Raw genomic sequence first — 60,948 nt, forward strand, 5'->3', positions numbered from 1 at the left:
TAATCTTCACCGCAGCAATTATATAAGGGTTTTATAAGAGTTATGTTGTAGGAAAAGTGATTGTGTTATGTTATAGAGATTCGTTTTGCGTGCCAAAGTTTTTTTTTTTTTTTGCTGCGGGTCCCACAAAATGTTGTGTGTGTAGGAAATTTTTTGTGGTCATGTTAAATGATAGATGATAAACCCATTATATAAAGGCAAAATGAGTTTTGCTTTTTTTGTTTTTTTCAAATATAACTTTTTTATAATCTTAACATACTTTGCCCGTGAGCTCATTTGTTTCTAAAATTTACTACCTAGTTTTAGGGTCCGCCACCTCCGTTACAAAATCATGGATTATTTGGTGAACTTGATACAGGCGTTAGTGCTAGGATATGTTTAATATGTAGAATTCAATTTCCCCATAAAAAAAGATGATTTCTCTTATGCTATGGACGAAAATGGGTTTTGCACACCGCTTTTACAAATCAACAAGAACTCGAAACATTTTTTAATTTGAACATAGCTCAATTATATTGTTTGTCGTTGCAGCTAGTAAGTTGAAATGTTGAAATGAATTAAACGTTTGACTAAATTTGTATGAAACGCAGTAATTTCAGCTTTATTTCATTACAAATTGCATCTTACTTGGTCCTTTGTCCAAGTTTCAATTTACCTCTAATTGACAAGGCATGTGTAGCTAAAGAATTCGTGGAAACCGTGCATGCAAAGGATCTCAATCCCATTGACAAACAATTCCAATAATATCAACCTAACTATTAAATTATTTCTAGCTAATCCAAATAAGTTTCCCTGATACGTCTAATCCTCTAATTTAAAAAAAAAAAACAAATTAATTTGGTTGCAAATTATTAAACCACATATATGTTATAATAAGAAGATAAAAAATCCCCCTCTCTGAATTTTTGTGCTTCACATACAAATAGGGACCATGGTTCACCAAAGTAGAGAGAAAAGTGACAAATGCTTCCATAAATAATCCAGCACCGCCACCAATTGCAGAAGATTATGCAGTAAAATCACAATGACATGAATTAAATTACTAATATATGACCAAAAACATATCATGATGAGTTCCTTAGAACACCGTATGACTAAAGCATATACATCTCTTTTTGCTTCCCATAACATTTCTGAATTAGTTGATAAAGCACTGGAGAGAGAGTGAAGAGCCAGTGATCTTATTATCTGGTGTCTACTTATCTTGTTCCCTTTAAAAAATTTCTCACTCTGCCAGTGTCCAACCACCAACACTCATTGCCTAGCTGATATAGTTGGTTGAATATTGCAGCCACAATACTTCCATCTTTGGTGGTAACTATCTGGCCTCCTACCATAATTCCTATTGTTGAACACACACCAGCTGTTAAGAAATTTAAAAGAACATGCCAAGCTCTGAAAAGTAGCTAGAAAAAAATATAATTTCAGTCAACATCAGAGCCTACAACCAAAAATGAAATAAAGAAAAAAATCATATTAATAATGAATAATTTTGCATGTAGAAAACTCCCATACAGGATCACCATCAGAGAACGTATAGCTATATAGATGTTCATTTATTTCATGAACTTAGAAGAGTTGTGTTGATTGATGTTGAAATGGATAAAAAAAATGTTTGAAAGCAATCATCTAATACAGATCCAATGATTGACAGAAAACTGTTATCCAAAAAAAGAACAGCCTAGTGCCTGAGGCCCTAACAAGTGGAAATTAATAGCCCAAATCAAGAACAAAGTCATGATATCCAACCATCCTTAAAATTTTGTGAACTCTTAAGTAGCTCCAACGCATTAGTTGTGCTACAGCAGCATTTAAATAAGGTCATAATATAATGTGATATTATACGATAGCTAAGTTCAAACTATACTTCTTTGAAAATAAAAGCTTTTCAAGGAAACCAGCATTATATAAACAGCTACAGCCATAAATAAATAAATAATTTCTAACCAAAGAAATTCCCCAAAGTTAAAACTTCATCACATAGTTAACCTTTAAATTTATGATATATAAGAATGAAAAAAGAAAATAAAAAATTTCCTACACCTGCTCAGAAAAACAAACCAACCTCTTAATACCAGGGATGACCTGTTTTCCTTATTTTCTTCTCCTGCTGTTACCAGGAGCTTATATGGGTTTCTGGCATTGGTATGCAAACTTCAAAATCCATCATGGACACCAGACATTTCCCTTTTTGACTGAAAAAGTAATTTGTCAGCTTTACACTCTACAGGTTCACCATACCAAGTTATGGGGATCAAACAAAAGAGGAGTAAGCCAACAACAAGAACCACCAAAGTAATGCTCATTTGGGGAACCATTGGTCACTATTGCTCCTTGCAGGAGAAACACAACATAGAGGGCAATCAATCAATCAGGAATCCAGGAAAAAGAAAAGCAAAAGGGAGCAATACCATATATGTACCTTCAACAGCAAAGAATTGCACATTTTACAAATAAGGCCATCTTCATTCTCACCCTGCTTGATGTGGTGCTTATGCATCTTCTAAGCAATAAAGATTTAAATAAATGGCTTGTTTCCCAAAAAAGACAAGTGAATCTTGGTTTTAATGATTTTAAATAACCTCAACATATATCTAATATTCAATATCTAACAAGAAATTGATGCTACAACGAAGGATATGATATCCTCCTAAAAAAAAGAAAATTAAGAACACAATAAAAACCATAAAAAGGTATTAATGCTAGGGTTATGTTTATCTCATTTTACATGAGATAAACATCTCTCCTACACACACAAAAAGGGTTGGGTCCCACCACTTTTTTTTTCTCTCTCCTCTTACATGTGGGTCCCACTTACACTTTTGTTTCTACAACATAAGGTAATTCTTTTCCTACAACATAAGAAAAATATATCCCTTAATGCTATACACATAACTAACAAGGAAATTCCTTTAAAATGGGAAATTGTCACCCGAAGGAAAAAGAGGTGTAGTGTGCAAATGGATTTTTACCACAAAAAGTAAACAAGTCCAAGATGACAGCAGAGGGGTAGCTTACCAGAAGATTTAACTTCTACTGTTCCAAAGTTTTTTATAATTATATTCTTGTTTTCGGGCAGGGAAATGGTGAAGTGCCTCTACTTTTCTTACCATCTTCACATCACAAGATAAGCGCTGAATTGTCGCAACTTGTCTTACCACCTTTACATCAAGAGGTATGTGGTCAATTTTCGCAACTTTTCTTACCATCATCACATCAAGAAGAACTGCTATTATTGACAATGAGAACAATCAATCTTGCCAATACAAGTGGTCAAAAAGTAGAACATTTAGTCCAGAACACATCTAAAATACAGCAAGTGTTGAGGTAGTGACAATTCAAATGGTTTAGTTTAAATTACATATGATTTTATATGATTATGTTTGTGCCAGTCTCATTACATTGAGAGAATCTGCTAGAACTTTTACTGCAATAGAATTGCTAATGAATGCATGCAATTTTTATAAATAAAAACTGTTCTATGCAACAAGTTTACAGTCAATAATGTAACTAAGTTGGTTTAATTTTACTTTAATAAAATATTTTGACAGAACCCGGATCCAGGTGCATAGCATTAGATCTTTAAGGAAGCAACCTAATCCATTTGTGGTAAAATGGATTTTTACCACAAAAAGTAAACTCGGACCCATAACCCAATCCAACATGACAGGATGAAGCATATGAGGATTGACATGATCTTGGTCAAGTCAGAAATTGGAAGTGTAACACATTCACCTTACACTATATTCTAAGATTCAGGAAATATTCTCACAAAGGCATTGTTGAAATCACTTTGATTCCAATGTTAGAAAGTTGGGCATGACTAACTTCTATTTCCCAACTTGAGGGGGAGTGTTGGAGAGGAATTTCGGAATTTTCGAGATATACAGTTCAGGGATTAGAATCGATGTTTCCGATTTTGCTTCATTTTTTCCTTTTGTTTCCTTATTTTCGGTGATACCTCATTATTCTAGGGATTTCCCAAATACTTTGTTTCCTTTCTTAGTTTCCCAGTTTGGCGAAGCAGTGTACGTTAACTAATAAATAAAATTATGAGATGGATCGTTCACCATACTCATATTATACTTAGATTATAAAAACCATAGGTGGAACCAGCAACGGACAAATTTTATAGGGCCCCCTCTTCAATAATGCCTAAAAGGCCCTCTGTGGTAAACATGAAGGTAGTAATTCACTATTATGAGAAAGAATATATGTTTCCTCTCTTTATATTCCTCTCTCCTTCCTTTCTATTCACTAGTTATATACCAATTGATATAAAAGCCTAGTCATTCCAACCACATGCTATTCAAATTCTACACATTGTGCAGTACTTACATTGATGACCTTTGAGAAAGATAGATATTGTTGAATGTACAAAATAATAGACCATGAATAAGAACAATAAAAAATAAATTCCCCCATTGATAGATTTAAGGACAATTTTGACTTGTTTCAGGCCACAATTGGTTTTCTAAAGTATACCTTCATAATGCCTCCCACCATAACCAAATTAGACCTAGACATAAGTCGAAAACTACATTTCAAAATCTTGAAAAGCCTGTATGCGAGGATAATAATGCCTTTTTTGTCTTCCCAATTCACCCTAGTACCTCTAGAGGGTCATGACTTATGTTTTTTAGCCTTTTGTAAGCAAGTTCTTGTATTCTTTTGCCAAATCTTAATCAACTATGTTGAAAGCACACTTGTCAGTAGCAGTTAGAGGCCGGTAGCGGCCGACCCCGAAAATGGCATAGCGGTGTAATGGGTAGCAGTATTGCCGCTACAGAGAAGTATCAATTACACATATACTATACTAACAGTCCAATACTACATAAATATAAATGCTCAAACATAAGAAATCACACAAAATCAAACACATAATTCCACAATCAATGTCAAATACAAGGAAGTAGGAACATAAAGGAAGGATCCAAAAATAAACATAAATGAACAATGAATTCCACAAAATCAAATACATAATTCCACATCAATGTCAAATAGCGGGTAGCATCGCGTTGCACACCTGTACAGGCCGCTACTGACAACCTAGTTTGAAAGAGAATTAATTATATAGTGATGTATAAAGACAAAGCTACAATCTTTGGCGAAGATGACTATGGTAATCTTAAATTCAAGCGACACCTAGTACGTCATTTTCAGACCAAGGATTTGGTTCATCTTACGTTTTTTCTAGCAACTAAGGTAGCGTAGTCTTCAAATTCTAAGGCATAGGGATCATTTATCTCTAAACTATCTCACCATCCAAATCTCGATTTCTCTAAGGCTAGATCGTTTCTACAAGCTCCATATGACAGTCACTAGGATGTTGTGACTCGTATCCTCGAGTATATCACAAGAGCATAAGGCAAAGGTTCCTTAGTACGATCCTTTCATTATCTACACCAAACGAGGCTTAGAAGGACCTTTTCTTGGACTTGGCAATAATCTTTCATTGTAGAACTAGGGTTCATTGTTCCATCCTTCTTTTCGGTCATTTTTCAAAATGATATAGTTTGTACCTTTAGCAAAACAACTTATGCTTCTCCTCTTGCTAATTGTCCTTTTGTGAGATTCTCCACTTGCTTGAGTTGCCTACCGCAATATATCGAACAAGGAAGTTGAACTTGTTAGCTATTTTTGGAAAACCTTTATGATGATCATCAACAATAAGTTATAGTTCTCTTCTGCTTTTAATTCACAAATTGATGGTCAAACTAAGGTTGCTACCATAGTTAAGAGAATTTCTTAGGACTTTAATGAGAAAAATAATGTAACGGGGATTTGGTCTTGCTCACAGCTGAAGTTTTCTATAATAAGTTAATAAGACCAATAACAATAACCCTTTCAAGATTGTCCATGGTGTGTTTGCTCACCACCATAATGAGAGCATATACCTATGGTGTCTCACTCTTATAAGTTTGTAGAATCTTTTACACATCATAATCATAATTTGAAAGCCAAAATTAAGCAAAATATTTTGTTAAGAAATGAACGAAATAAACTAGCTATTAATGGCCATTGCCACTTTCCAATATTTAAGGCTAATTATGTCATGACTCATGTCAAAGTCAAACCTGAATATTACCCAACATATTCATTACTAGATTAGTATTATACAAAAGAAATCCATTATAGACACTAATATATTAGATATGCTCTTCATAAACAAATTTGGGATTGGCGATCTCAGGGTTCAGAACCATGAGATCCTTTTCTATCAAACAGGAAGGGTTGTTTCACAAAACGTATTTCAAAGTAATTGCTCCATAGAACATATATCTATCAATATCACGAAGAAATCAAGTGACAAGAGGAATTCTTATTTGTACAAATGGTACTTCGAACTTGGAATGAATATGAAGAGATTAATGATACTTCTTTATGTTTTGAGTTGTTCTGTCTTGTCAGTCGCCCATAACCTTTGGTCTCTATGCAGACCTGATGGAAAAAATGGATCACTTCTTACGGACTTGTTGAGAACGATTTTGTAAAAAATCAATTCAACCCAAAAACTTAAGCTTTTTGGGTGAGGCTACATTAATGGTTTTATATATCTCTAACATGCCCCCTCACAAGAGAGCTCATTGGGCTTGAAATGTGGCAGATGCAACAGGCCCAGCTTACATGTGCTAAGAAATTCCACAAAGAAAATGGGGGGTAGCGACGATCGAACCCAGGACACCGAGAATCTGATACCATGTAAAGAACCATTTCAAATCAAAAGCTTAAGCTTTTGGGTTTAGGGTTTAGGGTGAGACTACATTAATGGTTTTATATATCTCTAACAGATTTTCATCTAGTTCATGACATATTAGAAGAAGGCAAAAAAATCATGCCTGAGCTTTAAGTCCTCTATATATTTCAAGGAAAATTGAATCTAAGTCTTGTTTGCTTGATTTACCTTTTAACATGGCTATTAGTCGATCGTTAGCATTAAGCACTTGTTCCCTTACAATGGCACCTTGGAGCCTTCCTTTGTTTCCATGACATTGTATGTACCCAACCACATCATGACCTAGTACCTAAGCTTTCCTCTACCACTTTTCCAATTAAGAAGATTGATGTTATCTTTGATGCTTCAATTGTCGATTCACGCCATGCTCTTCTCTATTGTTATCATGTTTGTTGGGAGAACTCCCTTATCCTAATGCAAATTGGAACACCATAACTAACTTCCTTCCAAAATCCAGGATTCAAGAGTCATATCAGCATCTTGAATCTCCAAAGGAAATGATGAAAATGTCAAAAAGGAATGGAAGATATATGTCGTGCCGAACATGGGAACGCATGTTTGGATTAAACTAGATATATTCCAAATATTTTGTTGAGGTTTAAATGTGGTAAGTTTTCTCCATTTATTTTTTGCATTATCAATTCCTTTCATCAGAAACTATGATAAGCTAAAGGGATTATGTTATGATTCATGACAAACCTGAAAAGTACCCTACACATTCATTAATATGGAATAGTATTATACCAAAAACAAATCCATTATAGACACTAATATAATTAGATATGCTCTTCATAGACAAACACGGGACTTACATTCTCAGTTGAGATTAGTTCGGATCATGAGTTGCTCTTCTATCAGTTAGAAACTGTTGTTTCAAAAAATATACTTCTAAATAATTGCTCCATAGATCCTATGTTTATCAATATGAAGAAAATATCGAGTAACAACGAGAATTCTTATTTGTGCAAATGGTACTTCAAACTTGGAATGAACATCAAGAAAGTAATGATACTTCTTTATCTTTTGAATTGTTTTGTCTTACCGGACGTCCAAAACCTTCGTTCTCAATGGGACCACTTCTTATGAACTTGAAAAAAATGATTCCATTCTAGTTCATGTCCTATTAGAAGTAAAAGGAAAAAGGCATCATGCATGCCTGTGCTTCAAGTCCTTCTGTATCTTGAGGAAACTCGAGTCCAATGCTTGTTTGCTTGATTCACCTTCTAACATGGCTATTAGTCTATTCATTAGGGAATGAGAACTTGTTCCCTTACCAAAGCACCTTTAAGCCTTCCTCTTTGTTTCCATGACATTTTATGTTCCTTCCCAATCACATCATGGCCTAGTACCTAAGCTTACCTCAACCACTTTTCCAACTAAGGAGATTGATGCTATCTTTAATGCTTCAATTTTTGATTCATGCCAGGGTTTTCTATCATTATGTTGTTTGATGGAAGAACTTCCATATTCTAATGTAAATTGGAGCACCAAGCACAACTTACTTCCCTGAAGAAGAGTTCTTTCCAGCTAAGAGGAGATGATGAAAATCTCAGACAGTAATGGAAGATACATGTAGTGCGCAAACATGGGAACACATGTTAAGATTATCTTAAGCATATTCTCAGGGTTTTAATGAAACTTAAATTTGGTATGTTTTCTTCAAATTTATTTTCTGCATTATCAAGTCTCTTTGTCAGAAACAATTATATGCTAAAAAGATTAACAGGGGACACGTGATGAATTATTGATGGAAGGTAAAAATTTGATCAAATAATAGTATGCATGGAATATTATAATGGAGGGAGTAGGAAGACATGTGAGCTGATGGTTTTATCATAATTAAGAGTGTGATTTTTTGGTATTTTCTGGTGTTTAATGTGTTGGAGGTGAAAAATGGAAATTACATTATACCAAAAGTTGGGAATGTCACAAGGTTCAGGCTTGGTGGATGAAATGGAGATTCAAATGTAAATTGTGATCTCAAAGCTCCAATTGAACTCAGAGGAAAGTTCTACAAGAATGCTATAAGACCGTATATTCATGAATGATGAGCAGTGAAGTGCCAACCAAAACAAAAAATAAGTGTAGCAGAGATAAAAATGATAGGTTGGATAAGTAGACATACAAGAACAGATAGGATCAGGAACAAATACACCTAAGAGAAAGTGTGAGTAGTAGTTATTGAGGAAAAGATGATCAAGAATCGCATGAGGTAGTTTGTTCATATGAGGAGAATACCAATAGAGGGTTCAATGTAAAAAGAGGATGAAATGAAAAATAGTCCAACTAAAAAGAGTGGAGGAAGACCTAATAAAACTTTAGAAGAAAACATTAAAAAATGACCTTGCTCTAGTAGCCGACTCACCAAGCATGATAAGACTTTGTTGTTAATTATTGTGTTTTCAGGTATTAACACTATATTATGAAGGGATGAGCTTATCATTCCAGAGAGACACTCGAGGATGTATCACGTTATTAAAATATAGCAGACATGTAACTAGAATCTACAGATGCAAGTGTTTCCCTTTTCTCAAATCCATCATCATCCCCACATCACCTTTTCCCCAAAAGGATAACATAAAAACAGAAATAATAAAGGGGTATTATAGTCCACTAGCCTGTGTGTACAATAGTAAACTAAACTAGAAAGACATTATTCAGATAAAACTTAATCAGTAGCATTGCACATTGATTGGATCATAATAACAAATCCTCTTACGCAATGGAATTCGTTACTGCAGACATCGATAACACTCCATGCTTGAAGATACTGATTCATCTCTCTTTATCGGATTCCAACTTTTCGACTGCGAGCAAAAAATTTCCATGATCAGAATAAAACCAGAATAAAGCAGGCAAAGTTCATATATATGTATGTGTATTTGTATGTATAGCTGAAATTGTTGACTTAAAAAGGTGCTGATATTTTTACAACATTACTAATAATCAATCATGTAATTTGATTGCATATTTTGTTGCCTTAAAAAATACTACATCATTCTTAGTTTATACTCAAAACTTAGAGGATATGCATGATGTAGCACATAATTTGGTAATTTAGATTATCTAGTCTCATTTTATAGATACATGAACATGTGCATTCCTACTATTTCGTGGACAGGTCAATATTAATTTATATCCCATACTAAACTTTTTCAGCTAAAAATCTAAGAATAACCTAGAAAACTTGCTCATTTTGGTTTATATGCTATACAGATACACTATACAAAATGCAGTTATATTAAATTGCTAAAAATGCACTTAATTAATCAAAAAAAAAAGTTACCCATCGAAGCATCGTCACCAGTAGTAACTATTCGGAAATTGCTGGAACAATCACTTGTTTCACTTTTGTTATCATCATCTTGTAATGCTGGTGAAGTGCAACCAGCAATATCATTCAAACCAGCGTTTCCTTCCCCACATGCCAGCAAATTCTCCATATTTTTGCTGCTCTGAATTACCAGAAACAAATATAATATATGTTAATACTAAAGGGATATTCCAACTTTCAATATTCATTTTCAGTCAATTAGACAAGAAGGGAATGAAAATGTCAAAAATATGCGTATCAACACACATGAATACACAACATTATAGTTCTTAAATTGAATTTAAAAGGACACTTAAGCTCTTGACAAACAATTACTAGTAGCCACTAATTCTAATAAAGACCAAACCACTAGGCAACAGAACTGCAGTACCATAACAAGTTTTTGAAGCTATAGTTATTACCATTGTAACTGCAATATACGGAACCAGAACCATTAAATAATTAAAGGATAAAATCAACAAGAGAATGAGTAGACTAGACATCTCCATGACACAATCACAAACTCTTACAATTTAAAACATTTCATACTTTAATTGAAAAGCATAATTTTATTCCCAAATAATATGTGCCACACAGGACAAGTAATAAATTGTATTCAAATGGTTTACAATACACACCTTAAAAATTAATACATTCAAATCCTGTCTTTCTTGTATAATGACTACCACAGATTGAGTTCAGTTTCACAACATGAGGGGAACACGACTGGTTGAGTTATACAACACACTTATTCCTGTTTGTGTGATTTTGTTATGTATTACCTCTCCTAGATTTGCATTGTCAAATAGCTCTGTCTGATCTTGTTCAAACAACCAGAATGAATTTAGTAAATTCTCAATCACTGGATCCGGTTCCTGTAAAATATTTCATTAAAAAAAATAAAATTAAACCAACTTAGTTACATTATTGACAGTAAAATTTTTGCATAGAATAGTTTTCATTTATGAACATTAATACAGCCATTGGCAATTCTATCACACTAAAATTTTTAGCAGATTCTCTCTATGTAATAATACTAGCATAAAATGCGACTATATAAAATCATAAGTAATTTTCAACTTAACAATTGTAACTACCTCATCGAATGCAGTATTTTCCACTTTAGATGTGTTCTCGACTAAAGGTTCTACTTTTTGAACACTTGTATTGACGGGATTGACTGTTCTCATTGTCGATCTCAGTTGTTCTTCTTGATGTGGTGATGGTAAGAAAAGTTGCGAAAATTGATCCTGTATATCTTGACGAAAAGGTGGCAAGACAAGTTGTAACAATTCAGCACTTACCTCTCCATATGATGATTGCAAGAAAAGCGGAGCAACTTCGTCAGTTACCTAACCAAAAACAATAATACATTATAAAAGAAGTTTCCAAAAATAAAAGTTAAATCTTCTCGGAAGCAACCTAAAACATCTTAGTTCAAGTAATGCTCATTACATGTGATTGCATTGAGTTGCTCCCTATGCTGAATGCTGCAAAATAAAAATAAAAAATTTAGAAGAAGACAGTAAAAATACAGGGGAAATCAAAAAAGACAATCTGATGCTCTGACTTTTGTATATGTCACCCATAACTTTCCTATGACGCATATGTCACCCATAACTTTCCTATGATGCATGAGAGTAATCAATGGAAGATTACTTCTACTTGACATCTACCTAATATCAAGAGCAAAAAGGCTTCTAATTGCCATGTTAAGCTTTCAGAGGTTTAAATGATATCAACAAAGTGTGTAATTTTCTAATCCCTTTTACTTTAACATGTGTAAATAACATCAATGAAATTGTTGAATGGAGAAAATTACATGATAGAATTGAGTCTCTTCCAAGCTCCAACTCATAATAAACTGCAAGAGATGGTTTTGTATTTTCACAAAAAATAAAAAATAGAAGGAAAGAAGGATTTTATTAATACATTTTTATTTGACATAATTATCATTCACACAAAGATAGGGAGATTTAAGTATCAGATTGTGGTCAACTAAGATTTAATTCTAACTAAGATCTGCTTCATTCATGAAAAATTTGACTCCATCCATCTTGGATGAATCCAGGAGACCATAAAAATAAAATAAAAAACTGTCTATTATTAGCAAATAAGCCATATCAAGTCTCATTGGACTTACCAACATCCAAACCATAGTACATCAGGCAGGGTTGGATACAGGGAACAAGCCTTATCCCATTAAACTTAAAAGAACAAATTTCAAAATAAAGTTTAACAGACAATGGGTTCAAAGGGGCGAATCGGAGCAGTGGTAAAACTGCTCCTTCATAACCGAAAGGTCATGGGTTCGGATCCAGGAAATAGTCTCTTTGCAATTATGCAAGGATATGGCTATGTACAATGATTACCTCCAACCCACACTCGCTAGTCGGGTTTAACTGGGAGTGGTTTATTTTTTTTTTAAGTTTAACAGACAATGCATATAAAGCGCATGAAGGTACATATCCATGACAAGACAAATTCTATATTTCCTTTTAAAATGCCCTAATGTGGCTAATGAGGCAGACCAATAAACATACTGGGAGGAAAATTATCAGGCAACTGATTCATTGCTTGTTCATTCATGGACCACATTTCTGCTTGAGAAGTATTCCATCCTTGTGTGGTTTCTAACCTCTGTGTCTCCTGCAATTAAACACAAGAATAGTGAGATTTGAACACATTATTGCATTGATAAACCAAAATTGAACTAGAATACAATCAAATCCATGGTAAAGGGAGCTTTGCCAGAAGTGCAACACACATTTGAATGCAGCCATGCTCTAAATTTGTCAAAGTCACAGCACATCTCCCACCAATCAAGCAAAAATCCTTGTGGTGCATCATCTACTGCTGAAAAAATCAACCCATATTTTGCAGTCACATAACAATTAATAATTCCTGAGATAATGTAAGAACATTCAAGTGCAACATTAATGCATAAGCTGCAGTAGTATTGTAACTGAAATTTGAAAGAACAAAATTATTAACGCAAAAAAAAAAACTTGTAATTACAAACCCTTAAACTGCAAGTAAAGTCAATTAAGTCACGAGACGTTGATTTGTCAGATAAAGATATTCTTTCCAGCACAGCACCACTATGTTAAGCGAGAGAATTTATTGTGATATGGACCACCATTTTTTAAGTGGTTACTTAATGTAAATGGAAGGATAAAATTAAAAAAGAAAAAAAACAACAACAAAATAATTAGAGTTGGGTAACTTAAAAAAAAAAAAAAAAAAAACAACATGGATAAAATCAAAAAGAAAAAATTAGTGTTGTTAGTCCTGAGAGCCTATTAAATATTTCCATGTTAAGCGTTTGGGAGAGTTTCGGGAAGGAAAAAAAAAAAAGCAAGAATAAAAATTAAAAATAAGTCGGAGCAATTCGTACATAACTACACTACACGTCACACTTCATAGTTCCTAATAAATTTTTATTTATTTTATGACCTTAATTATCCTTTTATGGGAATTAGATTTGTCATTATTTCCACATTTCGGAAAAAAAAAAGTCCAAAAATATGAAATTAATCTGAAGTCGAGTGGCATGAGAATTATTCGGTTCTGACGCAAAATTTCTCTTCAGAATTTGAATTCTTCATTTGGTTCCTTTAAATCGAGGAAGAGGAAAAATCTAATATACTATGGGACTAGATATATCCGACGAATAGGAATATGCCATATTAGTTGCAATTGTCTCCAAGAAAAAAATAAAATAACTATTATACTTTACACTATATATTATCGAAAATATAAAAGAAAAAAATTTATTATCAATTTTTTTTACAAATTAGACTAAGTATGATTGATGAGTCATACACTCTTGATTGAAATATGATCAGTCATATTTAGTGTAATTTATAAATATAACATTCTCTAAATATATAATAAAAAAAAATACAAACGCACTCGCATCCAATTTTCGTGCTATAACTATATCGAAAATGCGCTCGTGGAAAAGGTGTCCAAGGGGAATTTCAGATAATATAAGTTAATTTTGTATCTAGAAATTAGTTGTGAAATAATATTTATAAATTATACATTATTTAATTTTGAGTGTTTTATTAAATTTGAGATATTTTATTAATTTATTGTAACCGCATCTTAAATTCTTTAAAAAAAATTGTCGTTTCTAACTTATCTCTGACGATGTGTCATGATAGATCAATTTTTATATAGCATCTCATCATGTAATATATAAACTTTTTTTAATGGATCTAAGCATTATATTTTTCCACCGCAACTGAGAAGATTCATTTTCTCTATCAATTCTCCCCAAGCTTTCTATGTTCAAAAAATATGGTTTAACACTATAGATTAATTGGTAAGATTGTTTTACTTTAATAAATGCAACTGTAATTAAATTTGATAGGAAGAGTTTCTTGTCCATATAATCACATCCAACTCAAATTAAATTAATCGAATAATTGTTATAAAAAAAAATTAATCGATTCATGAATAATATAAAAAAAAATTATGATTTGAATTGGCCATCAAGAAAAGAAAAGAAAAACTCTAATAAACAAATTTGTATAAACTGATTGCGCTAATTTATTCATTTCTAGCAAACTTTCTTTCACACCTAAAAATTATCCAAATAAAATTCAGAGAAAAACTTTACCCAAAAATAACAAAATGATATGCGTAGAGAAATTTATCTAACAACAGCGACAAAAGCTTGAATGATATACAAAAATATAAATTTTTATATGTCATTTAACATTAAGGGAGACATGATATAAAATCATCAATACAATTATCTAGGGTTTTATAAGAGTTATGTTGTAAGAAAAATGATTATGTTATGTTATAGAGATTCGTTTTGCGTGTTGTAGTTTTTTTTTTCTCTTCAAAACATGCAGGTCCCACAAAATGTTGTGTGTGTAAAAAAATTTGTGATCATGTTAAATAAATATTAAAAAAATAAATATTGAAACGCTTATAGGTAAATATCAAAACATGCGGGTCCCACCACCTAAAGTGACATTGAACAATAAATATTAAAAAAAAAAAGAGAGTTAGTAAAGAATAATCGAACATTTATCTATGGATAATTAAACTCTAAAGGCTAATGCTAATTGAGACATAAAAAATTTCCAGAATAAATTATAATTTACCTATAGCATCGGGATGGAGCTGAAGGTTAGCCTCATTCTTGAAAATCTCAGCAGTTTGGTGCATGTTCCTCTTGATAAGATAATCATAAACATAAGTTTCAAACCTTCAAAAAAAATGAGGTAAATAAAAAAAAAGTTAGCAAAAATAAATAAATAAATAAAGAAGAGACGGAAAAGAAAAGACAAAAAAAAGGAAGTGAAAATGATGGAGATACATTTGGCGATAAGTTTCTTCTGCCATGGTAAGGTGGTGGTGTTGTTGAGTTTGAGAGAAGAAATTAACAAAGAGTTTGAGAGAAGCAAAAGAGAGTTTGAAAAGAAAGAAGAGAAGAGAAGAGAAGAGAGTTAAATGAGCATTGACATTGGCAATGAAACGCTTGCAATAGATGATGATGATGTCAGAAATAGAGGGTTTTGGTGTAGTGAGTGTGTAATGTGTTAGTGAAAAAGCTCCATGCAAAAGAAAGTTAAGAAATGACATTAATTGGAATGAGTCACCAATAGTTGTGTTTTTCTACGGTAACGTTGCATCTCTTCGTAGAACCGCATTTTAGTTTGACTATTCACTCACTTGTCAAATGCGACAACCTTTTTTCCTTTCTCATTGTTCGTGAAAACTTGTTTTTTTTCTTCTTTTAATGCTCAGGAGAGAAAGCGGGTGCGTTTTCTGGTTCTTTTTAATAATATTATTATGGAGTTTGTATTTGTCATTTAACATTTAACATGACACAACAAAATTTCCTACACATATAATGTTTTGTGGGACCCATATTTTTTAAAGAAAAAAAAAATTACGGCACGCAAAACGAATTTCTATAATATTACACAATCACTTTTTGTACAACATAACTCTTATAAAACCCTATTATTATTCACTCGAACTCATTTTATATTATATAATTGAGATGATTTATATTACAAATTATATTATGTATGGTAGGTAATATATACTTAAATAATAAGTTATCACTAGTACATAATATAATTTATAAAAATTTGTAAGTATAATCCTGCTCTATATAATTTTATTATAATATTTTGATGGTTTATTTTAAGGGAGATGTTATATTGACAATTTTTTTTTCTTATAAACTTACAAATTATATTAAGTATGATTGATTAAACTTCAAACAAGAGTGTGTGGTCGGTCAGACATAATATAATTTATAAGAGTTTATAAACAAAAATTTATAAATATAATCTTTTTGTTATTTTAATAATATACTTTACTACTGTCGCTGTTATCTTACGTAAGATGTATATTTTATAAAATGTAAACCAAACATTATTTTATGTACAATATAGACGTCATGCGATTTGATTTGATATAAAGTTGGAAAAATGAAAAATAAGATATTTTTAATATTTGAAAAACGTAAAAGTATTTAATAATTACTTACATTTAGTAATTAAGAGGTTTTATAATTATTCTTTTGATTCCTTAACAACAATTCTCGACAGTAAAATCTAAAAAAAGAAAAGAAAATTTAGTGAAACTTTTAATTCTTTTTTCTTTTTTCTTTTTTTTCTTTTTTTTGGAGTTACCCAACCCTAATTATCTCTTTGAGACGAGTTGGCTCCCTCCGGTATCCCCACGAGCTTCGACTCTTTGAGCCGGCTATGGGACTAATCCGGAGTGCGGGGAAACAGTGATGGCTAGAGTAATTTTTATTAATGAGTATAGGGAATTTATTAAAGAAATTTTAACATTTACGATTAAATATTTTTAATTACTTAAATACTTCACACTTTATTTAATGTTTTTATTTGGTACTATTCTTTTATTGTTTTTTATTTAGGATTCTTTAACTGCTGCCTTACTGACAAATTATAATATGTTTCTAAAATAATAATTAATGCATGTTCTAGAAGATCACTATCATTTATTTTAAGATAGTTAAATGGCGGGAATTTGAAAAAAAAAAAACACTGGAATTGTGAGTCATGAATGGTATATATCTGGGAAGCATCATTAACCTATAGTTAAAAAGAAATGGATGCACATATTTTAAGTAAAATACCCACTTTTGGTTTTTTTATTAAAATCTAAATTCAATGGAGGCAATTTTTTAAAGTTGAGACAAGTCAAAACACTTGCTATTAAATTAGGGTTTTTTTTTTTTTTAATCGTAGGAGAATTTGTTCTCTTACTAATGAGACATCAAATTGTGTCACACAAAAAAAATTAATGGATAGTGAGAGCTTATCACATCTTGTGTCTATAATAAAAGAAATAATCTCTATGAGAATTCTTTTCCTCATTAAATTATGGTCACAAAATAGTCCTCATAGCTAGGGTCAATTCAATAATATATCATCACTCTGTCTTATACGTATAGTTCTTCCTCCTAATGTTATCTTAAAAATGTACATATTCATTCAATAAGTATAGCTCAATTGGCAACACAGGATGGAAAGAGAACATGTATTCAATTCCTACCAAATAATTATTTAGGGAAAGACGAAAAACTTTAACAGGAATTAAGTCTCAACTCATGATTAATCTTATAGCCAATACAAAGAATTGAAACTTGAAACTGTAAAAATACTCGAGGGCTAACTCACTTCAAAAAGGTAATTAGAGTTAGTATACAAAAAAAAAAAAAAATTGTAACGATAGGATCCAAATCTTCTCCCGTATGCTTTAGGTATTTAAGAATGATGAGGTAAATCCACCGAAAAATGTTTAAAATAAAACACAGTGAACCGTAACATAGCCAATAAGTATTCTACAGTACATGATGAGGACTGCAATGAAATTATTTTCTAAATTTAAGTTAGAAAAAGAAAAAGTAAGGTACACATTTAAGGAGCAGCATACATATCAAATATGCACTGAACTCATTATAAACAAAAGCATAACTTGATATGCAGCTGCACTACAATAAACATTAACACGTTCAATAATGATCATACGCCCGTAATATACAAGCTAGCTGCAAATACAATGTCACGCTTTATTGCGTTAGAAGCAATTTCCATTTTTTTGCAGAGAGCAGAATTACCCATAATTGCTGCAGCATTTTTAAATTCCCTACATGTCTCGTCTAACCTGACAATGGTCCTCACTATCAGGCCTTCAGGAACATCAGTAAGCTCACATATTTCTGCAAACGGAGTACCCTACATTGAAAATATAAATTATTGAATAGTTGCCCCATAAACCAATGATGAAAGTATGGAACTAAATAGTGTGTTATTTTCAATAGAAGGAAACCTTTGCCCATTCATAAACCACTTGAACGAGACCAAATTTGAGATTTTCATGGGCATACTCCTCAGGGTTTATTGGTAGATGAAACTGTGCTTGAAGCTCTCCAAGTCTGATTGCTGTATTGTACAGTCTGTAACAAATACATCTTACTTAGAATTCATATCTTGATTCCAATCTGAGTTTTGAAGACCGAGGACAATGAAATGATACCATACAGTATGTTGTCATAAAAATAATTATTGAGGCTTGTAGGTGTTTCTTATAAAGACTTTATTTCAGAAAATAGACAATTGCAATTTACCTTTGTTTCGCTTCAGCTAGCTTGGGTGTGAGTGAAGGTTCAGACGTGTTCTTCTGCTGGAATACAAAAGCAGACATTAACGCCACAGCTTCTTCTGGTTCTAGTTCATCCAGTTGGTTCTCAAACAAGCACTCAGTGCATATCAATTCCTCCCCAGAATTCATCTCACAAGCAACACGGCCTTTCATTTGAACAACAAGGTCTTCATCAATGCATCCAATTTCCTTCAGAACATCTATCTGGAGAAAGAGTAAAATAAAATCGAAGGGACCATAAGATTGAGTACTAACAAACTATCAGAATATCTTTTCAAGCATAACTGAAAAAGAAGTTTAATATGGTATACCCGGCCCTGAAAATCTGGCATTTGTTGAAGTGCTTCATCGGACATTTGAAACTGGAGAGCGTAGACTTCATCTTTATGTGCTTTAATCTCTTTCGCCAGCTTAAGGTGTTCTTCCAATTTGATACACCCATGACACGGATTCTGGGACATCATCACCAATAATCTAGTCCACTTATGGTATGTTGCCACAAGTTTCACGTCTCTCAACTTCAGATCTGGAGACAAAAATAAAACTTAAAAACAAATTAAGCAAAACTGGCTTAAAACTAGGTTTAAAAATTAAAGCCGGTTACCAAAGTGTTAAAATAAAAGAAAAAGCTATTATACCCTATCATGAACTACCTCTCCCAAGAGTTCAAACCATTAAATGAAGACACATGAATGTTTTTTGTTATATTTCTAATATGTCCTCTCACGCAAAAACCCAAAGGGCCCGAAGGATGGACAATGCATTAACCAATCTATCCTATGTTAAGAAAATTCCACATTATTTATTAGAAGTGTTGAGATATATAGTCCCACATTAGTTGTATGTGCAACTAATGTGGTCTTTATAAGACCTTGGGCACTCCCATCCTTTGAGCTAGCTTTTGGGGTGATGTATCCCAAGGTTCTTTACATGGTATCCAGAGCCTCACGAGAGAAATTTTAATCTACGTCTGTCCGGTGGACCTACTGTTCATCGAGTAAAATTTTTCTTTTCGGAAGCTGTCACACCGACAGTATTCCGGCCACCATCCTCTGTCACCGGAAAATTTCTCCGGCAACCGTTTTTGTCAAAGCATACGTCAACGGACTCAGAAGGAGCCGATCTACGCAAAGCCGAAGGACCCACCGTCATAGGTGGCCCCACGCTCTCTGACGCGCCACTTTCTTCTCTGCGCGTGGCCAACACGCGCCACCTTCCTCCGGCGCGTGCGGTGTTTTCCGGCGGCCGTTCGCCGTCGATCAAGGACAAACTTGGTCGCCCAGCCGTTGTCTTTCTAGATCAGTCTTCACCTCGTTCAACCAACTTCATTTGGATCCAGTTCACAGTTCGTGTCCCTTGATCGTGTTGCCTTTGTTCGTGTGCTGCTGTTTGAAGCCAGCAACAATCGTTCGTTCCTGTTCTCAGGCGAAGCGGTTCGCATTTGCTGCCATATCCAGGAGCTTGCTTGCAGTGTAGATCAACCGCTCCACATTGGTTTTGCTGCTACTATTTCAGATTTGATCATTCACCAGTCACAACATTAGATACAGTCACTTTTTCCATACATGTGTGCTTTTGATCCCAGTGTTCGATCTTGCTACTGCGTAACATTGAGGTTCCTTATGACTTTGGTTCTTTATTTTACTGGTACTGTATTCTATTTTTGGACCATGGATGATTCTAGCTCATTTCCTTAATATGTTTCTCGGTCCACTATCCCTGGTTCCACGGCTACTGTTGCACATATAGGTAATACCTTTACTGGTTTCTCTCAAAATTCATCCTTTGGTCATTGGGTTTGTTGCTGCACATAGTATAGAAGTCTCACATTGAGTGTACATAGTATAGAAGTCCCACATTGAGTGTGTCTTTTTGTATTCTTCAATTGGTTTGCTATATAATAGCACCAATGTTGTGTAGTTCAAGATAACAAGGATTACAATGAATACCTCTTATCTCTTGATAATTAACATGGTATCTAGAGCCTAACGAGGAATCCTAATCCGCGTTTTTTTTCCGGTGGACCACTCTCTGCTGAGTAAAATATTTTTTTTTTTTTCCGGAAATAGTCATATCTGTCAGTTTCCGGCTTCCATATATCGTCTACGGACCTGTCTGATCACTGCCGCCATTAGGCATCACTGTCCACCGCCGTCCACCGAGTTTTCCGGCGAGTTTTCCGGTGAAACCCATATCGATCTGATCGCCACGAGAAGGCGCTCCTTTCTGTCCGGGACCCATCCTCAGATCCTCCTACACGCGCTCTCACGCGCGTCAAACAGCGGCTGCAACTCGTTTTGTTGCAGCGGCGCGTGGCGGCGCGTCCCACTCCGGTTGGCCGTCGTACCACCACGGTTCCCTTCGTCTTCTCCTTGCGCACTTGGATCTGTCCTCATTTTGTTGTTTCGGCTTCGTTTCGGCTTCCTACGGTGTCTTTTCCCTTGCTGGTCACTATTCACAGACGTTTCTTTGCTTTTTCGTTGCTGTTCATTTTTGTTTCAGGTAACCCATGGCTGATTTGTCACCCCACGATGCATCCAAGGGTTCTCAAAAGGCTGACCCGCCTGTTTTTTCTAATTATGTTAATGTTCCGCTGCACGTCGACAAGTTGGATTGCTCCAATTATGATTCTTGGGCTTTTGATCTCCGACTTTGGCTTGATGGACAGGACTACACTGACCATCTCATTACTAAGGCTGAGTCCATCTCGGTAGATGTACGCCCTCATTGGAAAAAGGTTGATGCTCAGTTATATAGCATCATCAAGTCTACCATCCACTCGTCCTTGAAGCAGATTTTTCGTGCTCACGTCATTTGTGAGTCTGTTTGGCGTCAGGCCAAGTCACTTTATACCAATGACACTCAGCGACTCTATGGGGTTTGTCAAAATTTGATCACTACTATTGCTGCTCAACAACTTGATGTCTCTATGTCTGCTTACTTGGGAAAAGTTCAGGGCCTCCTTCATGATTTCAATGAACTGTTGCCGCCTGCTGCAGATCCTGCTAAAGAACTTGAGCAACGCAGCACGTTCTTCATGCTCATGGCTCTTTATGGTTTGCCCCCGGCATATTCTGTCAACCGGGATCAGATCTTGGGCTCTACTACTGTTCCATCGCTGGACTCTGTTTGGTCTACGTTGCTTCGCATTCCACCTAAGACTTCTATGGAGCCTGCAGTATCTGCTCCCTCTTCAATTGACCCATCTGCCCTTGTCTCTAAGGGTTTTGCACGTGGACGCAAACCCTCTACGAGACGCTTTCTCTGCACTCATTGCAAAAAGTCGGGCCATACTATTGATCGTTGTTGGGATCTTCACGGTCGCCCTCCTCGCTCCGCTCATTTTGCTCAGACTACTGTTCCTGCCTCGGACTCTGCCTTGATTGCTGGATCACAGCCACCTCCTGGTACCACTGCCTCTAGTGCACACACGGGTAATTCCTTTGCTGGTGTTTCGCATTCGCCCTCTCTTGGTCCATGGATTCTCGATTCTGGTGCATCTGACCATATTTCTGGTAAAAAGTCTTTATTTACCTCTCTCTGTACGTCTGGTCCCTTGCCCAGTATCACTGTGGCTAATGGGTCACTGGTTCAGTCCCAAGGGATTGGCACTGTTCTCTTTTTTCCTTCTATTCTCATTGAGAATGTGCTTTATGTTCCTCATTCTCCTTTCAACCTTATTTCCATTAGTCGCTTGACTCAATCCCTTGACTGTACTATTTCTTTCACTAAAGAGTCTGTCATTTTGCAGGATCGGAGCTCGAGGAGGACACTTGGCGTCGGATCTGAGTCCAATGGCCTTTATCAGCTTTCAACTTCTGTTCCAGTGTGCTCTGTTGTGGATTCTCCGCTTACTATCCACGCTCAGTTGGGTCATCCCAATCTTGCTAAGCTCCAGAAGATGGTCCCACGTTTCTCAAATTTATCTAGTTTGTCTTGTGAGTCGTGTCAATTAGGGAAGCACACTCGTAGTTCGTTTCCCGATCGTGTCAGTCGTCGGTCTTCGTCTCCTTTTGCTTTAGTTCATTCAGATATTTGGGGTCCTAGTCGTACCGTTTCCACTATGGGGTACAGATATTTTGTAACTTTCATTGATGATTATTCTCGATGTACTTGGTTATTTTTAATGAAAAATCGGTCTGAATGGTTTTCTATTTTTAACAAGTTCTTTAATGAAATCCATACTCAATTTGGTGTTTTGATTTGCATTTTTCGAAGTGACAATGCTCGTGAATATTTGTCTCATCAGTTTCAAACCTTCTTTGCATCTCACGGCATCCTTCACCAGACATCATGTTCACACACCCCTCAACAGAATGGGGTTGCTGAACGCAAGAACCGTCACCTAATTGAGACTACTCGGACACTTTTGTTACATGGTCATATCCCATTCCAGTATTGGGGCGATGCTGTCCTCACAGCTTGTTATCTCATTAATCGGATGCCTTCCTCCGTACTTCATAATCAGGTACCACATTCTGTGTTGTTTCCCCATCAACCTTTGTACCCACTCACTCCTCACATCTTTGGTTCTACTTGTTTTGTCCACAATCTCAGTCCTGGTCTTGACAAGTTATCTGCTAAGTCACATAAATGTATTTTCCTGGGTTACCCTCGCTCACAAAAGGGTTATCGTTGTTATTCTCCTAGTCTTCGTCGTTACTTTGTCTCAGCGGATGTTACATTCTTTGAGTCTATTCCATTCTTTGACTCCTCCTCCCATCCCAGTGATTCTGTTGCTACTCAGCTACCTTTACCACATGTTTCAGTTCACTATATACCTTCACCATCTCCTTCTTTAGATGTCCCTGTTCCCCCCTCCAGGTCTATCATCGTCGACAACGTCCCCCTGTTCCCCAGGACCCTGCCCCCCCCCCCCCCCCGAGTGTGCCCCTATTGTTACTGAGGCTCCTGTGGACTCACTTCCGTCATCATCTCCTCCGGCAGCTCCGATCCTTCCGTCTGACATTGATGTGCCCATTGCACTCCGGAAAGGTACTCGTGATTCTCGTCCCCCTCCCAGGTATTTAATAAATTTGAGTTATCATCGTCTTTCACCATCCCATTTTGCTTGCCTCTCTTCTCTTTCTTCTGTATCTGTTCCTAAGACTACAGGTGAGGCGTTATCACATTCTGGTTGGCGACAGGCCATGATTGATGAGATGAGTGCACTTCAGAGAAGTGGTACCTGGGATCTGGTTTCCCTTCCCTCTGGGAAGTCTGTTGTTGGCTGTCGATGGATATACACGGTTAAAGTTGGTCCGGATGGTCAGGTGGACCGTCTTAAGGCCCGCTTGGTTGCTAAAGGTTATACTCAGATATTTGGCCTTGACTATGGTGACACATTTTCTCCCGTGGCGAAAATGACTTCTGTTCGCCTCTTTATTACTATGGCAGCTATTCATCACTGGCCTATGTATCAGCTGGACATAAAGAATGCTTTCCTCTATGGTGATCTGCGGGAAGAGGTTTATATGGAGCAACCTCCTGGGTTTGTTGCTCAGGGGGAGTCTAACCTAGTTTGTCGTCTCCGAAGATCCTTGTATGGTCTAAAGCAGTCTCCCCGGGCTTGGTTTGGAAGGTTTAGCACTGTTGTACAGCAGTTTGGCATGACTCGAAGTGAGGATGATCACTCAGTCTTTTACAGACACTCTGATTCAAGTTCTATTTATTTGGTAGTATATGTTGATGATATCGTCATTACAGGTAATGATACTCATGGCATAACTCAGATAAAACAACATTTCTGCCATCATTTTCAAACAAAGGACCTTGGAAGACTCCGATATTTCTTAGGGATAGAAGTGGCCCAATCCAAAGATGGCATTGTACTATCACAGAGAAAATATGCTATGGATATTCTTGAGGAAACAGCATTGTTAAATGCTAAGCCCGTTGATACTCCTATGGATCCAAATGTCAAGCTTTTACCAAATCAGGGGGAGCTATTTTCTGATCCAGAAAGGTATAGAAGATTGGTTGGGAAACTGAACTATCTCACAGTTACTCGACCAGACATTTCCTTTGCAGTCAGTGTAGTAAGTCAGTTCTTGAATTCTCCCTGTGAAGATCACTGGAATGCAGTAATCCGTATCCTCAAGTACATCAAGACTGCTCCTGGCAAAGGTCTTCTCTATGAAAACAAAGGTCATACCAGAGTTGTAGGATACTCAGATGCTGATTGGGCAGGTTCTCCTATTGATAGAAGATCCACTTCTGGGTATTGTGTATTCGTTGGAGATAACTTGATTTCCTGGAGAAGTAAGAAGCAAAGTGTAGTTGCTAGATCAAGTGCTGAAGCAGAATATCGCTCCATGGCCACAGCTACCTGTGAACTCATCTGGTTAAAACAGCTACTGAAGGAACTCAAGTTTGGAGACACTGGCCCAACATCTCTCATTTGTGATAATCAAGTTGCTTTGCATATTGCTTCAAATCCAGTGTTTCATGAAAAGATTAAGCACATTGAGATAGATTGTCATTTCCTTAGGGAAAAAGTTCTCTCAGGAGATATAGTCACTCGTTTTGTCAGCTCAAATGATCAATTAGCTGATGTATTTACTAAGTCTTTGAGAGGACCTAGAATAGACCAGATATGTAACAAGCTTGGTGCATACGATCTATATGCTCCAGCTTGAGGGGGAGTGTTGCTGCACATAGTATAGAAGTCCCACATTGAGTGTACATAGTATAGAAGTCCCACATTGAGTGTGTCTCTTTGTATTCTTCAATTGGTTTGCTATATAATAGCACCAATGTTGTGTAGTTCAAGATAACAAGGATTACAATGAATACCTCTTGTCTCTTGATAATTAACAGGGTTCTTGATTCCGGTGCCTCTGATCATATTTCTGGTAATAAGTCTTTGTTCTCTTCTCTTTTTACCTCTGGTTATTTTCCTGTTGTTACTATGGCTAATGGTTCACAAATTCAGTCTAGTGGAATTGGAACAATACATCTCTTTCCTTCTCATACTATTGATAACGTGTTTTATGTCCCCGGTTCACCCTTTAATATCTCTTCCATTATCCGTTTAATACATTCTCTTGATTGTCTCATCTCTTTTACCAAAAATTCTGGATTTTTACATGACCGGAGTTCGGGGAGGACAATTGGCGGTGGATTTGAGTCCAATGGCCTTTACATGCTCTCCAGCTCTTCTCATGCTCATTCGGTATTAGATTCTCCACTCACTGTTCACGCTCAGTTGGGTCATCCTAGTCTTACAAAACTCCAACAGATGGTGCCGCGTCTATCCAAACTGACCACTTTGCAATGTGAATCATGTCAATTCGGGAAACATACTCGTAGTTCTTTTCCTGATAAAGCCAGTCGTCATGCCTCATCTCCTTTTAGTTTGGTTCACTCTGATGTTTGGGGACCTAGTCGTACTGCGTCAACTCGGGGCTATAGATATTTTGTCACATTTATTGATGATTATTCTCGGAACACCTGGTTATTTTTACTGAAAAATCGCTCTGAGCTATTCTCAGTATTTCAGAAGTTCTATCAAGAAATTCTTACTCAATTTGGTATTCCTATCTGCACTTTCCGTAGTGATAATGCTCGTGAGTATCTGTCTCAACCATTTCAATCATTCATAGCCTCTCATGGCATTCTTCACCACACGTCGTGTGCCCACACCCCTCAACAAAATAGGGTTGCTGAAAGGAAAAACTGTCATCTCATTGAAACAGCTCGGACACTCTCAATTCATGGGAATGTTCCTACCAATTATTGGGGTGATGTTGTCCTCACAGCATGTTATCTTATTAATCGCATGCCCTCCTCCGTCCTTGATAACCAGGTACCGTACTCTATCTTGCTTCCCCATCGGCCTTTATATTCCTTACCCTTTCGTATTTTTGGGTCTACTTGTTTTGTCCATGAACTCGGCCACAATCGTGACAAGTTGTCTGCTAAGTCCCACAAATGTGTGTTTCTCGGTTACCCTCGAACACAAAAAGGTTATCGATGTTACTCTCCCAGTCTCCGTCGCTCTTTTGTCTCGGCGGACGTTACCTTCTTTGAGTCTGTGCCAATTTTTAGCTCCGCCTCTGTTCCTAGTGATTCTGTTGATAGTCTGTTTCCTTTTCCCTCTGTTCCAGTTCAATATGTCCCGGCACTAGATCCTCTACCACCATTGCCTTCTGTCACATCTTCAGATGTCCCGGCACAAGATCCCCCTCTTCAGGTTTATCACCGTCAGCCACGTCCACTTATGCCCCAAGACACTGACTCTGTTGTTAATGAGGTTCCTGTGGACTCAGTTCCGTCGTCATCCACTCCTACGGCTTCGGTCCCGCCCTTAGACATTGACTTACCCATTGCTCTCCGGAAAGGTACTCGTGATACTCGTCCTCCACTCAGATATTCAATAAATATGAGTTACCATCGTCTTTCTCCATCACATTTTGCTTGCCTCTCTTCTGTGTCTGTTCCTAAGACTACAGGTGAGGCGTTATCCCATCCAGGATCGTGGCAAGCTATGATTGACGAGATGTGTGCACTCCATGGCAGTGGTACTTGGGATCTAGTTCCTCTTCCCTCTGGAAAATCTGTTGTTGGATGCAGATGGATATTTACTGTCAAGGTTGGTCCTGATGGACAGGTGGATCGTCTCAAAGCACGTTTGGTGGCCAAGGGATATACTCAGGTGTTTGGCGAGGATTATGGGGATACATTTTCCCCTGTGACGAAAATGGCATCTGTTCGCCTCTTTATTACTATGGCTGCCATCCGTCATTGGCCCTTCTATCAATTAGATGTCAAAAATGCTTTCCTCAATGGTGATCTTGCAGAAGAAGTTTACATGGAACAACCTCCTGGGTTTGTTGCTCAGGGGGAGTCTGGTTTAGTTTGTCGACTCTGCAAATCTTTGTATGGTCTCAAACAATCTCCACGAGCTTGGTTTGAGAGGTTTAGCACCATTGTCCAGCAGTTTGGTATGACTCGAAGTGAGGCTGATCACTTGGTATTTTATCGCCACTCAGACTCCGGATCCATTTATTTGGTGGTATATGTTGATGACATTGTCATTACAGGAGACGACCATCAAGGCATTACTCAGTTAAAACAACACCTCAATCGTCATTTTCAGACAAAGGATCTCGGAAGATTACGATATTTCTTGGGAATTGAAGTGGCTCAATCCAAGGATGGTATTGTGATATCCCAAAGGAAATATATTATGGATATTCTTGAGGAGACAGCTCTGTCGAATGCTAAGCCCGTCGATACTCCTATGGATCCAAATGTCAAGCTTGTGCTAAATCAAGGGGAACTATTTTCAGATCCAGAAAGGTATAGAAGATTGGTTGGGAAGCTGAACTATCTCACAGTTACTCGACCAGACATCTCGTTTGCAATCAGTGTAGTAAGTCAGTTCTTGAATTCTCCTTGTGAAGATCACTGGAATGCAGTGATCCGTATTCTCAAGTACATCAAGAATGCTCCAGGTAAAGGTCTCCTCTATAAAAACAAAGGTCATACCAGAGTTGAGGGATACTCAGATGCTGATTGGGCAGGTTCCCCCAGTGATAGAAGATCCACATCTGGGTATTGTGTATTCGTTAGAGGTAACTTGGTTTCATGGAAAAGCAAGAAACAAAGTGTAGTTGCCAGATCAAGTGTTGAAGCAGAATATCGCTCTATGGCCACAGCTACCTATGAACGCATCTGGTTAAAACGACTACTAAAGGAACTCAAGTTTGGAGACATTGACTCAGCATCTCTCATTTGCGATAATCAAGCTGCTTTACATATTGCTTCCAATCCAGTGTTTCATGAAAGGACCAAGCACATTGAAGTAGACTGCCATTTTGTCAGAGAAAAAGTCCTCTCAGGAGAAATAGTCACTAGTTTTGTTAACTCAACTGATCAATTAGCTGATGTATTCACAAAGTCTTTGAGGGGGCCTAGGATAGATCACTTATGTAACAAGCTTGGTGCATATGATCTATATGCTCCAGCTTGAGGGGAAGTGTTGTGAATATTAGTTTAGAATAGTAGTTTACTAGTCCCACATCATGTATATCTCTTTGTACTTCCTTTCTTTTCAGTTATATAATAGACACTTCGCTGTGTAGTCAAGACACACGGATTACTCACAACCTCTCGGGTCCTAATATTTTACATGGTATCAGAGCCTTGCCGCCCCTCACTTTCTCTTGTGGCGTTTCTTAGCACAGGTAGGCTGGGCCTGTTGCATTGTCCACTCTTCAAGCCTAATGGGCTCTCGTGTGAGGGGCGTGTTGAGATATATAGTCCCACATTAGTTGTATGTGCAACTAATGTGGTCTTTATAAGACCTTGGGCACTCCCATCCTTTGAGCTAGCTTTTGGGGTGATGTATCCCAAGGTTCTTTACAAGAAGAATGGAAGCGGTAAGGATCGAACTCTAGACTATTAGGTCATACAGGTTTTGATACCATGGTGGCCGGAGGTGTGGTGGCATGTCAAGAGGCTACCAGTAGGACGCGCAGCAGGGAACACTTTACAGTATGATGTGCAACAAGGAAGATGGCCTCTTAGCAGTGGGCCCAGCAGAAATAAGATCTCGCAGAAGCAGAGTCTCCCAGATCGAGAGCCCTGAATACCAACTTATAAATAAGAGATTTGAGTGAAAAATGTTGTGTCTAAACAGACCACACACACTCTATATATATATTGATGTAAGAATCAATTACAACAATTACAATTGATCCTAATCAATTAGTCCTGGTCAGATACAGTCAAATCCACAACAAATAGTATAATATTCTATCATGACTCTTTACGCTTTTAGAACTTTAACATGGCTCCTCATGTAAAGCCTGGCAAAAGTGATGCTCTCCATCACATAAACTAATTATGATTATTTCTTCTTTTTTCTTTTTATTATTTTAAAAACCCTTCATTGGCCAAACATGTCCCGCTTGTTATTTCATAAAAAGCGGACAAATTATCAAAAATATAAGTCATCCTTAAACCACAAAATGGCAATACCTTTCACAGGATCTAGAGCTGGAGGATACTTATTTCCATCTGATTTCAAATCCAGGAGCAGCTGAACAGTCTTTGAGTAAGCAGAACTGCTATCTTCTTCAAGAAGTCCAACTTGGTCGATTTTAATTTTGCTACTGCATATACATAGAAACTCTTTACTATCAACCTCTCGGACTTCATAGCCCATTCCACATGCAAAACCACGATGGGGAAGTTTGATGGAGATGACACCTTTTCCTTTACGAGCAGAAACAGATGTAGTATATTCATCTACAAGACCACGTCTTGACTTTGGTGGCATTACAAAATAACCTTGGTCAAATGCACTCTTTTTATTCTGCAAATCACCACTATTTGAGGCATTTTCCACAGGGGGTGACATATCAGGTTTAAGCACAAAAACAATGTACGGCTTATTATTTGGAGAAGTTTTTACAACCACAGCAAGCAAGTGGTCCTGGGCCTGTAAATCAATTATGAAACAGGTTAAGCACTCATTACACTGTCAAAGAACTCAATATCTAGTAAATATTTAAATTCTAAAACAATAGATAATATAGATGAATATAATATAACTGTTGTAACCGTCTCGCATCCTCTAAAACAAAATAGCCTCTGTAATTGGTGATATTAATGTAAAATATTCTGCTGTTAGGAAAGATTATTAGTTACTGTTCAAGATTCACATGTCTTCACTTAACCGCCTCTATGAATATGTGGTTTAGAGTTTAATCATTATCACCCCAATTTTTTCTATTAATAAAAATAACTTTTAAATTTTAGCACAAGGTCAATGGTTATTGAAATTATAGGGTTTTAGGTATATGTAAAGGTTTGGACATCAACACATGGGCGCACTCTCACATGCAAAGGAAAAGTCTTTGTAGTCGCAGACTATGGACGTGCGTAGGACTGTTTTAGGGTGCATAACCGGTGCAGTTTGGCCGATCTGGGAGAGGCGAGCTAGATCACTGAACCACTGGCAAGAAAGGTCGCCGGAGACAATGACCTCCGGTGCAAAGATGTGGCAAGTGCAGGAATGTGGCTCGCCAAATGACAATGGGTCAACCAAGAATCTACTAAACTTGAGGAGACGTTCCAAATTCGATGGTCAACTGATAATGGTTCATACCCAAAAGACCCGTGTGAGGGGGTATGTTAGAGATGTTAATGTAAAACCATTCATGTGTCTTTATCTAGCAGCTAAGTTTTTGGGTAGTTGGTTCATAACATAAACATACTTTGAGCCTTCTTACTAAAGGTATGATAGGCATTGAAAGTTACGAAATCCACAAAATAGTTTATTCAACAAACTACTACCTAACCCTACTAATGTCATCCAATTAAAGTTCAACCTTATCCCCAAGGTTGGATTTAAAAACTTAAAATGAACCAGATGTACGCCCTCCCAAGCAACATCCTCCGGTGGTTCAGATAACCATTTGGTTAGAGCTTGATCAATTTAGTCCCTCTGTTGACAATTTGAGTGAGATCCTAGACAATTTGAGTGAGATCCTAGCACACATTTTGGTAGAGATAGTGGAGGATCAACTTCCAAATCAACCTCTTCAAGTGGGAGTCTTGAAACTGAAGTTGGATGGAAATTGCACCCATTTGTTGAAGGATCAAAGGCTCAAAGGAAAACTTTATATAACAGTATTGCTTGCAATGTTATACGGAGTTGAATATTGGCCAGAACATAGACATTTTTCGCATAAAATGGGGATAGCGGAAATGAGGATGCTAAGGTGGATGTCTGATCATAAAAGGATGAATAAGATGAGAAATAAAGATATTCGACGAAAGGTATGAGTAGTAACACTTGCTGAAAAGATGAAAGAACATAAATTGAGATATTTTGGATATATTATTCGAAGACCTCTAGATGCTCCCGTAAGAAAGAAATGTTATCAACAACATGAAACAAAGAGAGGAAGAGGTAGGCCGAAACTTACTTGGAAAAAAATGATAAAATAAAACTTATCGGAGGGGAGAAAAACTATTAGCATTGTGGAGATTCTAATTTACTTTTTGCCTCTTATTTACTTTTTGCCTCTTATTTACTTTTTCTCTCCTTTTTTTATTTTTTTCTTCTTTTCCCTCAATATTTTCTTGCTTTTTATTTTGGTTCATCAACCGCCAACCCCAACTAATTTGGAATAATGTGATGTTGATGTTATTAAAAACATAATTTCCTATTCATTTATTTGTTGAGATATTCTAACAATCCTAACACTTTCCCTCAAACTATGCGTTTATATTATATGTACCAAGCTTGTCACATATATAGTTGACTCGGGGATCTCTAAGAGCCTTATTAGTGAAAATATCTACAAGTTGATCGCAGGAGTTAACAAACGTTGTTTTGATCTCCCCATATTGAATTTTCTCTCAAACAAAATGACAACCAATCCTAATGTGATTAGTGCTTTCATGAAAGACCGGATTTGGATAAGTATATCATGGCCTGATTGTCACAAATTAGTTTCATTAACAGTTGTTCACGAATGTTCAATTCTTTGATCAACTACTTTAACCAAATAAGCTCATAAGTTGCGGTTCCAATTGTTGAATACATAGTTTCTGCACTTGATCTAGACACCATAGACAATTTGAGCAAAATTAGTACAAGCTGGACCAGAGGAAAAACATCTAAAAAGAAGTGAAATTGTTGTCTCGCATTGGAATGACATATCGAATAGGAGGAAGTACGTTGGATAGTGATATGAATACACCAGAACAAGCTGGAATACGAGAAAAATATGCCAAAGACACCAAAATGGTGTGACCCACAAACAGATTTCGATTGGGACGAGTACCACAACGTTGGTTGCAACTAGAAAGCGGCCATCACACATGGCACAAAGGTCGCTAGAGGAGATGACCTGCAACACACAGAGTTATCACGTGCGGGCGTGTGGCTGGCCAAATAACAGTGGGTCCAGCGAGAATGTGCCAAACTTGAGTAGCCGCTTAAGATGTGATGCTCATTGAGCAAAGAAGTTGCCGGAAAATTTTTACTATAGACAAAAAAGTCACGGCACATCAAAGGGCTTCCGGATGGATGCGCACGGGATTGACTTGCCAGTATTGAGGTGTTGTGAGGAGAAGGGCTATTGGGCAATGGGCACATCAAGACTAGGGTTTCATTTGCAGTGACGGGTCAAAACCTGCACTGATACCAACTTGAATTTTGTATTAAGTGATTGTGTGTACCAATGAAGACTACGTATAGCTCTATATATATTAGTGTGGGAATTCATTACAATAATTTGCTTCCTTATATACAAGATCTTAGTTGATTCTATAGCAAATAATAATTTCCTATTTACATATCTATTGAGATATTCTAACAATCCTAACAAGTAGCGTATCTTAAATTTACAAGAAAAATAACAAAGAATTAAACTACTTCGTATGACTCTAATCATTACAGTAATATATTTACTCCCATAATTCCCAATGGCATATTAATTTCTACCACTATTTGCAACGGATATAAATGTAGATCGCAAATATAAGAACTCACTGATTCTGATTTTACAACCACAACCCTTCCAGTAGTAAGAAATTGCTGGGCACTAGGGGACTGTAAAATTGCCTCTGATATCTGGTTGCCGTATGTCTCAGCTTCTGAATATAAATCATAGTATTCTTCAATGGTCGGTTCACCCTTTATACATCTAAATAAAAAACGTCCTTCTTCAGAAACTTGAGACAAATACACAGCATCATAAAGAAAAAAAGAAAAAATAAGTAATAAAATTAATTAATTAATTAATTAACAATTAATACTGATAGCATTCCTTTGGTAAGTCATCACGAATCTCCCAAAATTAATCAGGATTTCTAATAACAGATCTCTTCAAAGGGATAGCTCGTCCATCTGAGGTGATAAAGGACTGAATCTGACGTATCATATGCAGATAGACCAACAAAACAAAAACAAAAACTCATTTGCATGTAAATAAAAAACCAATTTAACCCAAAAGCTTAAGCTGTTGGGTGAAGCTACATTAATGATTTTATATTTCTCTAATATGCCCACTCACACGAGAGCCCACTAGGCTTGAAGAGTGGACAATGCACAGGCTCACCTACCTGTACTAAAAAACTCCACAAGATTTAATTAATTATAAATTAAATGGGGGACGGTGAGGACCGAACCCGTGACACAAAGGCTCTGATACCATGTAAAGAATCAATTCAACTCAAAAGTTTAACCTGTTGGGTGAGACTACATTAATGATTTTATATTTCTCTAATAATGTATACCAATATATGTTAATCATCATCAACAACATTTTTATCCCAAATTAGTTAGGATCGGCAGCCGATAAACCCTAATGAAAAGTACAAAAAAAAAATTGAGAAAAAGAAAGAATAAACAAATAATAAAGCACTAGGAATGAAAATAAATAGAAATTAAAAAGAAAAATATAAAAATATAAAAAATAGAGTAAAAATAAAGATAAATAAGATAAAAATACAGGAGGAGAAAAAATAAAACATCAACATCAACAATACCTTTATCCCAAACTAATTGGGGTCGCTAGTAAATAAACCCAAATAAAAGGTACAAAGGGATAAAAATAAAATAATAATAATAATAAATATATATATAAATATAAAAGTAAAAATAAAAGGAGTTTAACAAAAAAAAAGTAAATAAATAAATAAAATAAAATAAAAAGAAGAAGATGGGGACGGGGAAAAGAAATAAAAGAAAAGAAGAAGAGGGGGGAGATGAAGAAGAAAAGGATTAAAAAGGGACCATCAAGAACATAGGAATAACGTGTCTAACCCTCCACCATACTAATAGTTTTTCTCTATTCTGTCCTAACTACTAAGGCACACCGTCCGTCAATTTATATCTTACTCCATTAAATCTTGTTTTACTACCTTTCCCCAAGTAAGTTTCGGTCTACCTCTATCTTTCTTTGTATCGAGCTCTTGGCAACAAATTTTTGTTCTTACGGGAGCATCCAGAGGCCTTCTCATTACGTACCTAAACCACCTCAATCTATGTTCTCCCATCTTTTCAGCCACCGGTAGTATTTCTACCTTACGTCAAATTTCTTCATTTCTTATCTTATCCATCCTCGTATACCACACATCCACCTTGACATCCTCATCTAAGCAAATAAGGAAATAACAGGAAAAAAAATAAATAAGAGAAAAAAAAGAAGGAAAGAAGAGCTTGAAAAGGAAGATTGTATTATTGAATTGTGTGAATAACTGTACAAGAACTCTCTATTTAAAGAGACTAAATGACCTAATGGGCTAAACCCCAAAAAGCTTCTAAAGTGATCTAAATAATAAAATACTAATCTAAATAATACAATATTATTTACAACAATGATACAATATTATTTACAACACTCCCCTTCTATCTGTGGAGAGTTCTTTTGTCAAAACATCAGCTAATTGACGCCTGGAGGGAATGTATGGAGTAAAGATCATTCTGCTATCAAGTTTCTCTTTAATGAAATCACGGTCGACCTCAATATGCTGAGTTCGATCATGTAGGACTAGATTATGAGCTATACAGATGGCAGACTTATTATCACAAAGTAGCTTCATAGGTCCTTTATATTTTATCTGGAGATCATCAAGTATAATTTTTAACCACAATAATTCACAAATACCTTAGGCCATCGCTCGAAACTCTGTCTCTGCACTTGACCTATCAACCACATCTTGTTTCTTACTTCTCCATGTCACGAAATTACAACAAAGAAACATACCATAACCAGTGGTATATCGATGGTCAGTCACTGACCTAGCATAATCAGCACCAGTGTAAACTTCTAAGGAAGGATTTCCACACATTGAAATAGTAGTCCTCTGCCATGAGTAGCTTTAAAATACTAAAGAATTCTTTCCACTATCTACATGTGTTTTTCTCTCGGATTATGCATGAATTAACTGACAATACTTACAGCATAAGCTAAATCTGGTCTAGTATGAGCTAGATATATCAATCACCCAACTAACTGTTGGTATTGCCCTTTATCAACTAGAGGACTCTTCTTCATATCTCTTCTTGTGATTTGCTCAATAAGAGTACTAGAAGGTTTCCATCCAAGTTTTCCTGCCTCTTTAAGAAGATCAAGAACATATTTCCACTGACTAACAAAAATTCTTTCCTTTGAATGAGCTACCTCTATCCTTAGGAAATACTTCAATCTCCCTAGGTCCTTAATTTCAAATTCAGAGGTTAGTTGTGCTTGTAAAACACGTTTCTCCACACTATCATCACCTATTATAATAATGTCATCAACATACATAAAGAGCACAATGAGTTTCCCATCTTGGGAGTGTTTAAAGAAAAGTGTATGATCTCCTTGACTCTGTTTGTACCCTAAGGTCATCATAAATTTAGTAAATCTCCCAAACCAGGCACGAAGGGACTACTTTAAGCCATAAAACGCCTTTTTGGACCCAAGAACTTTATCTTTTTCATCAATAGAGTCAAATCCTGGCGGGTGGCGGGATCTCCGTGTAAACCTCTTCTAACACAACATTAAGAAAAGCATTTTTAAGAAAAGCATTTTTCACATCAAATTGATTTATATCTCAATTGTAATGAGCAGCAAAAGATAACAAGGCTCGCACAATATTCATCTTTGCAACTAAAGCAAAAGTTTCTTCATAATCAATACCATAGGTCTGAATGTAACCCTTGGCTACTAACTGAGCCTTATTTCTCTTAAGAGTACCATCAGAATTGTACTTTAGGACAAAAACTCATCTGCACCCTATTGCTTTCTTTGCATTGGATATATCAACAACCTCCTATGTTTTATTCTTCTCCAAAGGCATTCATCTCATATTGCATGGCCTAAACCAAATTCTCATCTTTTAATGATTCGTGCACTGATTTTGGGATGGAAATAGAATCTAGTGCCGACATAAAGCTTTTGCGCTGCATAGAAAGGTTAGTTGAAGAAACAAATTGAGAGATAGGGTGTTGGGTGCAAGATCTTTTTCTTTTTCTTAAGGCAATGGGTAAGTCATCAAAGACACTGGGTAAGTTATCAGAAGCAATAGGTAAGTCATCAAAGGTTAATAATATTATATTTAGAAACAAGCGATTCAAGACTTACCGGTGATTCAAACGATTGAGATTGCTGGTGAAGCAGTATGGATTGTTTCCTCCTCTAATATACCAATTCAGGTGTCAAAATCTTTCATATCTCAGGTGTATTTGAAGGTTCTAACACACCATGAGTAGACACAGGAGGGAGAGGTGTAGGAGTAGACAAGGACGACTCAGACTCAAAGAAGGAAAGGGATAAGTCTTCTAAAGAACTACTCTCCCTCTGAAGATGAGGACCCAGGAAAAAGGACTCAAATTCATGAAATGTGACATCCATAGAAACAAAAAAAAAAATCAATTTGGAGAATAATAACACTTGCAGCCTTTTTTATCAAGAGCATAACCAAGGAAGACACATTTAAGAGCTCTAGGGCAACACACCCAAACACTCGTAGATGAAGACTCTACAAAATGGAAACAGAAGGAAAGGAAGTCATGGAATGAATAGAACTGGTATTGCTAAAGACCCGTGAAGGTATGCGGTAGATCAAAAAAACTGCAGCTACCACGGCTTCTTGTGGAACCAATGCATTCAATTTAAAGAATATGAAGGTTCAAGAATTTTGATGATAACAAACAAGTATGAAAAGAAAGCTTCAAAGTGCAACAATCAAAAAGAAGTTTAAAGAAGATCAAGACTCAAGCTTCAATAGAAGACTCTTAAGTCCAAGCAACCTCAAAGTAATATATCTTAGGACTTAGGATTATTTGAAAGGGAAATTGATTTCTTGCGTGAACAAAGCTCAAAGCATTTTTCAAATACATGTATTAAATCAACGTTTGACATTTAAATTCATTCCTAGCATGAAAATCTATTTTTAAATGTTTATCAAATGATTAAAAGTATTTGAAACTGATTCAGATCATGAGAAAACCATGTTGGGACGAAATCCAACCTTTTAACAGGTTGGTAATCGATTACCCAAGTAATGGTAACTGATTACCCTTCACGTTAATCGATTACCTTTTATGGTAATCGATTACCCATCTCATGGTAATCAATCACCCACTGTGTAGAAGACAAATATAATGGCCATAAAACGGCTAGTTTGCGAAAATGAGTCGATAAACACCCATAGGGGCCCTCTATAAATAGGAATCATTGTTCCATTGATTAGATACTTCTTCTTGATCATTATTCTTCATTTAAAATCATATTAATTGCTTATTCTCATTCATTTTGATCATAAATATTCTTTGAGCTTTATTCTTATGAAAGTGTCAACACTCATAGTTCTTCAACTTGTATAATCTATACCTTAAGAGTACTTAGCCATTGTTAAACACCTCCATTTGATTTCTTGAATAGTTAGGGCAGTGAACCTTTTACACTTGAGAGGTCACCAAATTCCTAAGAAAATTTGGAGTGAAATATTTTAAGGCATCAAGAGCCCAAAGTCTTGAAAGATTGGAGTGGTTTGTCAAGCACCCTTAAACTTGATAGCTAGTGAAAAAGTTTGATCGAGCGGCTTCAGTCTGGACTTAGGTCACGGTGGTGGTGACCAAACTAGGATACATCTAGTTTGCAATTTCTCTAACCTTAAACTCCTTACTTTAGTCTTGAAATTGTACTTTTAGATTGTGTTTATTTATTCGCTAGCTTACTTTCTTGATCACACACTTGCTCTTACACTTAGACTTTTCCTTGTTAAATCATTTTCTTGAAGAATCACTCTTTAAAATATCAAAGGAGGCACTTTGCGAAAAGATTTTATAAAACTCAATTCACCCCCCTTGAGTATTGAAGCCACTTGTCGAACACTTCTCCCCAATAAGAACTAGGAACACATGTCTGAAAAAATAATGCTCTAGCAACTTCAAGGAGGTGACAATTTTTTCTTTCAGCAACCCGTTTTGTTGAGGGTTATCAACACCTGCAAGCATATGAACCATACCTTTGTCTAAAATGAATTGCGACACACATTGATTGACGTACTTAGTACCATTATCAGATCTCAATCTTTTAATATTTTTACCAAATTGAGTCTCGACCATATGATAAAATCGGATAAATATCTCCAGTGCTTCAAACTTGTTTTCCATCAAGAATATCCATATCACCCGAGTACAATCATCAATAAAGAAACAAACCGCTTTGAACCTGAAATACTATGCACTTTAAAAGGGCCACAAATATCAGAATGAATAAGAGAAAAAGTTTCAATGGTTTTGATAGCACTAGAAGGAAAAGACATTCAATGGTGTTTTGCAAATTCACAAACATCGCAATGAAAGGTCTCAACTAACTAATTTAGAAACAGAGAAAGAAACATTGACTTGAATAGACTAAATGACGGGTGCCTCAGACGCTTGTGATGGAGCCAAATCATAGATTCTGCAGTAGAAGGATGATGTGTCATCAATAGCTGGTTTTTAGTATCATTTGTAGCATGCTCTGGAAGGAGATAATAGAACTCATCTTGCTCTTCAGCAACTCCAATTGTCTTCACCGTGGTAAGATCCTAAATAACACAATGAGAAGGGAAAAAGGTGATAGAACAGTTCAAATCAGTTGTAAGCTTATGAGTGGAGATAAAATTAGTGGAAAGTTGAGGAACATAAAGAACATTTTAAGAAACAAGGAAGGTTGAATTTGAATGTTACAGAACCAATAACTGATTTATGGGATCCATCGGCTACAGCTATAGTATGACAACCAATAGTAGGATGATAAGAAAGAAAAGACTCAGCAAGACAACTCATATGATCAGTTGCACCAGAATCCAGAATCCATGAGGTTTTAGAATCAGTGCAAGAAGTAAGAAGAGATGTAGAACGTGTGTTCTTACCAGACGAAATCAAAGAACTGTCAGACGGCTTACGCAGAGTATCAATAGCGGTTGTAAGCTACCCCAACACCCCTTGCCGAATATTCACTTATGGAGTAGCATTATCACACTTCCCATGAAGACGAAAACACGTCTCTTGTGTATCCAACACTCTTACAATAAGTGCACCAACGTACCATGGACAAAAAACAGAACAAAGAGAACAACACAAAAAAACTAGGTAATTACCAGTGAAGCCACAAAAGTCTCTGGAGAGCCCAAACAACAAAACTTCAGGTTTAAGTCCAAACAAAAGCAACAAGGTCAAATCTGTTTGAAAAAGATCCAAAAAACCAAAAAAGACAACTTTTTAGGGGGAAAACAAAGGTGCACTAGCCAAACAGTATCCAATCTCCAAAACAACAACAGATCCAAAAAGTAGAAATCAAGACGATTCAAATGACGGTGACCCAAGGCAGAACCACCCCTCCACGCACCGATGAGAGTGACGGCACATGTGAGCTCTGGTGGCGGTAGGCTTTTGAGGGCTGGCCAATCTGGAGAAGGCGATTGTGTCTGTGGGTGGTCAGAGGTGAAAAATGGCCGAAAAAGTGGGCGGCCAGAAACTGCAAGTGTGGTTGAAGAGTTTCAAGGTGTTAGGGGCTTCGGTTGGTCACGAAACCACCATAGAATGAAAGATCTCGAAAAAAACGAGTCAAACGATGGTCTTCTCAGTCCAAAAGGTCCTAGGAAAAAAATTTCGGCGGCGGCTTGTGGCAGGGAGGAGACCGAAAAAGAAAAAAAGGGTTACACACTAAAGGCAGCGGTCGCGGAAGCAAGGCCCTAAAAATCGAGAGCTCTGATATCAACTTGAAAAGAAAGATTGTATTATTAAATTGTGTAAATAACTATACAAGAGTTCTCTATTTAAAGAGACTAAACGACCTAATGGGCTAAGCCCAAAGAAGCTTCTAGAGTAATCTAAATAATAAAATATTATTTACAACAATAATACAATATTATTTACTATAGAAGAAAAAAAAATAAAGAGGTGAAGGAAGGTACAGGGGGAAATGACTAAAAAGGAAACATCTAGAACAAACAAAAAAAAAGTTTTAATAGCTTTCCTTCAATCCATCCTAAAACACATCGTCCGCCAATTTATATCTCACTCAATTAAGTCTTATTTTATTGACTTTCCCCCAAGTAAGTTTCGGCTAACCGGCTCATCTCTGTGTCAAGCTCATCGTAACAAAGTCTTGTTCTTACAAGAGCATCAGAAGGTCTTTGCATTATGTGTGCAAACCACCTCCATCCATGCTTTCTCATCTTTTTGACCACCGAAACTACTCCTAGCTTTCATTGAATATCTTCATTTCCTATCTCATCCATCGTTGTATGGCCACACATCCACCTTAACATCCTCATTTCTGCTACTCTCATTTTATGCTCATGTTGTCTATGGTGCTGGCCAAATTCAATTCTATATAACATTGCAGACCTTATTTGTTCTATATAACATTTCTTTTAGCCCAAAAGGAATCTTATAATCACACAAAAATATTGATGCACTATATCATATCTACCTGACTCTGATTTTAAGGTTTACATCCTCATCAATCTCTACACCCTTTTGCAAAATTGATTCCAGATATCTGAAAGCATCTTTCTTGAATTCCTCTTGTTCAAGCAAATGCACAAAATCTTGATCTACATCTCTTGTTGGAGTGGACTCACACTTCATATAATCAGTCTTATTCCGACTTCGCGTAAATCCTATAGACTGAAACGTGCTCCACAATTTAGTGTTTTGTTAACATCAACCTTTGTCTCATCAATAAGCACAATATCATCTGCAAATAGCATACACTATGGCACTTTATCTTGGATATCTTTTGTTAGTTCATCCATAATTTGAGTCAAAAGATAAGGACCGAAAGCAGATCCATGGTGTACACCTACTGTGATAGGAAAATAACTTGATGTTCGATTACAAGCCTTCACACATGTAGCAGCACCATCATACATATCCTTGATTGCCTCTAAATGTTTTGACAATACTTTTTTCTTTCAAGAACCCACCATAGAACCTTTTTTTGAACCATATCATATGCCTTCTCGAGGTCTATAAGCACCATATGGACGTTCTCCTTCTTTTCTCGATATCTTTCTATCAATTGTATCAAGAAAAAATAGCCTCCATGATACATCTTCCTAGCATAAATCTAAATTGATTTACAAAGAACATAGTCTCTCTCCTCAAGTGATGATCAATAAACTCCCACAACTTTATAGTATTGCTCATAAGCTTAATGCCTCCATAATTAGAACAACTCTTGATATCTCTCTTATTTTTGTCAATAGGCACAAGAATATTTTTCCTCGATACATTAGACATCTTATTAGTTTGGACAATCTCATTGAAAAAATTCATCAACCAACTTATAGTCATATCCTTCAAGCCTCTCCATACATCAATAAGGACATCATCGAGTCCCAAAGCTTGTGATTTCATATGCAAATGCACATTAATTTCATATACAAATTAAATGAACTCCATTCACCTCCATCACATGAAAAGTTTAAGCTACATGATGTTACATGTAGAACTTGTTAAATAGAATCATCTATTTTAGGAAATAAATCTCATAAATATAAGAATTGTATATCGGTAACTAATTAAGTACATTTTTTTTAGATTCAGTTTTATTTTGTTTCCCATTTTGTTAGTGATTTTAATTCTTATATATATGGATTGGGACTAAGGTATTTTCCTTAAGCCATTTAGAAATTCTCTTTCAACAAAACTTGTTGAGATATATAAAAAACCATTAATATAGCCTCACCCAACAGTTTAAGCTTTTGGGTTGAATTGGTTCTTTACATGGTATCAGAGCCTCGGTGTACCGGGTTCGATCCTCACCGCCCCCCACTTTCTAGTGGAATTTCTTTCTTCGCACAGGTAGGTGGATCTGTGCATTGTCCACCCTTCAAGTCCAGTGGCTCTTGTGTGAGGGGGCGTGTTGATATATATAAAAAACCATTAACATAGCCTCACCCAACAGCTTAAGTTTTTGGGTTGAATTGGTTCTTAACAAAACTATTTATCCTATATCTTATTTTTTTTAATGTCTCCACCAGTTCATCAATTACCCGACTAATCTAGTTCGAGTTGGGTAGTTCCACAAGAGTGACAGAGCTCTCCCTACCAAGTTTTCAACACAACTATGTACTCAGAGCTTAAACTCAAGACCACTAGTTAAGTTGAGACAACCTCTACCAGTTGATTCACATATTTGGTGGTATTTATCCTATATTCAAATTTTGAGTATACCAATATATATCATCTCCTCCAATATTTTCGTTAAGCCATATGCTCAGAAAGGCCAGCAGAAATTGAGGAACTATAACTTTGAATGATCACCAACATATCACGTACTGAAAAACCATGTTTTAATCAGAAAGATTCTGATACCGTGTCATAAATCAACTATTATAAAATCGTAAGTTGTTAGGTGATAGACAATAAATGGTTTTATATCTAACATTGACTTTACTTTCTATAAAGAACCAATTCAACCCAAAAGCTTAAGTTTTTGGGTTAAATTGATTATTTATATGGTATCAGAGCCTCAGTGTTACGGGTTCGATCCTCACTACCCCCATTATTTAATAATTAATGAAGCCTTTGTGGAGTTTCTTAGCATAGGTAGGTGAGCTTATGCATTATCCATCCTTCAAGTCCAGTGAACTCTTGTATGAGGGGGGCGTGTTAAGAGAAATATAAAACCATTAATGTAGTCTCACCCAAGAGCTTAAGCTTTTAGGTTGAATTAATTCTTTACATGGTATTAGAGCTTCGGTGTCACGGGTTTGATCCTCACCACCCCCATGTAATTAATAATTAATTATGTCTTATGAAGTTTCTTGGCACAAGTAGGTGGGATTGTGCATTATCCACCTTTCAAACCCAATGGACTTTCGTGTAATGGGACGTGTTAGAGAATTATAAACCCATTAATGTAGCCTCACCCAACAACTTAAATTTTTGCGCTGAATTGATTCTTTACACTTTCTCATCATGTGAGAGTGACGTACTCAGTGAGCATCTGACCACCCACTATCACAGCATTTAAGAACAGCAAAAATGCTTGACTGAACATTATAATGACAGCAAGATTGCATTATGAAGAGACATGAACTGAAGTCAGAAACAACAATATTAAAGACAAGGATAGGATAATCGGCATACTCAATAGCCTTTGTAGGCTGATTAAGCTTTCTCTTCAAAAGCTGTTGCATTTCTGGGAGTTTTTTCTGAGCATGGAATTCTGCAAAACTTCTTTTAAGCATGTCCTCTACCTGCAACCCAATTTGGTAACAATTCATTAAGAAAGTTAAAATTGCTAATATAAAATGAAAGTACTTATAGCATTTAATAGCAGTATTTTTACTATTTTGGTAATATTTGTAATGGTTGAGGCTGTAAATACTCTTTGATTTTAAGTTATTTAGCATTTTACTGAAAAGCAGTCATGTTGAGCCCTGTTCACGTCTTTAGCATTATTAGAATGACTTAAATCGAGGAATCTATTCCAATTGAAGACATTGTAATTCATTAATTTTACATAGCCATTAGTTGGATAAATGGTTTAAGAAGCTATAAAGCTGGTTTTATGGATTGTGCAATGCAATTACACCCTAAGGCGTGATGCCAGATGAAACCTTAAGGATGCCCAGGCTAGCCTGACTGCTCCTATATTATAATTTGATTTCATGTGATAAAAGCCTTATTCGGATTAGCTTTCTCGACCAGGGTCCAGACTATGGTTCAGAACACTGATTCATCCATCATAAATTGCCCTAAAATCTATTTCATTTTGCCCCATAATCAAACCTTAACCAACTGCCTCCTAATTATTCATCTGACTTCCTTCAGATTTAAAAAAAAAAAAAAATCATATAACTTCCAGTTTTCAATGTACCATAACCCAAGCCTCTTGCAGACTTGAACTCCTAATGCTTTCCTATCCTATTCTACATCATTTTGACTACAACAGAACAACAACGCACATGTCCTACATCATCCATTATGACCATAATTTCTTGTAGACCATCCTTAATTGGTTCCCAAATAAATCTCAGCGATGACCCAAAGTTACTAAGAGATTGGAGTTGATCTTCAGAAAAGCATAATGAAAAAAACTGGAATCAGGTATTAGTATTATTATGTTCACAATAATATCAGAATCAAAACAAAGGATGACGTTTGTATCTCTCTGTCTCATACTGGAAAGCCACAGGGTCTTTGGGGGACTTGCAACCTCCCCTCCCGCTCTAACTTTGCTCACAAAACTGAATGCCCCCTCCCTTTCTCATGCTTTCCAATTGAAGTCCCCGCTAACAGACCCTTTCTCCTGACCATCAACTGCCTGCCAAGTGGACAGGGTTACAATTACAACTTCCTTCCTTCCCTTTGTGACTCATGCTCCCCCATTCAACCTTTGATTTCAAGGAACTGATTTCCAGCTTTCACTCCTATCAGTACGTACACTCTTGTAATGGGCGGACACCTATCACAAAACCTTACAACTTTAAATAGAAAACTTGGATACACTATTTTCTTTCACGTTTTTTTCAGAATTTATTATTGACAATCAATTTTTGAAGAATACATGTTCAAAAGAAGCATTCAGAAGTTGAGAACCAACTGTTAACCATCTTAGGGGGCTTTTGTCTAACGGTTTCTAAGTACACTACTTGGAATCACATTCCTAGGAATATTATGACCAGGAATGCTATATTTTAGAAAAAATTATTTGGTCAGCATTTTTGAAATTCTTGGGAATCTTTTTCTAAATTCCTAGGCATAACTTAAAAATTTGTTTGGTTCACGATGTATATTCCAAGGAATATATGTGGTAACTCTTAAAATGGCCCGACTATATAAAGTAACTAATAAATGTAATTGATTAAAAATAAAAAAAGCCAGATGAGAGAGAGAGGTTTGTTCAGAGAGAGAGGAGAAAGATGTTTGGACATGATGTGACGACACCATGAAATCTTCATTCATTCGCCCCACTGCCTTGTTCAAAACCCCTAGCATCAAATACCATGGAGAACTTGCAACCAGCTCCTGTTTTAGACCTCCTCAGCAAACCATAAATTCCACCTCTGAACCACCGCTTACACTCACTCCTTGCACCCATTGCACCATGAAGATACCATACAGTATTACTCATCCAATGCCCAACAAATAAAATTCATCGATTCACTGGGAATAGAGAAACTATCCCATGAAAATTCTATAATCTCCTACAGCCCAAGGGTGCAGAACTCAGCTTCTTTCTCCTTCCCTAAATTGTTTACCTTCGAGGGCATGACGTGAACGTTGCTATAAGAGTAGTAACTCTACTCCGTAGCCTGCTTAGTATTAGACTACTTCTATTTTGTACAGTTAAAATTCAGTTAGTAAATTAGTTACAACTGTGTGTAACTGTCTTGAGGCAGTTAGATATTATAACTTGCTTAACAAGCTTCTGATTGTAGCCTATATATATTAGTTCCAAGATTCAGAACTGCATCTTGTAACTTCACATCAATACAGTGCTTCCCCTTTCTCTCAGTTTCTCCCTGTTTCCTCTTTTCTCTCTTCTGCCTGAATTCTTTTATGCTATCAAAGCTCCATTTCTTGGGACCCTGATCCATTTTCATTCATCAAAATGTCATCACCTTCCGGAAGTTCAGCTAACAATGGAGTTCAGCATCGAGTGGATCAAAATTACATCTTGGTGTATGTGGATGATATCATCACACGAAGCATTTCAGCCTTAATTCAGCAGCTTATTGGTCAATTCAATTTTAAATTTGCTCTAAAACAATTGGGTAATCTGCAGTCTGGACTACTTCCTTGGGATTGAAGTAAAGCATCTTTCTCAAGGTCGATTCTTATCTCCCAATCTAAATACATCCAGGACTTACTTATTAAAGTTGGCAAGGCTGAAGCAAAAGGAATTTCCACACCTATGCCAAGTGGGTGCAGGCTTAAATAAACACGGGGCTGATTATATTTCAGACCCTCATCTCTATAGATTCATTGTTGGTGCACTACAGAATGCTATCCTAACTAGGCCAGAGATTGCATTCAGCGTGAATAATGTCTGTCAATTCCTTTCCCAGCTGTTGGAAGAGTGTTGGAAAATTGTTAAACGGACCCTAAGGTATCTAAAGGGCACTCTGTCTCATGGCCTTGTTCTCCATCCTGCTTCCCCAAAGCAGCCTGTTCGCTTACTATTCGGAGATGATCGGAAACAACCAGACAGAGAAGGCATGCAATTGGGAGTTCAAGAGGCGTAAGAGAAACTTGCACTAGAGGTGGCTTACTTATTTATCTATTGTGAAATGAAACAAAGTGAAATATTATTTAACCTATTATGTAGAAATCATATACGATGGGTACTTATTTATACAGAAGCTAATGGACATAAAGGAGTAAACTCAAATCCTAGAATACAATCTGACTCATAAAGGAATACAATCTGACTCATAAAGGAAACAATCTGGCATTCTGGCTAATAACGGAAACAAATCAGTACAAATATTTTTCATATTTACAACACATCCCCTATCTCTTGTGGTCTTTTGTGAAGTTGATTGGGCATCCAATCCAAATGACCGGAGATCAACTTCAGGTACTTGCCTATTTTTGGGTTCTAATTTAATTTCTTGGTAGTCCAAGAAACCTATTCTAGTTGCAAGATCTAGTGCTGAAACCAAGTACTGCAGACAGCTAAGATCCTCTGGGTGCAGACCCTCCTACAGGAACTCCAAGTCCCAACAAAAATCCCAGTCATTTTCTGTGACAAAGTACAGTTTCCTTGGCACACAAACTAGTCCTGCATTCTCATATAAGCTTCTGATAGTAACCTATATATATCAATTCTGAGATTCAGAACTGCATCTTGTAATTTCACATCAATACCGTGCTTCCAGTTTCTCTCCCTTTCCTCTCTCTTTTCTCTCTTCTACCTTAACTCTCTTAGTTGCAAAGGCCGAAGGGGTAATTTTGTATTTTTGCACAGTAGGATTTATGCTTACATGGTGGGAATAGCAAATACCCCATGGGAACGAAAATGGACTAAAAAATGGGCATATCCCTTTATTTGGAATAATGAATTCTGCAGAAATTTTTGTAAAACTTGAACCAAACATGGGAATATTTCATTTTCCACCATCAAATTCCAAGGAATAACTTAACAAAGCTTGAAACAAATGCCCAAAATTTGCTGATCTTCAGAATGAAGGATGATTAAAATAGAGAATATATTCTCCCCCTCCCTCCCCCTCTCATGAATTATAGAGAAAGTATTAGTGAAAGCTTTTCCCAGTCAGATCTAATTATCTATTTAAGAAGAGCTATCTCAAATTGGAAAGGAATTTGAATTTTCATCAAGCTGCCTCTCCACTCAATTGCTGCAAAATTATTAATTATGGTATCTTCACCATCATTGTCATAATATTTAGATACAGGACTTGGACTGATTGCCATGTGTACCTTCAATTCTTCAACTCGAAGGAGATGAAGGATCATAATATAGGTTAACCGAAATTGAGATGCAAGACGAGTTGCACTTCCAACAATAACATGCTTCAAATCCCTCTCTTCGGGGAGTTCATCACGGCACATTAAAATGACAGTACCATTCTTATCAAGTCCTCTTCTGCCAGCACGACCTGCCATTTGAGTATATTCTCCTGGTAGTAACTGCCTAAATTCCTTGCCATCAAACTTCCTAAGAGTATCAAAGACTACCTGCAAAAGAATACAGTATAGTTCACCTTAAATGAGACTGTCATATTTGAAACTGAAGGTAATGGGATGGTTTTCTACAAAAATTGGTATAAAAAATTAATTCAATCCAAAAACTTAAGCTGTTAGGTGAAGCTATATATATTATTTTATATTATTCCTTAACACGCTCACTCACGCAATAACTTTTGGGATTTGAAGCGTGAATTATTCACAGAACCATTTCTTTCTTTATTTCTACCTTTTCTGGTTGCCTTGTGCTTAATTTCAAAATTCTTTTTATTTTTACAAGAATGAGGGTGGCAAGGATCAAACTCTAGACCCCTTGGACCATAAATGCTTTAATAGCATGTCATGCAATCAATTCTCCCGGTTAAAGATATATAAAACCATGTTTACCAAAATATATATATATATATATATATATAAAACCATTAATGTAGCATCACCCAACAGCTTAAGCTTTTGGGTTGAAATAATTCTTTACATGGTATCAGAGCATTGATGTCACGGGTTCGATCTTTACCGTCCCCCACTTTCTCTTGTGGAATTTCTTAGCACAAGTAGGTGGACCTTGCATTGTCCACCCTTTAAGCTCAATGGGCTCTCATGTGAGGGGACGTTTTACAGATATATAAAACCATTAATGTAGCATCACCTAATAGCTTAAGCTCTTGGATTGAAATGGTTCATTACATGGTTAGACCTCACCGCCCCCCACTTTTTCTTGTGGAATTTCTTAGCACTGGTAAGTGAGCCTGTGCATTGTCCACCCTTCAAACTCAATGGGCTCTTGTGTGAGGAGGTGTGTTAGAGATATATAAAACCATTAATGTAGCCTCACCTAATAGCTTAAGCTCTTGGGTTGAAATGGTTCATTACATGGTATCAAAGCCTCGGGTGTCATGGGTTCGATCCTCACTGTCCCCCATTTAATTAATAATTAATTAAGTCTTATAGATTTTCTTAGCACGAGTAGGTGGACCTGTGCAATGTCCACCCTTCAAGCCTAGTGGGCCTCTCATGAGAGGGGACGTGTTAGAGAAGTATAAAAAACCATTAATGTAACCTCACCCAACAGCTTAAACTTTTGGGTTGAAATGGTTCTTTACTCTCCCAGAAGCTTAAAATGTTAGGTGAACAACACATTAATAGTTTTATACATTATATCTCTAACATATCCGTTCACGCAATAGCCCAGCTTGAAGCGTAGACAACGCACATGCCTACCACACCAAGAGCCCTTATTTTTAGGGATTAAAACATGGATAATACATAAGCCCAACTACGTTGTACTGAAATTTTTATTAGAAAAATGGAGGCGGCAAGGATAGAACTCTAGATCATTTGATCATTGAGGTGCTTTGATACCATGTACAAAACCAATTCAACCCAAAAACTTAAAAGTTGTTAGATGAAGCCATAAATATTATTTTATAATATTCCTTAACAATTGGCAGCGAGCTAAAAAATTTGTATAGGTAATCACTTTTTTTTATTTGTCGATAATAAAAGCTTTCATCTAAAATAAATTCTGGATATCTAACTAATATAATCAATGCAAATAATGCCAAATAAGTGAAAGAGACCTCATGTTCACATTTAGTTGCCATAGGCATAGACCATTGAGTAATGGAGGTTTGAATTAGCACAGAATTTATTTAGCCCCCCACCTTGGAGCGATTTCTCATTTCAAACAAATGATTTCATAAAGAAGTAAATCATCCTGTATAAATTTGTATTTATGGGCAAAAATACTTACAAATATTTTGTCACTCCACCTTGAAGCAATTTCACATTTCAAAGATTTTAAAGTGTCAAAGACGTAAAATCATTTAAGTGCTTCCACCTAATAGCTTAAATTTTAGAAATTAGGAGAGATTGTCCTTGATAGAAGGCATAAGCAGACTAAAACTTTGAGGCAAAATGCAGTTTTTGCCATTCTCTGGTGTATTGGGTGGTTAGAACCTGAAATGAAATTCTCACATTTTCAAAGGCATTTTTTTGCCCATACATACTTGGACAGGATTGTGTTCCAGGCCTATCTTTGGTGTTTCCAGAATGGTTTGTTTAGGGAAGCTTCCTAGTCTGACACAATTCTTTCGGCGATTTCCTAGACCAACGAGCAGAGGGATTGGATAGCTCTGTGTTATTATTGGCACTTACGATTTTGCTTTTCTGTTTTTAAGAAAAATATGTTATTCTCTCTCTCTCTCTAGCATTTTTTCACACTAACAAAACTTCATTTATCTACCCCTATTTTATAAATTAGAGTACTCTTACTCGAGAGTGACTTAATTTCGTATTGTACTCTCAAAAAATGACATGTTCATCTTCCCTAAGTCCTTCTTAACTTCTCTTTTTTAAACTTTCAAATTCTCTTTTAATCTAATTATGTATATCGTTTTTTACCAATTTTACATATAATTTCTCTTTCTATTTATATTTTTTTAAATTCTATCTGAATTTAAAAGAACTAGTACAATGCCCGGGATACTCACTAGGCACACACACACAAAAAATGTGCAACCATTTGATCCAAACACATCTTAAAGTTAATATGAAACTCAAAGTTAACCAAAGAGCAAACTTTTTAATCATTGTGTTCAGAGTCACTTGTAAGCAACATCACAGCATAGTTTGATGATCAATCAAACAATCAGCCATAAAATTTGTTAAGCTAATAAAAGGTTTGAAATTTAATTAGACTCCATTGTAATTTGAAATTCAAAGTAAAATGCACCTCCAATTTAGCAGCCTCACTAAAAAGAGACTTACCGTTCTAGCAGGTGCATTGACTCCCATTGCAAATGTCTCCGTTGAAAACAAGACCTAGAACAAAAAATAAGTCAAGCACTTAGACATCAATCTTAAATAATAAATAATTTAACTACAACCAGAAATGTGTGAACCTATGCCTCTCAAAATATAAAGTAGTTTGCTGCATCTTTGATAAAAAGTTGGGTTCAACATAAGATCGGATAAAACCATGAATGTCATGCAACAAAATACAAATCCCATATCACCTTGATAACACCACGGCAAAAAAGCATTTCAACAACTTCCTTTACAATTGGAAGGAGGCCAGCATGATGTACGCCAATCCCTCTATGAAGAAGATCTTGGACACGAACAACCTGTACATAATGTAATTAGAAGCCCAGCACAGTTAGAAAAGTGCTAAGCTATACACCAGCTAACCTGTGGTAAATTTTTGTCAGATCCCTTGAGTCGTGAAAATGCTTTGTCACAGAAAAGACGGATCTCACTTTTCTCTGAGCTACTAGTGAGGTCAGTCCCGGTCATACTATCAGCTGATTTATCACAGCGATTCTTAGAAAAACAAAATATAACCACCTGCATTCAAGTTCCAAATGAACAATTAAGATGATGATGATAAAAATAAAAATAATAATAATAATAATACTCTAGCTCTCAGAAAAAGACACCGAGTTTTTAAACAAGTCCCAAAAATTTGTTTCTATTGGATCCTTAATTTATTATCAATTGGGTCCAAAACAATCAAGTCATTAACAGAACGATACATCAGCAAATTATTCCATCATGCCACCTGTCACATCAGCAAATGGAAGCCAAGTCAGCATTTTCCATCTTGGACTCAACAGTCCTGCATGATTTATATCCAATTGAATAATAAATTAAGGGCCAAATTAAAACAATTGGTTTCAAGGACCCATTAAAAAGTATATTTATCGGGGACTCAGTAATTTAACCTGATGATAATCATAGTAATGATAAAGGAGGAGCTTCAAAGCCCTATTAAAAATGTCTTCATAAAGGGGCATTCAAAACCCCAGGACCATTTGAAAGTTAAAACATGATCGACATATAGTAACACTCAGTAATAAACTTTAGATGGAAAAACCACAAAGGGGAACTCGGTGAAAATATTTCTAACTTCCAAACAATTAGTCTCTCAAGTGGTTAGTTAAGTCAATAAGTGGTTATCATTAACCACTCTTTGAACATTCATTAACTAATTAATTGTTCCTCGATTGGAAATATTTTTACCAAGAATTCCTTTTGTAATTTTCCATAAAATACATTAATAGAACATAGTTATCATACAGGCAACAATGACATTTTGGAGAGTTTCTTGATAAGCATCAACCACATTGAAGCTTCCGCTTTCCTCAGTTCCCAATTATTCTGGCCATTGCCATTATTCTGATAGCCTCTGCCAGCACCAGAGAAACTAGCTCCATGCTGTTTCACTCGAGATGTATTTTCCCGTTTTTGAGATCGAGCATTGTCATGACCTGCTGAAGTCCTTGGCTTTGGTCCAGAACCACCAGCAACAGTCAAATTCCTTTTTTTTGAAGCATCTTTAGCAGCTTTCAATCCCTGAGGTAGAAATGTTTCACTTTCACATATTTTGTAAAGTTCTCCGGAATAAAACAGGCAATGCTCCAATGGGACAGGTCTTTTGGTTGTCCTGATGGAAAAATTTATCATTAGAGCAGGAAAAAAGATAAGACAGTTATCATGAGAGAGTTTATAAATTCTATTTTAAGCACCATCATTGTAGATTTCAGTCTTATAGTATCAATCATTATGTTATAATAGTAGGGGGGGGGAACACTCCCCATCAAACCCCGAATAGTGAAGGTGGAGTGATGGCAATTATTGTATGCAATCTTACCCACACATCAACAGCAACAACACCTTTAACCCAAACTAATTGGGGTCCGTGGTAGATGAACCCAATGATAAATAAGAGGAGATTAAAAAATAATAAAAATAAAAATAAATAAATAAATAAAAACAAAAATTGGAGAAGTGGGAAATAAGATAAAAGGCAAGAAGAGGAAAAGAAAGAGAAGGGGGATTGAAGAGGAAAAGGACTAAAAAGGGACTATCTGGAACATAGGATTAACAACGGGTTCAACCTTCCACCCTGCTTATAGCTTTTCTCCATTCCGTCCTAAGACACATCGTCCGCCAATCTATCTCTCACTCCACTAAGTCTTGTTTAACTACCTTTCCCTAGATAAGTTTCGGCCTACCTCTACCTCTCTTTGTGTCGAGCTCTTAGTAACAAACTTTTGTTTTTACATGAGCATCCAGGGGCCGTCTCATTACGTGCCCAAACCACCTCAATCTATGTTCCCTCATCTTTCCAATTATCGGTACTACTTCTGTCTTTCTTCGAATATCTTCATTTCTTATCTTATCCATCCTTGTATAACCACACATTCACCTTAACGTCCTCATTTCTGCTACTACCATTTTATGCTCGTGTTGCCTATGTGTTGGCCAACATTCAGCTCCATATAACATTGCAGGCCTTACTGTTGTTCTATAGAATTTTCCTTTTAGCTTAAGGGGAATTTTGCGGTCACACAAAAACCCAGATGCACTCCTCCATTTCATCCATCCTGCTCTGATTCTATGATTTACATCCTCATCAATCTCACCACCTTTTTGCAAAATTGATCCCAGATATCTAAAAGCAGTCTTACCCATACATATTTGCAAAAAGTTATTGTGGTTTATGTTTTAATAGTACCAATTAACAAATCAATGACACCAGCTTATTTTAAAAAACAATAGAAATTACTTAATGTATTCATACTGTTCATCTTATATATAAAAGTTAATAAGAAACCCAAACTAAATTTCATGGATTAAGATTTCAAATAACAGATACTTTTAATAAAATGAAAGAAATACTAGGTTGGTGAAATATAGTTTGGCAAGAAAAACTTATTTCAAGACTACTCACTAATCAGTGTTTGAAATTGAAGGAAATCACAAGTTAAAGAGGATATCCTAATAGTTTCCTTCTTTTGACTCTTCTTTAATTTGTACAGTGTGAAAAATTTTATTGAGAAATATGAGTGTACCAAGTATGGCTTAATAAGTTTCAAGGACTTAGTAATTTTCAAAAGGGTAAATATGTTTAAATCAACTCTTACACTGACAATATTTTCAACTGCTAACTAACCCTCAGTAGATCATACTTTTTATGTAAGATAGATTCACAACTTACCCTGTAACCCGGATTTCCTTTTGTTTTGTTCTGCCAATCCAATCAGCAAATTCAATAGTATTAGGAACCTGCAAAATGTTTTTTTTTTAAATGAAGACAGCATAGATTTGCTGTGAAGGATAACAAAATGAAAAGGGGATGGCACAATCTAAGGCCAACAGATATATGCAACATACAAGAATCAAGAAAGGAACTGACTGCAAAAGAAAAAAAGTACAACTTTAAGGAAAGTGACTGCAGTCCGTCATATAATCAAAATATGATTCAGGGAAGAAAGAAAATACTAGACGCTCTGATGCACAGCCAATGGAACAAAACTTCAAGAGAATATACAGAAGCAAGGAGCATCTTCACAAGCTTCAAACAGAGTAAGACAAGTGAGTGCATATCACTTTCACCCCATTAAATTATTACTGGAACTTATAAAACACTACTCAGAATATCACATCATAGAAACAACTCAGCCTATTTTAGATTATCAAAAAATTGAATAGCAAATATCTATGATCAACATGTAGATGACAATACTCCATTAGTGACTAGTTCACAATAAAATGCCCAATTTTGATATTATGTAAATTAAAGCTAAACTACATCTTTGGACATGTAATATGGCAATTCATAGTGGTGCAAATGGATCAAGCGGCTGGTCAAGGGTCTACAGCCTGGCTTGGCTTGGCTTGTTCCGTTTTAAAAATAGTACAGGCTTAAACTCATTAAAAATTCTCTTTAAAAATTAGGCTACAAGCCTATCTTATTTAAAAGGCCTGACCTCTAAGCCTCCAAGCCTGACCTGTATTTTTTAATAAAATATGATATTATTTTTTAAGACAATAATATCTTGTTATTTTTTAAGAAAATAATATTTTGGGTTGTGATGAGGCTTCAGCTACTATTTTGACTTTCCATCAACTTAAACATCCAAAAAAAACAAATAAACAAATTAATCATAACATATATTTTACAGAGTGCAATATGTCATTTTTTAAGGCTTGATAGGCCAGGCAAAACCTTGTATTGTTAAAAAACAAATCAAGTCAAGCTTATAATTTGGTTTGTATTAGGCTAACAAGCCAAACCAAAATTGAAATATTCTACACAGACCTAGCCTATTTAGGCAAAAATCTGACTTGGCCTGACTTATTTACACCCCTATAGTTCAACACCAATAATGACAAAAACAATTTCTTTAGTAGAGGACTAAATAGATGTCATTCTCCTGACTCATTTACATCCCCACAGTTCAACACCAATAATGACAAAAACAATTTCTTTAGAGGACTAAATAGATGTCATTCTCCATCTGTCAGGGACCAAATTGATGTCACCTATCTTTCATGGGCCAAATTGATGTTAACCCTTTCACAGACCAAAATAGTAGTTTACTCAAAAAGAAAATATCAATTTGGTAAGCAATAGTTCAACAATACTGTGTAAAGGGAAAACCTCAGTTGATGTCACCAACCATTAAATAATTTAAACAATAAAATTATTACTGTAATGACCACCTTATCTCTGCACTATTATAAGTTTTTGGCTCACTTTCTCCTCGTTTTAAGAAGTTCCTAAAACTACTAAATCTGATTAAAATTGTAAGAGAAATATGTACCCAAAAAATTGTAAGAGAAATAAATTTAAAAAAAGGCCTCCTAGGGCTAGTTTTAATTTAATTCAAAGAGCTTGCTGTTTCCAAAGAATTTTTTTATTTTGTTATTAAAACATTCATGCCACTGCCAGCACTGCAATGCTTCATGTGCTTTGAGTTGCAGAAACAAATTCAGCTTTGGTAAGTATCAGAACCTGAAATGCTTTTTACACAGAATATCAAGCACAAATCATCTTAAGTAGGATATTAACTGAGGACCAATTTATTTGGAATGATAAGTACCGTGGCAGAAAGGAGGATGATATTGATGTGTCTTGGAAGCATGATAATTACTTCTTCCCAAACGACACCTCTTTCAACATCATTGACATAGTGCACCTCATCAAATATAACCTACCACATTTATGAAGAAAATAAATAAGCAAAAGAATATCAATTGCTAGAAATTCACAAGGAGAAGTCTTTTTTTGTTTATAAAAGAAACCAAAGAGTCTTTACCCATTCAATGTCTCGAATAATATCTGCACCCCGGTAGAGCATTGATCTTAAAATTTCTGTGGTCATGATGAGACAAGAAGCCTCTGGCCTCAAGCTTATATCACCAGTAAGAAGCCCAACATCAAACTTCCCACAAAAATCTCTATATTTCTGATTGCTGATGGTTTTTATTGGAGCAGTATACACAGCTCTAGTGCAGTGCTGCAAGTATAAAGTTCAAACAGAAAATTTCAATAAAATTTGAGATATGCCTCTATTTTGCAGTCAAATTGATTGGTAGGAATTTTTAAAATGGAAAAACTTAACAACATTATAAGCATGGGTCAAAATATCAAGACGATAGTAGAATCAAAGCACTATTGCATTTAAGCACAGTGCTCCAGTGATATTGAGGAATATAGTTCATGGCTTCATGCAACTACACTGCCAGGAAGCAAAGAGAAAGAAACAAAAAAACTGAACCAACAGTCATAAATCTGGGCATACTTTAGATGCTAAAGCAAATGCATATTCAGCAACAACTGTCTTTCCAGCTGACGTGTGAGCAGCCACAAAAACAGATTCCCCCTTTTCAAGATAATAAATAGCCTGCAATTGTTATAAAGCAAGGGAACAAAAATTTATAAGAAAGACAAATATAAGTAGCATATTCATGCTATAAATAACATTAAAAGATAACATATTCTAAGTCACCTCTCATAGTTAAAGATAAAATGAAAATTTTGTTGACAATAAGAAAGAATAATCTTCTGCAAGGTTGCAAGCTAAAATGAACATAGATTTCTTTAACAATACATGACTAATTATAATGCAAAATAATTAAAAAATGGACTGATGTGGCTCCTCCAAATGCATATGATCCAATCCGCAAAGGCCAAAAGACCCCCTTCCTCTCAGAATTTAGGATGGAGTAATATCCCAATCATAATATAATCAACTGAATTCATTTGCAAGAAAAATGTGTAAATTACTAACAAAAAAATGGAGCAAATTTCTAACTAGTTACTTCATAAAATGAATTGATCAAAGAACAAACTAGAAAAGAAGAAGACAATTACAAGAAAGAACAGCATCACAATAAATATAAGAAATAAAATGGAAGTATGAAATAAACTGTTTAAATCAGAATGTCACTGGTACGGTGTCTTACAAAGTTGCAACTACAAATAAAATAGATTGCAGACCTCAACAATCAGTCACTTGGAAAATCCCCAAGGACATTTTCACCTAAGTGGAAAGTGCAGCACAGAAAAATGTGGGTGTAAGGTTTAGGTTCCACTTTACAGCCCAGGGCAGGAGTAGGATAGGGAGACATTCCAACATAGCTGTTTTTACTTTTTAGTTTAAACTGCACCACTTCTATGAAACAATTAGTGCATGCCTATATTTGTAGTTTCAGTCATCATTGTTGGATTATGGTCATTGTACACTGATGATAAATAAGAAGAAAATAAGCATGAATAAATACCTCCTTCTGAAATGCATCCAATTCGAATGGAAACTCAAGTGCCATATCAGGAACAAGTTCATAAAAGCGATCCGCGATTTGTTGATTGGATTCATGCATAGCCCAAGCCTGCCAAAAGAATAGCTTTCCTATCTCAAACATTGCCACAGAAACAGCAAGAAAAATTCATGATGCACAACATGAAACAGGAAGTTCTACATTAAGCACAATTCATGATACTTTAGCTCGTAATCACTCACTTCCTTCTGTTGCTGTCCAACTTCATCACTAAATCCATCCAAATGCAGTTTTAATCCTTTTGAGTCAGCTAACAAAATATCATCAAGCGACATTTCACTCTCGTGTGCTTTGCTAGATACCTCAGTCGTATCAACTTCAGCTTCCAACAAAGCAGTATCCACTTCTAATAAATGACCTTAGCAAACAGGATCATCATTAACCACAAAAGAGATGGAAAAGAGTTTGGTCTAATAAAGATATCTGGTTATAGCGCAATGCCAGGATTTCCAAATATAAAATGTAGATAAAAAGAACTGCAAATACCATCTTCCTCTTGTTCTCCAACGGCCTCTTCCTCTTGTTCTCCAACAGCATCTTCTTCCCAAGCCTTCTTAAATAAGTCATCAAACTGTACAGACAATCCACTCTGCATCCAGTATGATTCAAGTATTGTCAATATAAGATAGCAGATCATGTACATGATTGTTTCTAAATATAATCAAACAAGCACGTCCTTAAATTGATAATCTCCCAGGTACTAGCACCGTCTAGCATAGGAATTTGGAGGTCTATAATGTAAATAAAAGAATACAATTGAAACAAATTTTCACAAATTTGCATGGAGAAAATAGCAATAAGATGATTAACTAACCAATTTTTCATTTGATGAGATCTTTAGTGAACTGGCGTCCTTGTAAACATTCCATGAGCATGGATATGGCTTCAAATAAGATAAAACACGACTAACATGAGTTATATCAAATTTCAAACTACAAATAAGTTCAGACATAAAACAACCAGTGATTTTCCTTACAAATGAATAATTAAAAAATAAATAAATAACCTTGAGCACACCAAGGTCCAATCCTTGCTTTAAGCTTGGAGGAATTGTCTGAGCAGGGCCACCATTAAAAATTTCACGCACCCATTCACCATTAGAAGCACCTTCCGGAATAATTCTTTCTAAAGCTTGGGAATCACTCAAACCTCCTGGACGAAAAGGGCGATTATTGATGCTTCCCCTTACAAAGTCCTTCACAGAAGAGCCCAGTAATGGCCCAGACGCTACATCTCCTGATGCCAGATCTGATACATCCACCTAATACAACATTATAGGCACTAGCGATAAAGGTGACAAACATCAATTAAGATCAACTTAAAACTAATTTTTTTCTAATTTTTAACCAAAACTTTCCAACACATACAGAATTTGCAAGTTCATATCCTTGTATCAAACTAAATGGGCCGTCAGTTGGGAACACAAGCTAAACACAAAAGCACTCACACCTCCTCAAAATTTGGTTCCCATGTTCCTTTCGCTGATCCATTGTTCGAACGTCGAAACGGTGGTTCCCAAGTTGGAATTACCACAGTCCGTGGCAACGATGGCTCCAGAGGAACTTCAGCCCTGTCAAACCAGTCAAACTCCCACTGCCTCCCAACTTTTTCAGGTGAAAATTCATCAGGATCCAATCTTGGCTGGAGATATGTCTCTTCTATATACTTCTTTATAGTTTCAGGTGTCTCCCTAGGAAATGCAGGGGGCTGAAATAAAAAAGGCAAAAGTTACCAATGAAAACAAAATTCCAATTCAGTCTTTGAAGACTAACAGTAAAAAACAAAACTAGTATAGTCAAAGGTGTCAAAACGAAGCTCCTGATGAAAAAAATAAATAAATACATAAAGCCAGCCATCTAACTTGCTAATTATGTTGCTAAAGGGGTAAAATAATCACAATGTTAATCAAATAACCAGTTGTCAGTCTTTGGTACCATTGGCTACAAGCCTACAAGCAAGCAACTTAAGGTTTTTAAACTGAATATCTTAATCATTTCATTTTTACCACGAATGCTACGCTTGAATAGTTAGTTTATATTGCAAATCAGTGCAAAACAGTCAAATATTTAACTGTTTTCTTCTTTTTCAAAGGTCAATGCCTTTTCTTCTACGGAAAACCTACTACAGAAAACAGATTGAAACATCTCATAGAATATATCATTGAATATGTTTAAAAAAAATAATAATAACAATAATAATGACTCAATTGGGTTATGAATCAATTAGAATTGAGCACATAGAAAGCAACTGTGGCAGAATAATTGAAAATAATCAGAAAAATTAGGTAGCCATTAAAGTGATATTGCACATGGTGCAGCAAAAACCTAGAGAGACTGAAAATGGAGTAAGGTAAACAGAGAGAGCATATAGGTCAACCGTCGAGGATATAGTGACTGACCGGAATGAAATCGGGAATGGACCTCAGCGGGTTGGAACGCTCCGCCGTTGACAGCGGCTCCACCCTGAGGTGGCCACTGTGGCCCGAGAACCCGACCCGGAAAGCAAGCTCGTTACCTACTTGAATCGGATCCATTGGGGCGGCGCCACCGTGCTCACGCTCTTCTTATTTACTCTCGTTGCTTTGCTTATTCACCGTTTCGTGCGTTTTGATTTTTAGAACAAAGCAGGGTTTTGATTTTCGCGGGTTTTGAAATGAAAGTGTAACGCAAGTAAAGTATCGTTTAACTTTCTTAGATATATAACATGTATAATAAGATTAAGATCTTCACTTTGGTTGGATCAAACAATTTTTAAAGGATGTTGATGTTTGGAAAAGTGCAGTATTATTGTTATTATGGGATGGGTATGGTACTGATTCGAGACATTTTATTTCATTGAATACCTTTTTATTGATGATGAATTTGGTTAATTCAATCATTTGGGATGCCACTTATCAACCTTATAAATTTTAACATATAA

At 36.0% G+C, this 60,948-nt stretch overlaps 1 protein-coding gene across 2 annotated transcripts; it reads right to left on the bottom strand.

Annotated features, from left to right (window-relative positions):
• Positions 1-17,894: 17,894 nt before the first annotated feature.
• LOC133316283 (DExH-box ATP-dependent RNA helicase DExH11) lies at positions 17,895-60,663 on the bottom strand. 2 transcript variants are annotated; one of them, XM_061518017.1, is made up of 23 exons: positions 60,428-60,663; positions 59,479-59,736; positions 59,036-59,290; positions 58,844-58,912; positions 58,516-58,618; positions 58,212-58,375; positions 57,973-58,080; positions 56,991-57,092; positions 56,505-56,705; positions 56,289-56,399; positions 54,401-54,468; positions 52,477-52,843; positions 51,589-51,744; positions 51,414-51,524; positions 51,166-51,219; positions 48,133-48,390; positions 43,831-43,940; positions 33,238-33,391; positions 29,709-30,171; positions 19,034-19,248; positions 18,688-18,926; positions 18,390-18,516; positions 17,895-18,295 (listed from the first exon to the last, which is right to left on the bottom strand). In XM_061518017.1, the coding sequence occupies exons 1-23, from the start codon at positions 60,560-60,562 to the stop codon at positions 18,083-18,085; spliced, it is 4,041 nt and encodes a 1,346-aa protein (XP_061374001.1). In that variant the 5' UTR covers positions 60,563-60,663; the 3' UTR covers positions 17,895-18,082. The 2 variants fall into 2 exon arrangements, with proteins under 2 accessions (XP_061374001.1, XP_061373999.1); XM_061518015.1 differs by having other exon boundaries at positions 58,212-58,387.
• Between the last annotated feature and the right edge of the window lie 285 nt (positions 60,664-60,948).

The sequence above is a fragment of the Gastrolobium bilobum genome, unplaced genomic scaffold (genome assembly GCF_033153095.1).
Source record: "Gastrolobium bilobum isolate Gb01-03AN ecotype WA unplaced genomic scaffold, APGP_CSIRO_Gbil_v1 utg6012, whole genome shotgun sequence".
Classification (NCBI taxonomy): domain Eukaryota; kingdom Viridiplantae; phylum Streptophyta; class Magnoliopsida; order Fabales; family Fabaceae; genus Gastrolobium; species Gastrolobium bilobum.

Excerpts from the sequence above, each read along its gene's own strand:
- LOC133316283 (XM_061518015.1), bottom strand. The coding sequence starts at position 60,562 with ATGGATCCGATTCAAGTAGGTAACGAGCTTGCTTTCCGGGTCGGGTTC. Across the intron at positions 52,844-54,400 it reads AAGGAAATCCGGGTTACAGG|GACAACCAAAAGACCTGTCC; the intron begins GTAAGTTGTGAA and ends TTTTTCCATCAG. Across the intron at positions 48,391-51,165 it reads TCAATGCACCTGCTAGAACG|GTAGTCTTTGATACTCTTAG; the intron begins GTAAGTCTCTTT and ends ATTCTTTTGCAG.